This window comes from Lethenteron reissneri, chromosome 64 (genome assembly GCF_015708825.2).
Source record: "Lethenteron reissneri isolate LAM-NWPU_2019-01 chromosome 64, ASM1570882v1, whole genome shotgun sequence".
NCBI lineage: Eukaryota > Metazoa > Chordata > Hyperoartia > Petromyzontiformes > Petromyzontidae > Lethenteron > Lethenteron reissneri.
In genome coordinates, this window is record NC_083842.1 from 10,234,482 (window position 1) to 10,288,078 (window position 53,597).

At 47.0% G+C, this 53,597-nt stretch overlaps 3 protein-coding genes across 5 annotated transcripts; 1 reads left to right on the forward strand and 2 right to left on the reverse strand.

Annotated features, from left to right (window-relative positions):
- Positions 1–15,113: 15,113 nt before the first annotated feature.
- Positions 15,114–26,323, forward strand: LOC133359185 (zinc finger protein 226-like). 2 transcript variants are annotated; one of them, XM_061577605.1, is made up of 5 exons: positions 15,114–15,217; positions 18,069–18,698; positions 19,484–19,567; positions 22,059–22,145; positions 23,125–26,323. In XM_061577605.1, the coding sequence occupies exons 2-5, from the start codon at positions 18,143–18,145 to the stop codon at positions 23,847–23,849; spliced, it is 1,452 nt and encodes a 483-aa protein (XP_061433589.1). In that variant the 5' UTR covers positions 15,114–15,217; positions 18,069–18,142; the 3' UTR covers positions 23,850–26,323. The 2 variants fall into 2 exon arrangements, with proteins under 2 accessions (XP_061433589.1, XP_061433591.1); XM_061577607.1 differs by having other exon boundaries at positions 15,138–15,187.
- Positions 26,324–33,954: 7,631 nt separating this feature from the next.
- LOC133359178 (transcriptional repressor RHIT-like) lies at positions 33,955–41,445 on the reverse strand. 2 transcript variants are annotated; one of them, XM_061577593.1, is made up of 5 exons: positions 41,269–41,445; positions 37,021–37,652; positions 36,748–36,834; positions 35,280–35,363; positions 33,955–34,975 (listed from the first exon to the last, which is right to left on the reverse strand). In XM_061577593.1, the coding sequence occupies exons 2-5, from the start codon at positions 37,583–37,585 to the stop codon at positions 34,167–34,169; spliced, it is 1,545 nt and encodes a 514-aa protein (XP_061433577.1). In that variant the 5' UTR covers positions 37,586–37,652; positions 41,269–41,445; the 3' UTR covers positions 33,955–34,166. The 2 variants fall into 2 exon arrangements, with proteins under 2 accessions (XP_061433577.1, XP_061433578.1); XM_061577594.1 differs by lacking the exon at positions 36,748–36,834.
- Positions 41,446–46,191: 4,746 nt separating this feature from the next.
- Positions 46,192–51,928, reverse strand: LOC133359014 (zinc finger protein 497-like). The gene is made up of 4 exons (XM_061577387.1): positions 51,783–51,928; positions 49,405–49,512; positions 46,817–47,310; positions 46,192–46,779 (listed from the first exon to the last, which is right to left on the reverse strand). Exons 1-4 carry the CDS (start codon positions 51,892–51,894, stop codon positions 46,192–46,194), a joined length of 1,302 nt encoding a protein of 433 aa, XP_061433371.1. The 5' UTR covers positions 51,895–51,928.
- Between the last annotated feature and the right edge of the window lie 1,669 nt (positions 51,929–53,597).

Below are 53,597 nucleotides of genomic sequence, written 5' to 3' on the forward strand. Positions count from 1 at the left end.
CCCAAGTGGCAATGGCAGCAGCAGTGCTTTGTTGTCGATGGCGGTGCTGTGGTGGTGTTATTGTTCCTGGTGATATCGTTTGGAATTGCGGCCCGTGTCATCCTCAAACCACCCCACACTTCGCCTGTTTATGGTATTTTGGCGTTGCTGTTATAATTATTGGTCGGCGATGTATGAGTGCTGTACGCGTATTTTCAAAATCGTTTGTTACTGTTGGTGTTGTGGTTGTGGGTGGTGGTGTTGTTGTAGTGTTGTTTCATTCAGACGCTGTCTTTTCCGACAGACCTGTTCTTCACCCGAGGACGGCTGCTTGCGTTGTGGCCGAAACGTCGTCGTGAGAATTGTATTTTATTATGTTTGATTTTTATTATTGTATGTTTCCTTCTACGGACTTTACCGAAAGAACCAAGAAGATGAATCCCGCAGTCACGAAAGCTTTAAATCGAAATTTAGTGATGTTGTTGTTATCGATATTGGCGATGTAGTTGGTGGTAATGTTGGTGTTGTTGGTGGGGAGCGGTAGTGTAGCGCTTAGCTACGAACCCGGCGACCCGCGTTCAATTCCCGATCACGGCCAAACACCAGTGATGATTATCTGAACCGGTCCTGAGTCTCAGCCTCAAACGAGTACCTGGTGCGGTGTGTAAACATCGCCACTGGGGAGACAAAGGCGGCTGGGCGTGGTGCTGGCCACCCACCCCCATCCGTACCATGCCGGCCTTAATCGGTGCAAGCAAAACAGCACTTGCCCCAACAGTCCGTTAAGGCTATACGGGCGATCTTTGTCTTTGTTATTGCCGGTGATGTTGCATCAAATACCGTCCTCGGCCACTTACCTCCCTATTGATGGGCTCGCCCTCACAGTGGATCACAGTGTCCGGCGCCACGATGCAGAAAGGGCTCGGGTCTGTCTCCACCACCTTGAACTCCACCGCACGCATCCCGCCTCGAACGAGGAAAATGTCTCCTGCAAAGGCGCCGCGGCAGTACAGCAAGTAGGATCACCATCGCACAGGCTATCCGTATGGGTTCTCTGAGCATCGGTCATCTCAACAAGAACAATATTGCTGGGTCATAACGTAATAAATGTCTCGCAGTTTTTTTAGCCTAGGGGGACCCCCCCCCCCACCATGACGACAGCTGTCCCTGTGTGGCAAAAAGGCGAACGCAGCACTGGCCAGCAAAGTGGGCATGAGCGCGCCAGTGGGAGGCAATGTTGCTTTGGTTTTGGTTTTCCCATTAAGTAGTCTTGGCAAGTATACTCTTAGGTTTTTTCGGTGAAGTCACGTAGGTAAAATTTTTTTATTAATAAAAGTAAAATAAAACAAATTAAAAAATTCACGACGTTTCGGAAGCAACACAAGCCTCCGTCTTCAGGTGGAACCGTCACAGCCACGACAGCTGTTTTTTTTACTTGATACAGCTACGTATCTCTGTGATATCTGTCTATGTCTCTGGTTGTGTTTTATCTCTCAAATTTAGCATTCTCAGGAAGAACGTAATCAACCAGGTAGGGTGTTGACTGTTATGTTATCCGTTGTATTACATTACATTTCTAAGTATACTAGATTTGTGTTTCTATTTCATTTATACCTGATGACGATTGCTTGTGTTGCAATCCAAACGTCGTATGCTAGTATTTAATTTATTACTTTCTCTTTATACGTGACTTTACCGAAAGAACCAAAGAGTTTCAAGATTATTTTTCAGGAGATCTCGTGGGCAGAAACCAGAGTACCTGGGGGAAACCTCCGAATACGGATGGTGAGTTAAGACTCAAAGCTCCGCACGGGTAGATGCCATCCATTGCTACGCTACCATCGCCTGGCCACGTGGCAGTCCCACGCTCATCAGACAGCCTCCCATCCATTTCAACCCAGCTTGCCTTCGGAAGAAACGTGATAAAATGTGGCTAAATTCCTCTGTTGATATATAAATTCCTTTGTCAAGGCGCTCTCCTCCTCTAACCCAGCTTAAATATACGCTGGTGTTTCATTCAGACGCTGTCTTTCCGACAGACCTGTTCTTCGCCTGAGGACGGCTGCTTGCGTTGTGGCCGAAACGTCGTCGTGAGAATTATTTAATGTTTTATTTTTATTATTTTATTATTTCCCTTCTACGTGACTTTACCGAAAGAACCAAGAAGATGAATCCCTGCAGTCACGAAAGCTTTAAATCGAAAGATGTGGTGGTTTATTGACGGCATGTTGGTCACACGGGTGTTCGAGGCTAGGAAGGTGTAAGTGGCAGAGAAAGCGGAATGCCGAATGGTCAAAGCTCAGAGATTACGCAGCGATGGGGATTAATGAGAACCCAGAAGCTACCGCTAGACCACCAGAACTGGGCTGTTCTGGGGGCTGGCAAAAAACCCGTTTCCCAGCGTTGTCACGGAGAGGAGTCAAGAGATGCCCCTACCTTTGCGTACAGGCCGGTAAGCCTCCAGGAAGTACGGCTTGAGGTAGACCTCAAACAGGTTTCCCGTGATGCCCTCCACCGTGTCGTCAATGGGCAACACGTGCACTCGCTTGCCGTACTTGACGTCCGGGCAGGCCTGGATGCTGCACGCGCGCACGCGATGTGGACACAACACAGTAGCCATTAAAGAATTTGATGTTTTTCTCTTCATGATTGTAATAAGGGGTTGACATGACCCCGAAAGCAAACGGTGGCCACCACATTCACGACAGCGTTGAACAAACAATTCGATTTAAGATTTCAATAGATACCAGAACACAAGGACACATGAGCACAGGGCAGCTGGGTTTGTAGTGCATTGCGCTGCTGTGCTCCCGCTCCACTGTGCCACACACAAACTACCGTTCGTCGCTAAATGGCGGTAAAGTCACCAACAGCGCTTGTGCCAGGCGAGATGCACTTTGAGGCCACGTGGAGTTGTCAAAGGCTCGCTGGCAGGATGTTACGGGACCCAAGTATTATGGGTTGATGGAGATGACAGATGCTACCAACTCTGCTCCACACTCAACTTTCTGCGTTTTAGTCACCCGGCATTCTGCTCATTGTTATGAGTATCGCTCCACGCACAAAGACCCCCCCCGTATAGCCTGAACAAACTGTTGAGGCAAGTGCTGTTCGCGAGCACCTATGAAGGCTGGCACGGCACACGAGGGGGTGGGTGGCCAGCACCACGCCAAACCACCTTTGTCTTCTCAGTCGCGGTGTTTACACATCATGCCAGGTACTAATTTGAGGCTGAGTCTACCTAGGGGAGGAGGCCCAGGACCAGTTCAGATAATCGTCACTGGTGTTGGCCGCGAGCGGGAATCGAACTCGGGTCGCCGGGTTCGTAGTGCAGTGTGTCACGCGCAAAGCTATTGCTCCCCACAACAACAACAACCGCCATTCGCCACTAAGTGGCCGTAACGTCACCACGGCGCTTGTGCCAGACTATGTGCACGTTGAGGCCACGTGAAGTGTCGAACACCCGTTTGCAGGAGGTCACGGGACAGACTCAAGTGCCATGGGGTAACTGACCGAGCCGACTGGCCGATGCAAAGATCCCCCGTATAGCCTTAACAGACTGTAGGGGAAAGTGCTGTTAGCGAGCACCTACGAAGGCCGGAACGGTACACGAGGGGGTGGGTGGCCAGCACCATGTCCGACCGCCTTTGTCTACCCAGTGGCGATGTTTACACACCACACCAGGTACTCATTTCAGGCTGAGTCGACCTAGGGGAGGCCGAGGACCGGTTCAGAAAATCGTCACTGGTGTTGGCCGTGAGCGGGAATCGAACCCGGGACGCTAGGTTCATAGCGCAGCCTAAAATAAAATGTTTCGCTCTGGATGATCGCTACAAAGTATGACCTGTGTTTTAAATTAGTGTGCTGATCTTAAAGGTGCATTGAAAAATTATAATACTCCGATTGATGCTCCTGCTGTTGTGGAGTGACTCATGCAGCCAGCTATGGCTGCAGGGTTTTGGTAGTACATGTTGTTTATGCCATTTATTGTGAAAATTCCGTCACAGTTCCTATGATCACTGTTTCATTGCTTTCACGGCTTTATTTTGGTGATTTAAAAAAGTGTATTGGTTTAGCCATGTTTGTTTGTTGTAGTACAGAGTTAGACTGATGGCCTTAATCTAAGTAGTCTTGTGGTTGTTGTTGGATGTTTGACTTGCATCCCACTGAGATTTTTGCACACAGCGTTGGTGTACGGTGTTTTTTCTGCAATATGTTGCTGTCTTTTCTTGGATTTTCTGTTTTGCACTCAGTCACATATTCACTTTAAGATGTTTTCTTGTTCACGTTTTAGTTTTTTGTTTGTCGCGGTTGCACCCGATTCAAGAGCCGAATGGCTCACAGGGCTATACCAAATAAATGAATCTTAATTTTGGAGCTTTCGTGACTGCAGGAATTATTCCCCCTCCCTCTCTCCGCCCCCGCCCCCTCTCTATATTTAAGGCCCCGTCACAGAGACGACCTCTCTCTTTTGTGCCGATACGTGTTCTCTCTCTCTGTGTATCTTTATGATGTCTGTCTGCTTATATGTCTGTCTATAGTTTTCTGGTTAGATTTTTGTCGCTATTTATTTTATACCCGATGACGATTGCTTGTGTTGCAATCGAAACGTCGTAGTATGCTATTATTTAATTTATTATTTTATCTTTATACAGTGATACCTCGGTTCACGAACTTAATTTGTGAACTGACTCTGGTCGCGAACTGAATTGGTCGTGAACCGAGGCACATTTTCCCATAGGGTTCAATGTAAATCCGGTTAATCCGTTCTGACATTTTTTTTGGGTTTTTGAAGCACAAAAATATGAAACAAATTACAATACACATTAGTACTGTACAGTATAGTAACGTATAAAGAGAGAACACTAACCTTGCTTGAGGTGACTTCAGTAAGCACTCAAACGGGTGAACTGTACAATACAGTAAGTACAGTATTGTACAGTACAGTAGTACAGTACTGTATGTGCTAAAAAGCACACCAAAGAGCAAAAAGTCACTGAAAGTGTCTTCACAGTACTCACAGTACTTCTTTCTGTGTCTCTTCTTCTCTCCACGATCTTCCTACAGGAAGTCACGACCATGTGACAGCCTAGAAATAGCATTAAAATGGCCGCGGCTCCTGTTCGTGAACCGAAGCATATTTTTATGAACTTTTCTGTTCGTGAACCGAGGTATCACTGTACGTGACTTTACCGAAAGAACCAAAGAACTAATAAATTAACTTGAAGCGCCGACCGCTACACTACCGCTCCCCACCACAGACACACACACACACAGGCGCACAGGCGCACAGCCTCACGTGTTCACGCGCGCGTGCACAACCCACCTGACCACGTCGCCGAGACGCACACGCAGGTTGTTGCGCACGACCCGGTTCATGCGGATCTTCTCGTCAGAGCACGTGTCGTCGGAGAGGACGATGCACACCGTCTCGCGCCGCTTCTTGCCCTTCAGCATCACGGTGTCCCCGCGGAACAGCTGCAGCTCATCCATCTTGGGCTGTGCGGGGGGAGACACACCGTCGAGTGTTTAAGGGACCTGCGACCAACTTTTAACTCTGCTGGTGGGGGGGGGGGGGGGGGGGCGGCTAGGCATCACTCTTTCTCTCCGTGAGCTGATGTCTACAGTGAGGGAAAAAAGTATTTGATCGCCTGCTGATTTTGTACGTTTGCCCACTGCCAAAGAAATGAAGAGTCTATAATTTTAATGGTAGGTTTATTTGAACAGTGAGAAACAGAATAACAACAACAAAATCCAGAAAAACGCATGTCAAAAATGTTATAAATTGATTTGCATTTTAATGAGGGAAATAAGTATTTGACCCCCTCTCAATCAGAAAGATTTCTGGCTCCCAGGTGTCTTTTATACAGGTAATGAGCTGAAATTAGGAGCACACTCTTAAAGGGAGTGCTCCTAATCTCAGCTTGTTACCTGTATAAAAGACACCTGTTCACAGAAGCAATCAATCAATCAGATTCCAAACTCTCCACCATGGCCAAGACCAAAGAGCTCTCCAAGGATGTCAGGGACAAGATTGTAGACCTACACAAGGCTGGAATGGGCTACAAGACCATCGCCAAGCAGCTTAGTGAGAAGGTGACAACAGTTGGTGCGATTATTGGCAAATGGAAGAAACACAAAAGAACTGTCAATCTCCCTCGGCCTGGGGCTCCATGCAAGATCTCACCTCGTGGAGTTGCAATGATCATGAGAACGGTGAAGAATCAGCCCAGAACTACACGGGAGGATCTTGTCAATGATCTCAAGGCAGCTGGGACCATAGTCACCAAGAAAACAGTTGGTAACACACTACGCCGTGAAGGACTGAAATCCTGCAGCGCCCGCAAGGTCCCCCTGCTCAAGAAAGCACATATACATGCCCGTCTGAAGTTTGCCAATGAACATCTGAATGATTCAAAAGACAACTGGTGAAAGTGTTGTGGTCAGATGAGACCAAAATGGAGTTCTTTGGCATAAACTCAACTCGCCGTGTACGTGAGATACTGAGTGGGCATCTCTGAAGTGATAGATTTTAGTCCAGGAGCCGGGGTGCTTTAGGGGAAGGAATCAGCGCCTCTGAGGGTGTGGGTTTCAACGCAGCGACATGAAGTGCTCAAGCAACATGCAACCAGATTTAAACCTACCAGGGGCTGGTGGCAGCATCGGAGACAAGGAGTCAACATCTCTGAGGGTATGTGTTTTAGTCAAGGAGATCAGTATCCTAGGGGACTGACGCTTGTGCCAGCAGATCAGAGGCCCTGGGATCAAGCTCTGGGTCATGGTCTCTCTGAATTTCAACCAAACCACTGCCACTCACCTGAAGCCAGACTACAGAATATTCAGATTAGTTTTAAGTCCAGCAAGCTACAGATGTATTTTGATCCTCAACACCATAAGGGATCATATGTCAACGTAAATATGGGAGTCGTGACGAGATCGAAACTCTTACTCTCGCGAAAACTGTTGCGAGGGATTACATCATCACTCCCGCTACACCAGCTAACGGAACGCCAGGGAGACATCAACAGGCATCCATCCGACAAGGCCGGCATGATTTCATCACCAAGCGAGATAATGCGACGCGTCGTCAACGGCGTTCCCTCTTCCGGCTGCTCCACACCGCGTTCTGCGGTAGTCCACTGCAGCCGAGTGGGGGGTGCGACAATTCGTAGAAACTTCCCGAGCGTATCAACAAAAGCCCGCCACCCGAAAGCCGCGACGTGGGCTCACAGAGCTCGACGCTTCTTGCGCGAAATCTGGCCACGTGCCGGCACGAGGAAGTGCGGGGCGAGGGATCGTCACCTGAGACAGCGACACCACGCTGTTGTCCTCATTGATGGCCTCGTCCACCACCAGGCGGTTGGGCCTGTGCTTCTGCTTCAAGATTGCCGTCGACACATCACTGGGTGGCGCAGAGACACACGCGGGGGAAGAAGACGCACGGGAAACGTGAGGGCGCGGCCGCGATCGTTTTGTTGGTAGAAAAAGACAGGAGGGCAGTTCGCGCAAATGGACCAAAACTCGGAGAAAATTTCAACATCCTAACAAAATAAGCCTATGACTGAATCACATGGAATGCGCCCTATCTCATCACAACTCAGGGTTGAGACTGGTGAATGATTGATAATTGTTTTTTTTATCTGGCAACAAAACTGACACCTTTTTTTACAAGGAGTCATGTTTGCATAGACCACAATACCTGCGGTCATACTGGTAGGAACGAAGTGGACCAGACCACCAATAGATTAATGTGTCCGTCCGTCCGTCCGTCCGACTGTCCGTCCGTCCGTGTATCAACATCGCCCCCTACTGCAAACACTTGGCATGACCCTACAAAAACCTTTAGACTCAGTGACGCTATCCTGGTAGCAACATTGCCCCCTACTGCAAACACTTGGCATGACACGTGTAACATTCCCTTATTCCCTGAGATAGCGTTTAATTAAAACTTTGAAATTAAATAAAAAAAACTCACAGCGCCCTAAAGCCTACAGCTAGGCCTAAAGCCTAGAACTAGGCCTGAAACTCTCCCTTCGTATCGTACCCCCGCGTGTGTGAAAGGGAGTTATATTTAACAATGTTACATTCCCTCATGTTTTTAAATAGAAACATTTAAATTTAAAGCTTTTACATAAATCATTAAAACATTTAAATTAAAAATTAACTCACAGCGCCCTAAAGCCTACAGCTAGGCCTAAAGCCTAGAGCTAGGCCTCAATCTCTCCCTTCGTATCGTCCGATTTGGTGTAGCAACATCGCCCCCTACTGCAAACACTTGGCAGGACCCTACAAAAACCTTTTGACTCAGTGGGGCTTTCCTGGCTAAACAAGTGTAATAATAAACTTCGCTTCAAATTTACTTTACTGAAACGCAGCACGTTTTTTTAACACAGAGACAAGATACATTTATTAACACAGAGACAAGATACATTTAATCGCTTTATTTGTGCACGAAAAGCACGGCGCGAGGCCTAGTGCGGCAGGCTTCGCGAGGCCTAGTGCGCCAGGCTTTGCGAGGCCTACTGCAGAGAAGGCATCGCGAGGCCTACTGCAGAGAAGGCATCGCGAGGCCTACTGCAGAAGGCTTCGCGAGGCCTACTGCAGAAGGCATCGGGAGGCCTAGTGCAGGAGGCTTCGCGAGGCCTACTGCAGAGAAGGCTTCGCGAGGCCTACTGCAGGGAAGGCTTTGCGAGGCCTAGTGCAGAAGGCTTCGCGAGGCCTACTGCAGGAGGCTTCGCGAGGCCTACTGCAGGAGGCTTCGCGAGGCCTAGTGCAGGAGGCTTCGCGAGGCCTACTGCGACAGGCTTCGCGAGGCCGTCCGTCTGTCTGACAAGATGGCCGCCCGCTCCCCCTGCGATCCGTGAACTAAATGAACTAAACAAGATGGCCGTCGCATCCGGCGCAGCCAATGACATCGCCTGTTGCAATCCTTGCTCTGTGGGCGCGCGAGTTAGTGGGGAGGGGGGTTTGGACGTCATCGCTCTGTGGGCGCGCGAGTCAGTGGGGAGGGGGGTGTTGACGTCATTGCTCTGTGGGCTCACGAGTCAGTGGGGAGGGGGGTGTGGACGTCATCGCTCACCCCCCATGCACAAATCATTTTTTTTTTAACTCCTCTATACCCGGTCGATATCCCTGTACCGGTATTAGTATTATTCCTACCAGCCCACCCCGCAGGGTCCTGTCAATGCAAACAAAAAACACAACTCTGATAATGTATGCACTGTCCTTGAAGTTGATTGGTCCACACCCGAGACAGCTTTCCTTAGAGCCTAGTCTCACATGGTGTTGGATCAGATGACGCCAAAAGGCGCAGTTTATAGTGTAGTGTATAATGTAGTTTATAGTAGTGTAGTGTATAGTAGTGTATTGTACAGTGTAGTGTATAATGTAGTGTATAGTAGTGTAGTGTATAATGTAGTGTATAGTAGTGTATAGCATGACTGTCAATCCCTTATCAGTGCCCCTACCTTATTACAGACCAATTCAGACCATATTGGTCACCCCGTGCCCCTTATACATCTCAAAGTTCATCCGACAACGTCCCATCACAAGGGAAAAACACAGACACAATGTTTTGCCCGTATTGAAACGGCTGTACACCGTATGGACCTGAAAAGTAAATTTCCCTGTACAAGAATACGGGGTAAACCGTATGGGTTGACAGGTATGGTATAGTAGTGTATAGTGTAGTTTATAGTAGTGTAGTGTATAGTAGTGTAGTGTATAGTGTAGTGTATAGTAGTGGAGTGTTTAGTAGTGTAGTGTATAGTGTAGTGTATAGTAGTGTAGTGTTTTGTGGATAGTAGTGTAGTGTATAGTGTAGTGTTTAGTAGTGTAGTGTATAGTGTAGTGTATAGTAGTGTAGTGTTTAGTGGTGTAGTGTATAGTGCAGTGTATAGTAGTGTAGTGTTTAGTGGTGTAGTGTATAGTAGTGTAGTGTATAGTAGTGTAGTGTGTAATGTAGTGTAGTGTATAGTGTAGTGTATAGTGTAGTGTATAGTAGTACAGTGTATAGCATGACTGTCAACACCGTATGGACCTGAAAAGTCAATTTCCCTGTACAAGAATACGTGGTTATAAACCGCATGGGTTTTGACAGCTGTATCGGAGCGAGGCAGTAGCCATGGAGTCAACATTGGGGGGGACCAAATCTTTCAGGGGGGCCTGGGGTCCCCCCCCCCCCTCCCAAAAAAAAATCAAAATTTGAAAACTCATTTCCTGCCTAAAATATTTAAAAATTCACTAACACATAGGATTGACTTTTTATTTATTTTGTACAATAATGTCTAATAGTGTATTGTATTACATTGCTGTTTTTTTCTTGTTTTACCTTTTCTTGTTTCATTATATGTAATGGCAGAGATTCGGGATTAATAAAGTACAACCATAACCACAATCATATGAACAGAAATCTATTTTATAGCGATATTTTGTGGGGGTACATTTTGAGCATATTTGTATATTGGGGGTGTGTAGTGGTTAGCGCTACGCTGCGCTATGAACCCGGCGACCCGAGTTCAATTCCCACTCACGACCAACACCAGTGACGATTATCTGAACCGGTCCCGGGCCTCCCCTAGGTCGACTCAGCCTAAAATGAGTACCTAGTGCGATGTGTAAACATCGCCGCTAGGGAGACAAAGGCGGCCGGGCGTGGTGTTGGCCACCCACCCCCTCGTGTGCCACAGTGCCGGGCTTCATAGGTGCTCGCTAACAGCACTTGCCCCTACAGTCTGTTAAGGCTATACGGGGGATCTTTGTCTTTGTCCCCGCAATATATATTAAAATTACGGCCTTTGTGTCGAAGTAACGTTTTTGTTACTTAAAACAAAACGTTGCCTATTAGTTACTATTTTAATTCGAAACCATACTCTTTTGTTCTTTCGCTAAAGTCACGTAGAAGGGAAATAATAAAAACAAAACAATAAAATTTTCACGAAGTTTCAGCCACAACGTAGGACGGCTGCTTGCGTTGTGGGCGAAACGTCGTGAGAATTTAATTTAATTTTTATTATTTTATTACTTTATTACTTCCCTTGTGACTTTAGCGAAAGAACCACGAATATCAGAGTATTAGTTGCAAGTTCAAGTATTAGGTGTAGCCCTGTGAGCCATTCGGCGCTTGAATCGGGTGCAACCGCAACAAACAAAAAACAAAAACATGAACAAAAAACATCTTAAAGTGAATATGCGACTGAGTGCAAACAGAAAATCTAAGAAAAGGCAGCAAAACATTGCAGAAAAAAATCCCAGTGGGATGCAAGTCAAACAACAACAACAACCACAAGACAACTTAGATTAAGGCCATCAGTCTAACTCCGTACTACAACAACACAAACAACAACAACAACCACAAGACAACTTAGATTAAGGCCATCAGTCTAACTCCGTACTACAACAACACAAACAACAACAACCACAAGACAACTTAGATTAAGGCCATCGGTCTAACTCTGTACTACAACAACACAAACAACAACAACCACAAGACAACTTAGATTAAGGCCATCAGTCTAACTCTGTACTACAACAACACAAACATGGCCAAACCAATACACTTTTCGAAATCACCAAAATAAAGCCATGAAAGCAATGAAACAGTGATCAAAGGCACATTGGTTGTGGATTGTGGTGTTGGTAAGGGGGTAAAAGAGTAAAACTCCCACGACGTTGACAATCTGGTGTACGACGTTTCGCAGCGGACCTAAACACAACAAGAGGCGTCGCAAACGTGAGCTGCTGTCACATTGTCAAGGACGACGCCGAGTAACGGTTCAAGGCGTGACTCGACACTTTATCGGCCTCACGCAAGGTAGTTGGTTCTATGTTAATGTTTATACTCTGTGATTATTTCGGTAAAGTCACGTAGGTATATTTTATTTTATACTGTATTTTTTTTTTATATATATTTTTTTAGTTTATTTTATTTGTTATGTTTTATTTTATATATTTTTTTACATTTTATATATTTTTTATTTTATTTTTATACCTACGTCACTTTACCGAAAGAACCCAAATAGTTGTGATTCACGCAGTCACGAAAGCTTCTAATCACGATTTTTTTAACGTTTTGTTTATTTGTTTAAAAAAAATAATAAACCACCTCCCCGGCGTATAAAACGATGGGTAAAACGATCGTAAAATAACGACGACGTTTTACAAAGCAACCAACAATATCGAAACTCTCCCAGCGTTTTTTTTATTTTATCGCAGCAAGAGTTTCACGGCGTTACGACAAGGCTGGGACTTGCGGCCTAGTCTCTACTCAATTACACATTTTTGTGTTGTTTAAGATATATAAACTCTGACATGTAAGAAACAAACTAAAAAAAATACACATTCGTTAGTTACTTACTCTCCGCCCGTGGCCATGCTTGGAGACAGACGCCGATCGTTGCTTTTATTAAAACAAAAATATATAAAATAAGAAATCAATCGGCCACTCCGCTTCGAATATTGTCGGCGAACAAGTGACTCGGTGGATTTAGAATCTCCCACCACGCACCGCGGTGCACGCGCACGCAGTGACGCAATAACGCACGCGCACGCACGCAGTGACGTAATAACGCACGCGCACGCACGCGCACGCAGTGACGCAATAACGCACGCGCACGCACGCAGTGACGTAATAACGCACGCGCACGCACGCACGCGCACGCAGTGACGCAATAACGCACGCGCACGCAGTGACGCAATAACGCACGCGCACGCACGCACGCGCACTCACTCATCACTCACTCATCACTCACCACTCACTCATCATTCACGGGTGACGTCACCGCGCGCGGCACAAAAACACAAAGTCACGGCGCGGTGACGTCATCGCGCACACCGCCCGCGTTGCGGCTTGACGCGTCCACAGCGAACGGGGGGGAGTGGACCCGATGCGTGATGACGTAGAGATCATTTAACCCCCACCCCTTCCCCCCCGGGGGGCCATGGGTAACGCGCGATGACGTCATGTTTTAAATACTCTTGCGCCTGTAAATAACGCGGGATGACGTCACGTTTTAAATACCCACGTGTCAGTGTATCATGCGCGATGACGTCACGTTTTAAATACTCTTGCGCCTGTAAATAATGCGGGATGACGTCACGTGTTAAATACTCTTGCGCCTGTAAATAATGCGGGATGACGTCATGTTTTAAATAACCACGTGTCAGTGTATCATGCGCGATGACGTCACGTTTTAAATACCCATATTCTTAGGTTAAAAGAAAACAACAAAAACAATGTACACAAGCGGTCGTCTTCCCGATTTAAAACGACCGCTCGTGTGTTTTGCGATCGAAACGTCGTAGATTTGTTTTTTGTTATTTTCTTTGAACCTATTGACGCCACTTTGGGGGCCGTCCATAAATGACGTCACGCGACTTTGGACGATTTTTGACGCCCCCCCCGCCCCCCCCATTAGTCACACGGCGTCACAAAAAGTCAGACCCCCCCCCCTCAAATATGACGTCACAAAGCTCTGCCCCCCCCCCCCCAAAAAAAATAAAACATGCTTCAAATCGCTTTTAAACTATTGTCATTGTAGCGCGTATTTAATGTGGCGCTGCACTCTGATGTTGTAGGAGAAAACATTTACTAAAAAGTCTATTTAATTAAGTAGAACGTATTGTCTATATTTATTTAAATTTGCGCATTTTGAAGTGACGTCACATTGTTCAACTCCCCCTCCCCTAGGTGCGTGACGTCATTTATGGACGGCCCCTTTACCGAAATAGCCGTCTCTAATGCCGCTTTAAACGCCACGGGGTCTGTGCGTGATGACGTCATGATTTAAATACCCTCGCGCCTGTACGCGTGACGTCATGTTTTAAATAACCTCGCCTGTACAATGCGTTATGACGTCATGTCGCATGTACATGACGTACCGTTTGAACTGCGAGAACTCCAACAATGGCTGTTGTAGGGGACTACTCTCCACCAGGGGCTGAGATGGCTCTAAACGTTATTTGTGGGACTCTCTCCCAGGGCTTGCGAAGACTTCAGTTTTTTATTCATTTTATTTGGTAATAGCCCTGTGTTGAATCGGGTGCAACCGCAACAAACTAAAAACATGAACAAGAAAACATCTTAAAGTGACTGTGTGACTGAGTGCAAACAGAAAATCCAAGAAAAGACGGCAAAATATTGCAGAAAAGCACCGTACACCAAAGCTGTGTGCAAACATCCCAGTGGGATGCAAGTCAAACAACAACAACCACAAGACAACTTAGATTAAGGCCATCAGTCTAACTCCGTACTACAACAAACATGGCCAAACCAAAAAACTTTTCGAAATCACCAAAATAAAGCCATAAAAGCCTTGGATGGTGGTGTAGAGACTCAGGATCTGCAGTAGCTACAATTATTGTTGTAGGGGAGTCTCTCACAAGGGCCTGACATGGCTCCAAAGGTGATTTGGGGATTCTCTCCCAGGGCTTGCAAAGGCTTGAATGGTGGTGGAGGTAGATATGGTAGTGTAGGCACATGTAATTTTTCCATCACAGAAATATTTCGTTTCTAACCACTTTTGTCCAGCATCTGTACTTTTAAGGCATAAGCAATTAGAAAATTCTAGATTTGAAGCTTTCGTGACTGCAAGGATTCATACTCTTAGGTTTTTTCGGTAAATTCACGTAGGTAAAAAATAAATAATTTAAATAAAATAATAGAAATAATAGAAATAAACTTATGGAAAAAATAATAGAAATAAAATTAATATTTTATTTCTATTATTTACTTTTTATTATTTATTTTTACCTACGTGACTTTACCAATTAGAAAATTATAATAGAAATAAAAAAAATATTTTATTTCTATTATTTTATTTTTATTATTTACTTCTACCTACGTGACTTTACCAATTAGAAAATAATAATAGAAATAAAAATATTCTTTTATTTCTATTATTTTAATTTTATTATTTACTTCTACCTACGTGACCTTACCAATTAGAAAATAATAATAGAAATAAAATTATTCTTTTATTTCTATTATTTTATTTTAATAATTTATTTCTACCTACGTGACTTTACCAATTAGAAAATATCACTTACTAACCCAAGAACAAAAAATATTTGTTTTGTTCCACTGAAATTGTACTTTGGTAGCGTGGTGCAAATCGCCGCGGTCCCTCCGCCTCCACCACCACCACCATCACCCCCTCCCCCATCAACGTTGACCAGACATCATCAGCAGCAGCAGCCAGGCCCGGCAGAGGTAAAGACTCAGGCCTTTCTCGTTCGTCAGGTAATGCTGTTGTTGTTGTTGTTTACGTGAGACTAACATAACGTTTAACAAACAAACACTCTCTCCCCCCCCCATCCTTCTTTAAACTCGAGTGCACAGACGAAGATTTTTGTGGGAGTTGCGTTTCCGTGACCAGTGGCGTGTTAGACTTGTCGTTCTTTCGTTCTCTACAGGGCCTACTGTTGTTAAAATATAACCAAACACAACAACAACAACAGCAGCAGCATCACAACTACATTTTGTTAAAGAATGTTTAACCATAAGCCACGTGGTCTCGCGTGCAAACTGCTCCGCTTTGGCAAAATGCTGTTGCGGTTAAATTTCGATTTAAAGCTTCTTTCGTGACTGCAGGGATTTATCTTCTTGGTTCTTTCGGTAAAGTCGTGTAGAATGGAAATAATAAAATAATAAAAATAAAACATAATAAAATATTTTATTTTAATAAAATGTGAATGAAAATAATAGAATAAAAATGAAACATAATGAAATTTCGATTTAAAGCTTTCGTGACTGCAGGGATTCATCTTCTTGGTTCTTTCGGTAAAGGCACGTAGAAGGGAAATAATAAAATAATAAAAATTAAACATAAAATACAATTCTCACGACGTTTCGGCCACAACGCAAGCAGCCGTCCTCAGGTGAAGACCAGGTCTGTCGAGAAGACAGCGTCTACACCTGAGGACGGCTGCTTGCGTTGTGGCCGAAACGTCGTGCGAATTGTTTTATTATGTTTTATTATTTTATGCTGTCGCCGTTTTTGACTTTGTGAGGTTTGTTTTTTGTGTTTGAAGAGAAGGAGGCAACTTGGAAGCGGATTCACTCCCCCAACTCCTTATGGCGACGTCTTCATAGCGCACGGAAGTTGATCTCCCCCCGTGTCACAGTCCCATGCATCTCACCCCGTGTCACAGTCCCATGCATCTCCCCCTGAATCTCCCTCTTGCATCTCCCCCTGAATCTCCCTGTTTCACAGGCCCTGCATCTCCCCCTCCATCTCCCCCTGTATCTCCCCCTGTATCTCCCTGTTTCACAGGCCCTGCATCTCCCCCCGTTTCACAGCCCATGCATCTCCCTCTGCATCTCCCTGTTTCACAGTCCATGCATCTCCCCCCTGGATCTCCCCCCTGCATCTCTCCCTGCATCTCCCCCCTCCAACTCCCCGTTTCACAGTCCATACATCTCCCCCTGCATCTCCCCCAGGCCTATGTTGGTGTGTTATGTAAACTAATAACACCGTGTTTAGTTTTTGATTTAAAGCTTTCGTGACTGCAGGGATTCATATTCTTGGTTCTTTCGGTAAAGTCACGTATAAGGGAAATAATAAAATAATAAAATTATCAACCAATAAAAATTCTCGCGACGTTTCGACTGAAACACAAGCCATCATCATCAGGTGCGAAATCCACACCTGATGATGATTGCTTGTGTTGGAGTGACTTTACCGAAAGAACCAAGAATACCGTGTTTAGTGTTTATGTTCGTAACGCTACATTTCTCACCCCGTGGCCCTGACTGGACATCTGAAACAAAGAGCTTTGTGTAACTCATCAGATTCCTCCAGTATGAATACAGATTTTGAAGCCTGCAGTCATGGCACACATCTTTTTCAAATAAATTCTGGGAATTGGCAGACTTTGGGGGCGGAATTCGATTTCGTAGTCATTTTATAGCCCCTGTTTTGCAGTCCTGCATTGTGCAGAATTCTTTCGATTAGCCTAAATTTAACATGTTTCAGATCATTTGCACATGGTTTACGTCACTAACGTTCCTTTAAAAAACGCAGGGTGATCTTCTTGGTTCTTTCGGTAAAGTCACGTAGAATGGAAATAATAAAATAATAAAAATAAAACATTAAATAATTCTCACGACGTTTCGGCCACAACATTCAGACTCTGTCTTCTCGACAGACCTGTTCTCCACCTGAGGACGGCTGCTTGCGTTGGGGCCGAAACGTCGTGAGAATTATTTTATTATGTTTTATTTTTATTATTTCATTATTTCCATTCTACGTGACTTTACCGAAAGAACCAAGAAGATGAATCCCTGCAGTCACGAAAGCTTTAAATCGAAATTTAACGCAGGGTGAATTCATTGATGCCGTGTATGTACGTTGAACATCTTTCGCACCCGTACGTCGCAAACCGTGCTAATCGGAGGTGCGCGGCGGGGGAAGGACAAATAAACGAATTGATGCACTTCTAGATTTGAAGCTTTCGTGACTGCAAGGATTCATATTCTTGGGTTTTTTCGGTAAAGTCACGTAGGTAAAAAATTTAAATCAAATAAAAATCACGACGTTTCGGAGGCAACACAAGTCTCCGTCTTCAGGTGGAACCGTCACAGCACGATAGCTGTATCAAGTAAATGAGAAATTCCAAGAAAACAGTCCTTGTATATATACTGGTTGAGGGGGGAGGAACCAGGGCAGACCCCTCGATAGGAGTTTTTTATTATTATGGTAAGGTTGGTGCGGCTGAAACTACGGCTAGTCTACATAACAAAGGACGGATACTTTATATTCTTAGGTTTTTTCGGTAAAGTCACGTAGGTAAAAAAATTAAAATTAATAAAAGTAAAATAAAATAAAAATAAAAAATCACGACGTTTCGGAGGCAACACAAGCCTCCGAAACATCGTGATTTTATTTTTTACTTATTTTATTTTACTTTTATTAATTTTCATTTTTTACCTACGTGACTTTACCGAAAAGACCCAAGAATATGAATCCTTGCAGTCACGAAAGCTTCAAATCTAGGACTGATCCTTTGTTATGTAGACTGGCTGAGAGGGGGGGGGGGGGGTGCCAAAGTTGTTATGTAGACTGGCTGAATTGATGCACGCCTGTCCACAGGTTAGATCCGCACGACCGTCGTTTACTTCCACCGCACCGAGTGACCTGAAACGAACATCACCATCATCACCAGCATGGCGTGCGCGGTGGCTACCCCATTGCCGGAGCCGATGGACGACTTCCCGGCGTGGCTGGAGGCGCAGGGCGTGAACCAGGAGGTGGCCCGGGCCATGGACTCGGAGCTGGGCATCCGGGACTACGGGGTCCTGCGCGCCTGCGTCGGGGACGGCCTCGTGCGTGCCGAGCTGCTGGCCGCGGCGCGCGACCGCCTGCCCTTCGGCTTCTACGCCGTGCTGCGGCAGGTGGTGAAGGCCCTGCGGGGCGACGGGCACCACGATGATGCGGCCGCCGCCTACCCTGGCGACGTGACGCTGGGAGGGCTGGTGGACGTGCTGCTCGCTCTGTTCAGCGGCCTGAGCCGGGAGCTGCTGCTGTCCGCGCGGAGGCTGGGCGAGTGGGATGGACTGACGCATCCCACAGGTTTATCAGCCACGGGCGCTGACAGTCCTGAAGATGTGGGGCTGGGAGCCATGGATGACCAAGAAACCAGTGACGGGGGTTTCGCTTTAACCGCCGCAAGAGCAGCTGCCCCCTTGGATGCGGTAGATTTCGGTGTTTGTGTAGCAGAAGGTAATGTGGCCTGTGTCTGGTATTCACAGAGTGTTTTGGGATTTAATGAAACTACCGAAATGCACCTCCTGTTTGAGCACAATTGGCTATGTACGCTGCGAATCAGTTCCACGTACGTGCAATCTCCGTTTTGGTGTTAAATGCATACATTTACATTTGTGCCGCGTTTTTCCCATTTTTTATGGCAACGAAACTGACACCTTTTGCAAGGAGTCATGCTTACATTCACCACAATACTTGCAGTCAAATGCAAACAAAAAACAATACTTTGATAATGTATGCATTGTCCTTGAAACTGATTGGTCCACACCAGAGACAGCTTTCTTTAGAGCCTAGTCTCATATGGTGTTCGACCAGATGACGCCAAAAGGCGCACAGTTCAAAGACAACGCACTACCAGAGTAATGAGAGCTCGGGGTGAGCAGCTACATCATGGGACCTCCTTTGCCAGTACCAAAATATACTAATAGGGTTTGTCCCCTTTTTTTCTGGCAACAAAACCTGACACCTTTTGCAAGGAATCGTGCTTACATTAACCACAATACTTGCAGTCAAATGCAAACAAAAAAACAATACTCTGATAATTTATGCACTGTCTTTGAAACTGATTGGTCCACACCAGAGACAGCTTTCTTTAGTTGCCAGAAAAAAGGGGAAAAACCCTATTAGTATATTTTGGTACTGGCAAAGGGGAGGTCCCATGATGATTGTGCTGCGTTTTCAAAACTTCCCGCCGAACCAAACTGCTAAAACGCAAGATTGACTTGTTTTCATTGTTTTTACAGATGAGGCCGAGGAGCCAAAGTTGTTGTCTGATGAACTTCTCCAACGCGATCAGTTGATGACCATCAAAGTTGAGACCTGCGCTGGTAAGATTTTTTTCCCCCTTTAAAACTGTTCACGGTGACAGGGCCCCGGCAGTAGCTTTACCGTGGTGTGAAACAAAACTTGATGGTGTCTCTTCAATGAGATACCTTCTATAAAACCAACGAGATTATTATCAGGGGTTGGTGAGGAATAAGACCGACATGCAATGCTCAGAATCAGAATATATTATTTATACTGGAGCTATAATGACTTCTAGATTCGAAGCTTTCGTGACTGCAAGGATTCATACTCTTAGGTTTTACCGAAAAAACCTAAGAGCTATAATGAACTCTATGAAATATTAAAAGAACTTTGATGAAGGGAGCAAAATTTGGGCGATGTACAGCAAGTTTGCTAGACAATTGGAGCTATCGTCTGGAGCGGGGAAAGTGGAAAACAATCGTTATTTACACCTCTAAGTGCCTTTCACCCGGAGGTCACAAGGAATACAGGGCGTTTACTTCGCACAGCTCAGAGGTCGCAAACGGGTTTTGATTCCTTACCCGTACCCGGCCGGGTACGGGTAGTCGGTATCGGGTAGGGTACGGGTATCGGGTACCCGATTGCGACCTCTGGAATGAAGCCATGTTGCAGGCACGGGTGGGTTGATTCTAGGAACTTGAATTGTGAGAAGAGACAAGACGTTGGGAAATGAGTGACAAACGGTTACTCACCAGTGACTCACGGCCTACCCGTACCCATACCCGTACCCGGCCGCACCAGGGTCGCAAACGGGTACCCGTACCCGGCCAGGTACGGGTAGCTGAGTATCGGGTACCCGATTGCGACCTCTGGCACAGCTACAGGGAGCAGATCCGAACCAAAATCGGCGAACGGAGGCAGATGAGAGCGGGTTCAAGTTGTTTTTTGAAACGTCGTAATCGTGAGAGAAAATAACGTGCGTGTTTTTTTTTCAGGCGAACTGACGAGACCACGATGGTCTTTTTAAGGCTGACCCCGTTCTGCACATCTGTGAAATAGAGCTTCGTAGCTCATCGGATTCCTCCAGCCTAAATTACAGATTCTGATTCTGAAAAGATACTTTGTCACAGACATTGACCGAGGGCATCGCTAAACACCCGTATTCGGAGCTCAGCAGCTCCAACCTCTTCTCCCACCGCTGCCTTGTAGGAGTACAGTAGAATAATTCACTGGTCAACAAAAAAAAAAACTTTTTTTTCTGGCCTGGACTTTTGCAGCTGTTCTAGACTAATTTCACAGGGTGCCGATTCCAAATCTGATCTCAGATTTGCTCTATCACATGTAATTTTTATGCTATCGGCATACCCCATTTTCATTGATTTTACCCGAAATTAACTCTGTCACTTGTGATTGCAAGTTGTTGCGAGTCAGTGACTGCTTTAGTGTTAAAATATGGTGCTGTATTTTTAGGATAGTGTGTTTATAATATCATTTTTTGTAGATATCCACATTTATTTAATATTTTTCTTCTGCAGTTTTTATTGAAAATGCAATATTTGATATCTCAAAAACCTGATGTGATAGACAAAAACTGATGCCAGATTTGGAATCTGCACCCCAAAATTACCTTAAAACCGTTGGAATACCTTATGCCAGAAAAAGTGTGTTGACCAGTGTAATAATACTGATGTTAAAACACATTTTCTTGGTTCTTTCGGTAAAGTCACGTAGAATGGAAATAATAAAATAATAAAAATAAAACATAATAAAATAATTCTCACGATGTTTCGGCCACAACGCAGGTCTGTCTGCTCGACAGACCTGCTCTCCACCTGAGGACGGCTGCTTGCGTTGTGGCCGAAACGTCGTGAGAATTATTTTATGTTTTATTTTTATTATTTTATTATTTCCATTCTACGTGACTTTACCGAAAGAACCAAGAAGATGAATCCCTGCAGTCACGAAAGCTTTAAATCGAAATTTAAAACACATTGTTAATTACCGATAGCCCCAAGTGAAGCCCTCGTATATTGCTCCTACGATAGAAACCACGCTGTCGGGAGCGCATCCCCCATGTATGCCATGGTATAATGACCCCTTTTAGCGCCCATCTTGAGCACTCAGCGAGGTCTGCCTGTATTTGACCATAATTGACTTGAGCATTCTCTGTAAAAACTCATGAAGGTCCAATTTCGATTTAAAGCTTTCGTGACTGCAGGGATTCATCTTCTTGGTTCTTTCGGTAAAGTCACGTAGAAGGGAAGTAATAAAATAATAAAAATAAAACATAATAAATAATTCTCACGACGTTTCGGCCACAACGCAAGCAGCCGTCTGAGGACGGCTGCTTGCGTTGTGGCCGAAAGAACCAAGATCTTAAACCCGCATAGAGGGTTTAGTTTTTTTTGGGATTATATCGCGTAAATATAAATAAACCCGCCACCACCCGAAACGGCCAATTAGCGACGCATATGTAAGCGAAAGCCTGCATGTTGAACATTCTTAACCCTGCCACGTTCAGCATTGTTCCGTGCCAACCCATGCTGTGTGCATTTGTTTTGTTAAATCCAGACCTAGCTGAACAGAGCCTGGCTTTGGGCGTTGACGATTCTGGCTCCAGCCGGAAGGAGCGGATCGTAAAAGCGGAGAGCTTTGACGGTGAGCCTCATTATTGTTCAAAGACGGTCTTTCCTCTTTACGCCATTTCGCTGCGTGCCCACTGCGCCGTGCCCACCCAAAGGGGGGGCTCCTGTCCACTTGCGTTGCGCTCCCCGTTGAAGCCGTGGTTCTTAACCTTTGCTGAAGCCTTTGCAACCCTTTGATTCTCAATTGTTAAAAAATATTTTTTTTATAATGCTAATAAACAAGCAAGGTTTGAAACAGAGTAAGTTGTATTTTGATTTAAAGCTTTCAGTAAAAAAGTCAACTTCAAGGACAGTGCATACATTATCAGAGTTATGTTTTTTGTTTGCATTACGACTGCAGGTATTGTGGTTTATGCAAACATGACTCCTCGTAAAAAAGGTGTCAGTTTTGTTGCCAGATAGAAGGGTAAAAAAACTATTACCAATGACATTGTTCAGTAGACATCTACGGGTTATCTGCCCACAGATCGTGGTGATGAAATTGTGGTGCCACAATGTCGATGTTTAGCTCCCTCGACTGGTATGCAAGTGGTCCGTGGGTTCCATCCCGACCCCGGCACCTGCTTTCATATTTGTTCATTCTCCCCGTGGACGTGTGGATTTTTCTCCCGGGTTTTCCCTCCGCATTAGAATCCACGTGCGTTTAGAGTACTTGTCTGTTCTACATTTTAACTTGAAAAGCCACTTTGTTGAGCTATCATTTGTGACCAGGTCGCTTCCGAAAAAGAGCTTTATAGCTTGGGGCGGGCCTTACCTGCTATAAATACATGTAGTTTTTGGTTGTTGTGCTGGTATTTTGAGCAAAACTGCCCATCGAACTGCAGATGTGGAAATACAATCGAGTCATTGTGTGCAGTCGGATGCTCGTAAGTTGCTGACCTAAAGTGGCGGATTAGAAAACTACCCAGCCACGTGTGCATCGAATCGAAACCTTTTAAAGTTTATTTTTTCCGCTCGCCACCATCGCCAACTGCCGTTCCTCTCTCCCGCAGGCAGCAACCACTCTCGCGATCGCCCGCGACTCCTCATTGCGGACGTGAAATCGCTGCAGGCGGCCCAAGCAAACTCTCCGCTCGTCGACAACTACCTCCGCTTTCCCCGGACGCATCATCCGGCGGCCGACGTGAGACGCGGCAACAAAGCCGCGGCGGCGGCGGCGGTCGCCACGAGCACGCCCGATCAGCTCGCGATGGGCCGTGCGCTCGGCTGGGAGGCCGCGGGCAAGGACGCGGCCTACCGGAAGTATCCCGCCGCGGACGACGATCCGCTCCCGGCGTGCCACAGCTGCGGGATCTGCGGGAAGACCTTCTCCATGCGGCGCAACCTGACGCACCACCAGCGCATGCACACGGGGGAGAGGCCGCACCGATGCAAGGTGTGCGGCCAGGAGTTCTCGCGGGTGGACACGCTGAAGCGGCACGAGCGCACGCACACTGGCGAGAGGCCGTACCAGTGCAAGGTGTGCGGGCAGGACTTCCCGCTGCCGGGCACACTGAAACGCCACCAGCGCAAGCACACGGGCGAGAAGCCGTACAGCTGCGACACGTGCGGTCAGACCTTCGCTTGGAAGAACGTCCTCAAAGACCACGAGCGAACGCACACGGGCGAGAAGCCCTTCCGCTGCGACGTCTGCGGTCGGGCGTTCACGCAGTCGTCCTCTCTGAAGTTCCACCAGCGCAAACACGCAGGAGCTTTCGCGCCGGTGATGATTATCTGAAACGGTCCTCTCCCCCCTAGGTAGGCTCGGCCTCAAACGAGTAGCTGGTGCGGTGTGTAGTTAACATCGACGCTGGGGAGACAAAGGCGGTCGGGCGTGGTGCTGACCACCCACACCCCTCGTGTGCCGTGCCGGCCTTAATAGGTGCTACTCGCCAACAGCACTTGCCCCAATAGTCTGTTAAGGCTATACTGGGGGGGGGGGATCTTTGTTTTTGTACATCTTTCACACCGTACGTAGCCCATCGTGTTCATCGGAGGTGCTGGTGGGGGAAGGGGCTATATGCTAAAAGCAGTCCTAAATAAAGAGTTTTTTCAGTTTGCATTCTTAAAGTTCACAGTTTCAGTGTGAATCTAATGGCAGAAGAGAGTTTTCCAGACCAGGTGCAGAGGCACTGCTGAAAGCATGCGATGCAGTGGGCCGTCTTCGGTGAGTGGCTGAAAAGCTGTGGGGTTTGGCACGATAGTCTCGGTGGGCTCTCATGAAATTGTCTTTTCCGAGACCAAGGTTCTCTGCAAACCTCCTGGCTACCATCAAAGGTTTGTACACGAAGCCATACAAATATACAAACACAGACATAATTTCAACCGTGATGACGGTTACAAACTGAGTAATCATTGGAAAGATGTGATTAACCATGCAAAAAAGATTTAACTTACCATGTTTAGTGGTTGTCTCCTTGTCACAGGTTGAGTCACAAACCGTACCTCTCCATAACAAAGGCTCACCCTCTTAAGCCTCACCTTACCATATTAATAAAAAGTGTGCTGTTTTTGGCCCTTACCCCCCCCCCCCCTTCTCCAACCATTATATAAACGGAGTGGTAGCTCCTGCAATCTCTCATTTACTTGATACAGCTGTCGTGGCTGTGACGGTTCCACCTGAAGACGGAAGCTTGTGTTGCCTCCGAAACGTGATTTTTATTTTATTTTACTTTTATTAATTTTAATGTTTTACCTACGTGACTTTACCGAAAAAACCTAAGAATACGATGGTCTGTGTTTTTTGACAGTCTCTCAGCAAGGTACTGTGGTTCGTTGGCAGCGAGCGCTTTGTCTAAATAATAAGCAGAACCTTGTAATGGATATGTTGAGCAACCGGCAGAGGTCGCAACTGGGTACCCGATACCCGTACCCTACCCGATACCCGGCTACCCGTACCCGGCCGGGTACGGGTAGCCGTTTGCGACCCTGGTGCAGCCGGGTACGGGTACGGGTAGGCCGTGAGTCACTGGTGAGTAACCGTTTGTCACTCATTTCGGGTAGGATACGGCTACCTGTACCCGGCCGGGTACGGGTACCCATTTGCGACCCTGGTGCGGCCGGGTACGGGTAAGGAATCAAAACCCGTTTGCGACCTCTGGCAACCGGGAACTGATGCAGCTCGGCAAGCGCTAGACGGATACGTACGTACCGTAAGTGACCAACCGTGCTAATCGGAGATGCGGTCAGATCTGGGAAGTTCCCGTCGCGACACCACACGCGTCAACGAATTTTGTACACGCCCTGTAGCTCGCTAATGTTTTTTTTGACGTCCTGTTGGGAGTAGTGAGTTGCAATAGTCCAGCCTCATCAGTACTTTGCTGCAATGCCGAAATATTGGAATTGCAGGATCTCCGACCCGTATTTTGCACGTGGTGATCAAACAACATCAACGGTTGATCGCGTGGTGTCGAGACTCATTGATCTCAAGTAGAAAACTAAAATCTTTCGGAGTCTGCGACCTCCTCTGGGTCGAGCAGCATCTCATTTTGTTGCGAACCACAGGAGCGTCCGCTCGCGTGCAGTCTTCGAGGATACCGAGGCTCTCTTCGTGGCCCAACGTTGACTTCGCTGCCGCACACAACTGCGTTGTCGCCGACATACCGATGGGACTTGATGTCGCGCGAAAATTTGACATTGACAAACGGAGAGGGCCCACCAGGCTCGGCACAGGCGACGACTGATGTTCACCCAGCTTAACGAACTGTGAGCCACCATAGTAATGGGTTTTTACCCTTCGAACTGGTATAAAAACTGACACCTTTGTAATAACAGCCATAGAGGGTTCACGTGGGGATTGGCTTGCCGGTCCTGCTTGTAGCCAATAAGGGTTGAGATAGGACCGTGGGCCATGCGTCATCACGACAGGTCATCAGGAGTGATTGGCCTAGCCATTCGGGGCCCCAGCTAATGGGGAGCCGGATGAGGGGCGTGGTCCCGGGAGTGACAGGGAACCATCGAGAATGGTCGAAGCTGTCCATGGACGATTGGCGGGGGAACCACATGACGAAGGTATTAAGAGCGAGTGAGAGGGAACGATCGCGAGCAGACTGAAACTAACAAGAGCAGGGTCACGCGCGGACGGGGGCTCGGGTTGCCACGTGCGCGGTGGGGACTTAGTGCGAAGTCTGTCCTCTCTCCGTTGTCTGCCAGCAACGGAGAGTGAGTGAGCAAAGTGTATTGTGGAGTGGAAATAAAAGGACTGATTTCGAAGCCGTCTCCTGGAGGAATATTACACCTTTATACAAGGCATCATGTTTGCAATAACTACAACACAAGCAGTTAAAATGCAAATAAAAAGAAACAACTCTGATGATGATAATGATATGCATTGTCCTTGAAGTTGATTGATCCACACCCGAGACAGCTTTTCTTAGAGCCTAGTCTCCATTGGTGTTGGACCAGATGACGCCAAAAGGCGTACAACTCAAAGACAGCGCACTATCAGAGTATTGAGAGCTCGGGGTAAGCATTTACACTGAGACATCTCCTTTACCAGTGACAAAATATACTGTAGTAATAGGTTTTTACCCTTTCAACTGGCACAAAAACTGACACCTTTATACAAGGCATCATGTTTGCAATAACCACAACACAAGCAGTCAAAATGCAAACAAAAAGAAACTCTGATGATAATGATATGCACTGTCCTTGAAGTTGATTGGTCCACGCTCGAGACAGCTTTTCTTAGAGCCTAGTCTCCATTGGTGTTGGACCAGATGACGCCAAAAGGCGTACAACTCAAAGACAGCGCACTATCAGAGTATTGAGAGCTCGGGGTAAGCATTTACACTGAGACCTCCTTTACCAGTGACAAAATATACTGTAGTAATAGGTTTTTACCCTTTCAACTGGTACAAAAAAAAAAAATCCACCATCTAGGTTATGACCTAAATCCACCTCGGTGCTGTAGCCGTCATGCCAAACCTCGACATTAGCCACCCGGTGAGAATCTGGTGGTCGGCGTAGGCAGCGGAGAGATGCAGGCCGAAACAACGCTGCGGTGCACCGTCTGTCCATGATCCTGTAAAGGCCGTCGGTGATCTTCAGTGATCTTCGGTGATCTTCGGTGGGGCCGTCTCGGTGCCGTGCGACTTCCGACTCGTGCCGATTGCGACGAGTCGAATCCGCCCGTCCAAGGTGGTTGGAAGTAACCACTTCAGACGGAGGTGCTCTAGCAACCTTTTAAGTTTAAGATGGGGGATGCTAAATTTCGATTTAAAGCTTTCGTGACTGCAGGGATTCATCTTCTTGGTTCTTTCGGTAAAGTCACGTAGAAGGGAGATAATAAAATAATAAAAATAAAACATAATAAAATAATTTTCACGACGTTTCGGCCACAACGCAAGCAGCCGTCCTCAGGTGATGACCGGGTCTGTCGGGAAGACAGCGTCTCCCCGACAGACCTGACACCTTTATACAAGGTATCATGTTTGCAATAACCACACTGTCTCCCCGACAGACCTGGTCTTCACCTGAGGACAGCTGCTTGCGTTGTGGCCGAAACGTCCTGAGAATTATTTTATTATGTTTTATTTTTATTTTATTATTTCCATTCTACGTGACTTTACCGAAAGAACCAAGAAGATGAGTGCGGGGTGATTAAAAACACCGAAGTACGTGTGGGGACTGTGGTTTGTATCCGAGCTGCACCACGTTCCATAAGAATGTGGGGGCCTTGAAAGGGGCCAGAAGCATGCGGTGTGATTTCGGTGATGGCTACACTTTTTTAAATGTCCTCCCAAGGATGTACACTTGTCATCAACTTGACCACAAAATTTCCAGACAGAATCTGAATATTCTTGGATCTTTTGGTAAAGTCACGTAGAAGGGAAGTAATAAAATAATAAAAATAAACTTTAATTCCCACGATGTTTCGGCCACAACACAAGCAGCCGTCCTCAGGTGAAGAACAGAGCTGTCGGAAAGACAGCGTCCTAATGCACACCGCCAAGCTTGGCAGCTGCTTGTGTTGTGGCCGAAACGTCGTGAGAATTTTATTATGTTTTATTTCTATTTTATTATTTCCCTTCTACGTGACTTTACCGAAAGATCCAATAATATGAATCCCTGCAGTCCCGAAAGCTTTAAATCGAAAGAATCTGAATATTTATACTGGTAGGAATCCGATGAGCTATATAAAGCTGGTAAGAACGTTACAACAGACAGCAAAAACATCTGAGTGCAAAATACAAGAAATGTAAACAAATCACCCAAACACACAAATTTAATTTAAACCATCCCCCATCCTACCAGACAAAGCCCACAAGCAATTTCAAACCCTCACGCCACAAACACCACACGCGCACCCATGCTGCTGTTGTCACCTGGAGCTTGACCAAATCGGAACTCGGGTGGCTCAAACGCGCCGCCGAGAATGCGCCTGGCCGAAATTGGTAGAGCTCTGCGCGCACGTGAGGCTCAACGTTGAATCACCGGACCCGTTCGGACCGTTCTTACAGCCCTCCACAAACGTACCAAGCCCTTGGCCACGATACCAACTAACCAATTGCAGGCCACGGCCTGTGCTTGTGTGATGCCACCGCCACGGAGCCGATCGCCGGGTGCCCCACACATAGAGCGCGAGAAGAGATCCCCTGGCTGACAGGTTTTAACCCGGAAGCCCTCGTATAGGGATAATCTTCACGGTTTCCTGCGGCCAGGGAATTAGATGGTCTCCTCCGACGCTAACGCACACCAGGGCGTCGTGACTCGAGTGGAGAATTACATGGTCACGACGGGGCTGTCCCGCCACCACGGTTGAAACGCACCCCCCGCACCTGCCCAACCCATAACAACGGAAGCTCCTGGAGTGCGCAATTGTATGTGCGAGTCGCCAGCAGGCAAACGTTAATATTTGTGCGTAGGGAATGTCAAACGGGGTTAGCAGGTCAACCGCCACCATTAACAAGTCTGCGTGATTCACTCAACACTGCGGGTCGCTTGGGGGGGGGGGGTAATGTAGCACGAAGGGAGGGACTGTCCATGCGGGATGTCTTCAACAGAGATGTTTATTCGGTAACGTCCCATTACCATGGACTCCGGTTCATCATGAAAGGACGGTCTTAAATAGAGGCCGACCGAAACTCAATTTCTGGTTTGGGCTGAAACCAAAAATAAACGGAAAGTTAAAAATTGACTTTCGGCCGAAACCGAGAGTTTAACTTCACTTTCAGCCGAAACCGAAACTTTATGTACACTTTTGACCGAGACCGAAACAGATAGATATATAACCCAAGTTACCGAACAAAATATTTATGAAATACAGTACTCTACTAGCTTTACAACCCAGCTCCGCCCGGGACTTGGATTCACCACGGCCGGCCGCCTTTGTCTCCCCAGTGGCGATGTTGACACGCCACACCACTTACTCGTTTGAGGCCGAGTCGACCTAGGGGAGGCCCAGGACCGGTTCAAATAATCGTCACCGGCCGTGAGCGGGAATCGAACTCGGGCCGCTGGGTTTGTAGCGCAGCGCGCGAATCGCTACACAGTCGCTGCCCCCCACACACACAGGATAAAGACAAAGATCCCCCGTGTAGCCTGCGAGACTGTAGGGGGCAAGTGCTGTTAGCGAGCACCTATAAAGGCCGGCACGGCACACGAGGGGGTGGGTGGCCAGCACCACGGCCGGCCGCCTTTGTCTCCCCAGTGGCGATGTTGACATACCACACCACTTACTCGTTTGAGGCTGAGTCGACCTAGGGGAGGCCCAGGCTAAAGACAAAGATCCCCCGACTGACCGGCTGACACTTAGCACTAGCCTTATATTCTAAAAATAGATCTTCGCTTGACGACCGAAAGCCAATATCAGTTTCAGATGTAGATGCCACTGGTTCTTCACGTTCTGTAGATGTAGATGCCACTGGTTCTTCACGTTCTGCAGATGTAGATGCCACTGATTCTTCACGTTCTGCAGATGTAGATGCCACTGGTTCTTCACGTTCTGCAGATGTAGATGCCACTGGTTCTTCACGTTCTGCAGATGTAGATTCCACTGGTTCTTCATGTTCTGCAGATGTAGATGCCACTGATTCTTCACGTTCTGCAGATGTAGATGCCACTGATTCTTCACGTTCTGCAGATGTAGATGCCACTGGTTCTTCACGTTCTGCAGATGTAGATGCCACTGATTCTTCACGTTCTGCAGATGTAGATGCCACTGGTTCTTCACGTTCTGCAGATGTAGATTCCACTGGTTCTTCATGTTCTGCAGATGTAGATGCCACTGATTCTTCACGTTCTGCAGATTGTAGATGCCACTGGTTCTTCACGTTCTGTAGATGTAGATGCCACTGATTCTTCACGTTCTACAGATGTAGATGCCACTGGTTCTTCACGTTTTGCAGATGTAGATGCCACTGGTTCTTCATGTTCTGCAGATGTAGATGCCACTGGTTTTTCACGTTCTGCATATGTAGATGCCACTGGTTCTTCACGTTCTGCAGATGTAGATGCCACTGATTCTTCACGTTCTGCAGATGTAGATGCCACTGGTTCTTCACGTTCTGCAGATGTAGATGCCACTGGTTCTTCACGTTCTGCAGATGTAGATTCCACTGGTTCTTCATGTTCTGCAGATGTAGATGCCACTGATTCTTCACGTTCTGCAGATTGTAGATGCCACTGGTTCTTCACGTTCTGTAGATGTAGATGCCACTGATTCTTCACGTTCTGTAGATGTAGATGCCACTGATTCTTCACGTTCTACAGATGTAGATGCCACTGGTTCTTCACGTTTTGCAGATGTAGATGCCACTGGTTCTTCATGTTCTGCAGATGTAGATGCCACTGGTTCTTCACGTTCTGCATATGTAGATGCCACTGGTTCTTCACGTTCTGTAGATGTAGATGCCACTGGTTCTTCACGTTCTGCAGATGTAGATGCCACTGGTTCTTCACGTTCTGTAGATGTAGATGCCACTGGTTCTTTACGTTCTGCAGATGTAGATGCCACTGGTTCTTCATGTTCTGCAGATGTCGATGCCACTGGTTCTTCACGTTCTGCAGATGTAGATGCCACTGGTTCTTCACGTTCTGCAGATGTAGATGCCACTGGTTCTTCACGTTCTGCAGATGTCACTGATTTTTCACATTCTGCAGATGTAGATGCCACTGGTTCTTCATGTTCTGCAGATGTAGATGCCACTGGTTCTTCACGTTCTGCAGATGTAGATGCCACTGGTTCTTCATGTTCTGTAGATGTAGATGCCACTGGTTCTTTACGTTCTGCAGATGCCACTGATTTTTCACATTCTGCAGATGTAGACGCCACTGATTCTTCACGTTCTGCAAATGTCCATGACACTGATTTTTCACGTTCTGTAGATGTCGATGCCACTGGTTCTTCACGTTCTACAGATGGAGATGCCACTGGTTCTTCACGTTCTACAGATGTAGATGCCACTGGTTCTTCACGTTCTGCAGATGTAGATGCCACTGGTTCTTCACGTTCTGTAGATGTCACTGATTTTTCACATTCTGCAGATGTAGATGCCACTGGTTCTTCATGTTCTGCAGATGTAGATGCCACTGGTTCTTCACGTTCTGCAGATGTAGATGCCACTGGTTCTTCATGTTCTGTAGATGCCACTGGTTCTTACGTTCTGCAGATGTAGATGCCACTGTATCTTCATGTTCTGCAGATGTCGATGCCACTGGTTCTTCACGTTCTGCAGATGTAGATGCCACTGGTTGTTCACGTTCTGCAGATGTCACTGATTTTTCACATTCTGCAGATGTAGATGCCACTGGTTCTTCATGTTCTGCAGATGTAGATGCCACTGGTTCTTCACGTTCTGCAGATGTAGATGCCACTGGTTCTTCATGTTCTGTAGATGTAGATGCCACTGTTTCTTCACGTTCTGCAGATGTAGATTCCACTGCTTCTTCACGTTCTGCAGATGCCACTGATTTTTCACGTTCTGCAGATGTAGATGCCACTGATTTTTCAAGTTCTTCAGATGTAGATGCCACTGGTTCTTCACGTTCTGCAGATGTAGATGCCACTGTTTCTTCACGTTCTGCAGATGTAGATGCCACTGGTTCTTCACGTTCTGCAGATGTAGATGCCACTGGTTCTTCACGTTCTGCAGATGTAGATGCCACTGGTTCTTCACGTTCTGCAGATGTAGATGCCACTGGTTCTTCACGTTCTGCAGATGTAGATGCCACTGTTTCTTCACGTTCTGCAGATGTAGATGCCACTGTTTCTTCACGTTCTGCAGATGTAGATGCCACTGTTTCTTCACGTTCTGCATATGTAGATATCACTGGTTCTTCACGTTCTGCAGATGTAGATGCCACTAGTTCTTCATGTTCTACAGATGTAGATGTTACTGGTTCTTCACGTTCTGTAGATGCCACTGATTTTTCACATTCTGCAGATGTAGATGCCACTGGTTCTTCACGTTCTACAGATGTAGATGCCACTGGTTCTTCACGTTCTGTAGATGTAGATGCCACTGATTTTTCACGTTCTGCAGATGTAGATGCCACTGGTTCTTCACGTTCTGCAGATGTAGATGCCACTGGTTCTTCACGTTCTGCAGCTGCTAATTCCCTTTGGTGCTCGTGTTTCCTCGACTCTTGAAAAACTTATCAAGAGATGTCTGCACAGTTTGTCCTCTTCTGTTCACGAATCAACTTGTCACAGGCAGATGGGGCCTCAAACGATGAACACCTTTTAGAGAAGCTGGCTTGCTTGCACTGTACCTGTAACTCTTGCGTGATTATTGAGAAGCCACGCTGTTCACGAGTGCTTGTGTCTCTCTACATTACTCGGAGCACAACAACGAAGTCACTAAGCCAGCAACGTGGTTCACCAATTAAACGATTCTCACAAAGCACATTGATAACACTGGTCAACAAAAAAAAAAATTCTGGCCTGGACTTTTGCAGCTGTTTTAGACTAATTTCAGGGTGCCGATTCCAAATCTGATCTCAGATTTGCTCTATCACATCTCATTTTTATGCTATCGGCATACCCCATTTTCATTGATTTTACCCGAAATTACTCTGTCACTTATGATTGCAAGTTCTTGCGAGTCAGTGACTGCTTTAGTGTTAAAATATGGTGCTGTACTTTTTAGGATAGTGTGTTTATAATATCATTGTATGTAGATATCCACATTTATTTAATATTTTTCTTCTGCAGTTTTTATATTTGCATCAAAAACCTGATGCCAAATTTGGAATCAGCACCCCAAAATTACCTTAAAACCGTTGGAATACCTTATGCCAGAAAAAGTGTGTTGACCAGTGTAATACAATTTATGAGTAATAACATAATTTTTAACACGTAAAAGCTTTTGCGACCAATATCCATAAAAAAAGTTTATTTTTTTGGGGTTAGATCGCGTAAATATAAACGTGTCGTTAAACCCGCCACCAACCGACACGGCCAATTTAGTAAGACTTACACAAACAGAATTGATAAAAACCTATATTACGGATGAATTATAATGCAAAGCGTCTTTCGTATATAGGTGGCAAGCAAGAGTGGTGATCTCATATTCTTAGGTTTTTTTGGTAAAGTCACATAGGTAAAAAATGTAAATTAATAAAAGTAAAATACTCACTTGATACAGCTATCGTGCTGTGACGGTTCCACCTGAAGACGGAAGCTTGTGTTGCCTCCGAAACGTCGTGATTTTTATTTTATTTCTATTTTACTTTTATTAATTTTAATTTTTTACCTACGTGACTTTACCGAAAAATCTTCTTGGTTCTTTCGGTAAAGTCACATAGAAGGGAAGTAATAAATAAGAAAAATATAATAAAAATAAAACATAATAAAAAAATTATTTTATTATGTTTTATTTTTATTATTTTATTACTTCTCTTCTACGTGACTTTACCGAAAGAACCAAGAAGATGAATCCCTGCAGTCACGAAAGCTTTAAATCGAAATTTACCGAAAAAACCTAAGAATATGAATCCTTGCAGTCACGAAAGCTTCAAATCTGGTGATATTTCCCTCGCTTGTTATGCAGGAGGTTCAATAAGCCATCTTCTTCATCATCACAGCAGGGCCTTACTTGGTTAAAAAAAACAATCAGTTTAAATCACCGACTTGGGAGCACGCCACTTGCGTGCGCTGGTGAAACTTCAAAGACGACGCTTTGCCGAAGCTCTGCCCGCACCCGCCGCAGTGGAAGGGCCTCTTGCTATCGTGCGTACGCTCGTGCTTCCTCAGGACGTTCTTGCGCGTGAAAGTCTGCTCGCACTCGCCGCAGCGGTAAGGCCTCTCCCCCGTGTGCGTCAGCTCGTGGCGCCTCAGCGTGCTCAGCTGCGAGAAGTTCTGCTTGCAAACCTCGCAGCGGTACGGCCTCTCGCCCGTGTGCGTACGCTCGTGCGACTTGAGGTGCGAGCTCGAGGAGAACAGGTGGTTGCACACGCTGCACGAGTAGGGCTTCTCGCCCGTGTGCAAGCGCTGGTGGCGGACCAGGCTGCACCTCATCGAGAAGAAGTGACCGCAAACCCGGCAGCCGAACAGCTTCTTGCCCGCAGCCACCTTCAGCGAACGCCGTCGAATCGGCTCGAACGCCGGCGATAGACCGTCGACGGCGAAGGCAAAGTCGTCGTGGTGCTGATGCTGCTGCTGCTCCTCCTGCGGGAGAGGCACGTCTATGTCCGCGGCCTTCTCGTCCTGGGCGTATCCCATCGCGAGCTGCTGCTGATCGGTCTCGAACGCGCCGCCACTCGTGGTGGCCGTGGCGTTGCCGACGCGCGTTCTGCCAAACGTCGGCCGCCGACGCTGCGCGGGTAAACTGCCCACGGCGGGCACGTCCGCCGCTTGGGCGTCCCGCAGAGAGCTGGCGTCCGCGGCGACGGGCTGCCAGCGCTCGTGGGAGCTCTTCGTGCCTGCCGGGGAGAGGAAAAGACGACGAAAGCAAAGGGTCAACGGGGGGGTTTTGTCTCGACGCGATTTGTCGCGGCGTCTGGCCGCACGCGATGGCTGCCTAATCCCGTCTTCTGCTCGAAGCACCGTGCCAGGTGTTTCGCACGCATCGTCTCTCTTATAGGAGGCAAAAGACATCGACTCTTTATCCGTAATAATGTGGCGAACTTGCCATGCGATACGTGAAAACGTTTCGGTAAAATGAATCGTCGCAGATCAATTGAGCACCGCTGACAGCAGGAGCCGCAGATGAATATGTTGCGTTACCTCCGCGGGTTTCCGTTTTCACTCTCTGCAACATCTGCCCGGGGTCCAAACCTTCGAAGTCTGCAACTGGGTTCCACTTCTCCTCTGCGGGATAAATCAAACGGCAACGGACAACGATTCAGGATCGTGCGTGAGAATGCAGGAACGTCCGAACTACAAAGAGTTAAGCTGAAAGGCTCCCCCCCCCAAAAAATAAGAATTTACAAAGTAAATTAAATAATTTACACTATGGGAACCTCATTTGCCAGTAAAAAATATGATCATTGGTTTTTTACCCTTCTATCTGGCAACAAAACTGACACCTTTTTACAAGGAGTCATGTTTGCATAGACCACAATACCTGCAGTCATAATGCAAACAAAAAAACATAACTCTGTATGCACTGTCCTTGAAGTTGATTGGTCCACACCCGAGACAGCTTTCCTTAGAGCCTAGTCTCACATGGGTTGGACCAGATGACGCCAAAAGGCGCACAACTCAAAGACAACGCACCATCAGAGTATGAGAGCTGGGGGTAAGCATTTACACCATTGGAACCTCATTTGCCAGTAAAAAATATAATTGGTTTTTTACCCTTCTATCTGGCAACAAAACTGACACCTTTTTTTTTTGTTGCCAGATAGAAGGGTAAAAAACCAATTATTAAAATAAATAACTCGGACCGGAACACGCACTCATTATAACCTGTGCCCCAGTAGGATAGAGCATTCTGCCACCACACCACATGCACAAGAAGACTCGATGCTAATCGGTTGCAGGAAATTAAAGATGTGCCCGTCAACACTTGGGAGTGCAGGATGATAACCCGCTACAACCGTTCTGAATTAATGTGCCCTAACAATGGAACCCGTTCCCTTGGGCTCTTCTCTTTTCACAGTTACTCTTAGAAACGAAATACAATAACTCTTTGGTTCTTTCGGTAAAGTCACGTCGAAAGAAAAAAATAGAACACGACGTTTCGATTGCAACACAGGCACCCGTCATCAGGTGAGAACTGGATGTAAATGCAAGCTCGGAGAGAGACACAGAGACAGAGAGAGAGACACACAGAGACAGAGAGACACATAGGAGAGACACATCGACACACACAGAGTGTGTCTCTGTGTGTCTCTCTCTGTGTGTCTCCTGTGTGTGTCTCTCTCTGTCTCCTGTGTGTCTCTCTTTCTGTGTCTCTGTGTGTCTCTCTCTCTGTGTGTGTGTCTCTCTCTCTGTGGGGAGGGGCTGGGTGGGGAGGGTGGGGCTGGGTGGGGGGAGGGAGGGGTGGGGCTGGGTGGGGAGGGGTTGGTCACCCCGTGGTGCCCTTATAAAACTCAACGTTTAACCTACTCACGCCAGCTTGTGCCCGCCCTCACAGTCGGGCATATTTGTGGAATACACCACTTCCGCCGTTGACCCTGGCCATTGACCAACCAACCCAACGTTTCTATCAGCTCACTTCGCAGGAATGTGTTCTTGGCCAAAACCTTACCTTCGCTGGTCTCAACTTTGATGACAGTCAACGTCTTATTGTGGTTTAAGCGCTCACCGGATAACAACTGGCCAGCCCCAGCCTCACCTGGAAAACAAAAACCGCTGCGTTTGGTATTGTCTCGTGGCAGTTTGGGTCCCAGCATGGGCGTTCGTGGAAACGATTCGCACAGATTAAATATAAACGGGATCAAACACAATCGCAGGCCTAACATCTCACCGGAGAGGAGAAATTCAAAATCGAAAGCACTACGTGAACACCGTGGCACGTTACCTTCCGCTGGACAGGCAACAAAATCATCTGCTGCATCCATTGGAGCGACCGCTCTTGCGGTTGAAGTGAAATCCCCATCACTGGTTTCTTGGTCATCCATGGCTCCCAGCCCCACATCTTCAGGACTGTCAGCGCCTGTGGCTGATAAAGCTGTGGGATGGGTCAGTCCATCCCACTCGCCCAGCCTCCCCACGCACAGCAGCAGCTCCCGGCTCAGGCCGCTGAACAGAGCGAGCAGCGCGTCCACCAGCCCTCCCAGCGTCACGTCGCCCGGGGAGCAGGCGGCAGCATCATCATCGTCATCGTGGGTCTCGGCGCCCCGCAGGGCCTTCACCACCTGCCGCAGCACGGCGTAGAAGCCGAAGGGCAGGCGGTCGCGCGCCGCGGCCAGCAGCTCGGCACGCACGAGGCCGTCCCCGACGCAGGCGCGCAGGACCCCGTAGTCCCGGATGCCCAGCTCCGAGTCCATGGCCCGGGCCACCTCCTCGTTCACGCCCTGCGCCTCCAGCCACGCCGGGAAGTCGTCCATCGGCTCCAGCAATGGGGTAGCCACCGCGCACGCCATGCTGATGATGCTCGTCTCGTTAAAGGCGATGACTTTGGGTTGAAATTAAGGGTTGTGCGGAGTAAAACTGTGAACAGGAACGGAACAATACGTCAATTGATCGTGCATTTTTATCAACTTTGCAAGATGTGCCAACTACACTATGAGACCTCCTTTACCAGTGGCAAAATATAGTAATAGGTTTTTGTTGAAAGGGTAAAAACCTATTACTATATTTTGCCACTGGTAAAGGAGGTCTCATAGTGTAAATGCTTACCCCGAGCTCTAAATACTCTCTGATAGTGCGCTGTCTTTGAGTTGTACGCCTTTTGGCGTCATCTGGTCCAACACCAATGGAGACTAGGCTCTAAGAAAAGCTGTCCTCGGGTGTGGACCAATCAACTTCAAGGACAGTGCATATCATTATCAGAGTTGTTTCTTTTTGTTTGCATTTTGACTTCTTGTGTTGAGGTTATTGCAAACATGATGCCTTGTATAAAGGTGTCAGTTTTTGTACCAGTTAAAAGGGTAAAAACCTATTACTATATTTTGCCACTGGTAAAGGAGATCTCATAGTATTTGCCAACTAGTCAACGCCATGGAACAGATTTACCCCCCGAACAAAAACCATACCAACAGTGGTTACAGCAACAGGTCTGTTATCCGGCACTTGACCATCCGGAATGCTCTATTAACGGGCATCTCGTCATGGACGGAAATACAAATGTTTCCTGCACGGATCCGAAAGAAATTCTGACAAGCCATCCGGCATCTTGCCGTGCGCCTGCCGTAGATCCATTGTTGTTGTCGTTGTTTAGGGAAACTTCAGGACGCTGCCGAGCGGTGGAGCTAGCAGAAGTCCGTACGTACAGCGCCGTACGACTGTATTCTGTACTCTGAACGGGGCCCCCACTGATTTGCTACAATCAACTAAGAATGCTCTGCAACTGAACGGTGAGTGCCTCTGTAAAAGGGTAATATTATTTCTTGTATCACAGTTAAAAGTGTAGGCTTAGTTTTTTGTTCTTTGAAAAACTGTACTGCTTGGAAAATTTGGTGAACCATAATTATAACTCTCTAAACTAACCGGCATCTTTAATTAACCTGAATCCCTCCATTCCCGATGGATGCCGGATAACAGAACTTTTGCCGTATTTATTTACATTGTAAAAAACCCTAAAACTTTTTCTTCTATCAGGTTCAAGTTCATTTATTAGGTATGGCTCACAGGGCTATTCGGCTCTTGAATCGGGTGTAACCGCAACAAACAAACAAAAGAACAAGAAAACATCTTAAAGTGAATATGTGACTAAGTGCAAACAGAAAATCCAAGAAAAGACAGCAAAATATTGCAGAAAAAACACCATACACCAACGTTGTGTGCAAAAATCCCAGTGGGATTCAAGTCAAACAACAACAACCACCACAAGACAACTTAGATTAAGGCCATCAGTCTTACTCCGTACTACAACAAACAAACATGGCCAAACCAGTAAACTTTTCGAAATCACCAAAATAAAGCAATGAAACAGTGATCATAGGAACTGTGACGGAATTTTCACAATAAACGACAAACAACATGTACCACCAAAACCCTGCAGCCATAGCTGGCTGCATGAGTCACTCCACACAGCATTGAGCTCTTGTTCATAAGCGAACTGGCTATCACAAATGAAAGCTCAACTGAGTGGCTTGTCGTCATGTGGACATTCATAGCAGCCAAAACTCTGCGTGGGAGTAGAGAGAGAACGTTCCAGACGGCCAGTCCCGTCTGGAACTCTGCGAGTAAGTAGAGAGAGAGAATTGGAGAATGATGATCGATAATTGTTTTTTACCCTTCTATCTGGCAACAAAACTGACACCTTTTTTACAAGGACTCATGTTTGCATAGACCACAATACCTGCAGTCATAATGCAAAAAAAAAACATAACTCTGATAATGTATGCACTGTCCTTGAAGTTGATTGGTCCAAACCCGAGACAGCTTTCCTTAGAGCCTAGTCTCACATGGTGTTGGACCAGATGACGCCAAAAGGCGCACAACTCAAAGACAATGCACCATCAGAGTTATGTTTTTTGTTTGCATTATGACTGCATGTATTGTGGTCTATGCAAACATGACTCCTTGTAAAAAAAAGGTGTCAGTTTTGTTGCCAGATAGAAGGGTAAAAAAACAATTATATTTTTTACTGGCAAATGAGGTTCCAATGGTGATGATGATCGAGTTATGGGAATACCAAAGCAGTCAAACAACTGCGAGATGATGATGATGGTGGTGGTGGTTGTGGGGTGAACAACACCAACCCAACCACCCCCAATATCCAAAGAGTTGCGTCTGAAGGTATCGTCTCTGTGACCTCCCCCCGGGCCGCGTGTCCACCAAAAGATCCGTGTTTGAAACAAGTATAACCCGTAAAAACAAAGTTTTTCACTATAAATCCTTTATATGCGTGGCGGCTAGAGTCCTCTCGTCCTCTGGCTTTGAGATGGCTGCCACCTATGGGTCAGATGATTGCATGGCAGCATTAAGCAATTGGTAATTAAATATAATTTTTTGTCCTAAAAAGTGTAACATTTTGGAGAGAAAAAATTTCACGAAAATTAATTGTCACGCACAACGAGTCTGTGTGGAAAATGTCAGCTCGATTGGATCACGGGAAGTGGGTTAAAAAACGACCGAAAGATTTGCACGGTCCTAAGCAACCAAGCAAACGTAATATAAAGGATTAATAATAAGTATAACCCGTAAAAACAAAGTTTTTCACTCTAAATCCTTTATATGCGTGGCGGCTAGAGTCCTCTCGTCCTCTGGCTTGAGATGGCTGCCACCTATGGGTCAGATGATTGTCTGCCAGCATTAAGCAATTGGTAATTAAATATTTAATTTGTTTTCCCTAAAGAGTGTAAAATTTTGGAATTTTTTTTCACGAACATTAATTGTCTCGCACAACGAGTCTGTGTGCAAAATGTCAGCTCGATTGGATCACGGGAAGTGGGTTAAAAAACGAAGATTTGCACGGTCCTAAGCAAGCAAGCAAGCACGCAAGCAAGCAAGCGAACTTAATATAAAGGATTTAAAAACGACCGAAAGATGTGCACGGTCCTAAGCAAGCAAGCAAGTGAACTTAATATAAAGGATTTAATAAAAAAACATCAACAATGTCATTCTCCCACGACTTATCGATTGCCAAACATTTTCTCTCGCTGTGGTTTTCACAGCACCTGATGACGAGTGTTGGCGTTGACAAACGAAATGTCGTGATAATTTTATTGTTTTATTATTTATATGTTTTCGCTTCTACGCGATTTTACCGAAATAACCACGAATATGAATCCACGCGCTCACGAAATCTTTAAATCGAACATCGCCAGCTCCGTTTAGTTCGGGATTTTAGTTTTTTTAGAAATCCTCCGTCTGCGTTACACTTCCGTACAGTAATCACCACCACCCCGCCTATTGATGTAATTCCCATGTTTTACGTTATAAAAACAAAAAATTAAACAAACACAATCGTCGTTTACCTTCGGCAGGTTATCTAGAATCGTGTTAATTTCGACTTTAACGCCCTTAAACTAATCATCGTTGTTGTTGTTGCTGCTGCTGCAATGGGTCGCACTGTACCGTGACGGCGGCCGCGCGCGCGCGAACAGAGAAGGGGTCAAACAACAACAACAATAACAACAACAACAACAACAGGACTCACGCGGGATTCGCTCGCTCGCTTGTCGTTGTCGTCGTCTTGTTAAAATTCACGTGAAGAAAGTAGCGCGAAGCGATATAAACGAGAGGAACGGGAGACGTTTGAACGAACGCGGAGAGAGACGCCGCCACCACCACCCCCACCGCTCCTCCGTGTGGCTCGACGCAGCGGCAGCAGCTCTCTAAGGGACCGCGGCGAATTTACCACTCGGCCCCTCCCCCCTCCGCCCCCGCCCCCGCCCCCTTCCGCCCCCCTCCCCCTTCCGCCCCTCCCCCTTCCGCCCCCGCCCCCTTCCGCCCCCCCTCCCCCTTCCACCCCCCCCTCCCCCTTCCGCCCCCCCTCCCCCTTCCGCCCCCCCTCCCCCTTCCGCCCCCCCTCCCCCTTCCGCCCCCCTCCCCCTTCCGCCCCCCCTCCCCCTTCCGCCCCCCCTCCCCCTTCCGCCCCCCCTCCCCCTTCCGCCCCCCCCTCCCCCTTCCACCCCCCCCTCCCCCTTCCACCCCCCCCTCCCCCTTCCGCCCCCCCTCCCCGTTCCGCCCCCCCCTCCCCCTTCCGCCCCCCCCCCTCCCCCTTCCACCCCCCCCCCTCCCCCTTCCACCCCCCCTCCCCCTTCCGCCCCCCCCCTCCCCCTTCCCCCCCCCCCCCTCCCCCTTCCACCCCCCCCCTCCCCCTTCCGCCCCCCCTCCCCCTTCCGCCCCCCTCCCCCTTCCGCCCCCCCCTCCCCCTTCCGCCCCCCCTCCCCCTTCCGCCCCCTCTCCCCTCCCTCCCCCCCCTCCTCCCTCTCTCTTCCCCCCCCCGCCCCCTCCCCCACCCTCCCTCTCCCCTCCTCTACCTCTCCCCCTCCCACCGCCCTCCCTCCCCCCTCCCTTCCCCCTCTCTCCCCCCCTCCCTCCCCCCTCCCTACCCTCCCTCCCCTCCCTCCCCCCACCCCTCCCTCTCCCCCCCACCCCTCCCTCTCCCTTCCCACCACAAAATTCCATTGCGATAATTTTCTCTCCGATCCTATGGGGGCCCGTCCATAAATGACGTCACGCACCTGGGGGGTGGGGTGGTCAGACATTTGTGACGATGTGTGGCGAGGGAGGGGGGGGTTTGAGCAATGTGACGTCACATCAAAATGCGCAACTTTAAATAAATATATAATTGTTTTACCAACACTAAAGGGGCCGTCCATAAATGACGTCACGCGATTTTGGACGATTTTTGACCCCCCCCCTCAAATATGACGTCACAAAGCTCTGCCCCCCTCCCAAAAAACATATTTCCATTTTAAAAATAAAACATGCTTCAAATCGCTTTAAACTATTGTCATTGTAGCGTGTATTTAATGTGGCGCTGCACTCTGATGTTGTAGGAAGAAAACATTTATTAAAAAGTCTATTGAATTAAGTAGAAAGTGTTGTCTATATTTATTTAAAGTTGCGCATTTTGATGTGACGTCACATTTCTCACCCCCCCCCCTAGGTGCGTGACGTCATTTATGGATGGCCCCTATCTTCTAAACTCTAAAGAATATAAAATAATCAGTGCCGGATGATCCCAGTAGCACAAAAGTAGCTACATAAAAAATTAACCCGTAAAAACAAAGTTTTTCACTATAAATCCTTTATACGCGTGGCATCGGGGCGGCTAGAGTCCTCTCGTCCTCTGGCTTGAGATGGCTGCCACCTATGGGTCAGATGATTGTCTGGCAGCATTAAACAATTGGTAATTAAATATTTTAAAAAATTCCCTAAACAGTGTAAAATTTTGGAATTTTTTTTCACGAAAATGCATTGTCACGCACAACGAGTCTGTGTGCAAAATGTCAGCTCGATTGGATCACGGGAAGTGGGTTAAAAAAACGACCGAAAGATTTGCACGGTCGTAAGCAAGCAAGCAAGCACGCAAGCAAGCAAGCACGCAAGCAATCAAGCAAGCGAACTTAATATAAAGGATTTAAAAAAAGCTCCCCCCCCCCCACTCTCGGCGCTAAACGCTTTCAAGCTATCAATTCCGGTTCAGTGATTTTGCACTTGCTCTATTGCTATAGTACTATACCGCCTTCGACTTTTAGGAACGACTGGGTGTTTTAGGGTTAGCTATTTGTCGTGTTAACTGGCTGTATAGCAAATGGAAAAAAATACAATTACTTTACCTTGCAAGTTAAACTTTTGTGTTTTAATACAGTAAAACTTGGGATTGCGAGCACAATTCGTTCTGGAAACGTGTTTGTAATCCAAAGCACTCGTATATCAGTTGTGATCACGTGACGCTCGGCAGACAAAGCGTATAGGTACTACTCGTATTGCAAGACCTCGCTCGTTTATCAAATTAATATTCATTAAAAAAATTTGCTCGTCTTGCAAAATACTCACAATCCAAGGTTTTACTGTATTTGTGTACGTTATTATTTTAATGTGAACAATTGATAGTGTGATTTATACTGGTAGGAACGAAGTGAACCAGCCTACAATAGATTATATCGTCCGTCCGTCCGATGTCCGATTAGGTGTAGCAACATCGCCCCCTACTGCAAACACTTGGCAGGACCCTACAAAAACCTTTAGACTCAGTGAGGCTTTCCTGGCTAAACAAGTGTAACATTCCCTTATAATTACCTGAGATAGCTTTTAATTAAAACATTTAAATTAAAAATTAACTCACAGCGGCCTCAAGCCTAGAACTAGGCCTCAAACTCTCCCTTCGTATCGTACCCCCGCGTGTGTGAAAGGGAGTTAATGTTTAACAATGTTACATTCCCTGATGTTTTTCAATAGAAACATTTAAATTTAAAGCTTTTACATTAATTATTAAAACATTTAAATTAAAAATTAACTCACAGCGGCCTAAAGCCTACAGCTAGGCCTAAAGCCTAGAACTAGGCCTCAAACTCTCCCTTCGTAACGTCCGATTAGGTGTAGCAACATCGCCCCCTACTGCAAACACTTGGCAGGACCCTACAAAAACCTTTAGACTCAGTGGGGCTTTCCTGGCTAAACAAGTGTAATAATACATTATGTTTATATTCTTTGGTTATTCGTTCCTACCAGCCCACCCCGCAGGGCCCTGTTTACAAATGTAAACTTCGTATTAATACGATGGAATTAAGCTGCGGTAACGTTAACGATATGAATGCATGCGGGGTACATGGAGGCGCGGGCTAATTTAAATTTGTTTAACACAAAACGCTATTTTTGCAGAGTATATGCATCTGCGGTTTAGATGCATATGCGGGCTATATGCGTGAAAATACGGTACCTGGTGCTGTGTAGTGAACATCATCACTGGGGAGACAAAGGCGGCCGGGCGTGGTGCTGGCCACCCACCCCCCTCGCGTGCCACGGTACTGACCTTCATAGGCGCTCGCTAACACCACTTGCCCCAACAGTCCGTTACAGGCTATACGGGGGATCTTTGTCTTTGTTGTGAGTGCGTTTGTGAGGACTCATTACACAGGACAGATGAAAACAAAACTGACTTTAGTTTTCTATTCACGTTACTTATTTTGTGTGTTTGTTCACTCTACAGTACTTATTACAGCATTACTTGCAAATGCACACCATTTCTTTTTATTTACGTGTTTATAAAAGCTTCTCTTTTTTTGTTGTTGAAACGGAACACATTTCACAAGTACGCGCATTTAAATACGGTAACATTATTGTGTTCCGACTTGCGAACGGGTCACGGGAACGGAACCCTTTCGTAAGTCGAAGACTGCTCGTACTTTTAAAGCATTAGAACAGAATGTTGTCAGGAGCAATACATCTTTAAAAGTGTCCCGTAGTCCATCGCAAAAGGAATTAAAAACTGCCATAAAATTCCAGGCAATAATGACGGAGTTTTCAAAATAACATCTGGAACATTCTGGCAGCCGTCAAAGAAATGATTTGCATCGTCGTAGCGGAAAGTTATGCTTCGTACCATAGTATGATGCCACGCTTGCCCATGGCAAAATGCGTGACGCTAGCCACGCTGTAGGGCTCTCTGTAGGGCTCTCTGCATCAACAACTGCACAAACACGAGGCTGTAGAAACACGATCCCAAATGGGTCCAAGGAAAAGAATAAAAGCAACGGCAATTCCTCGATACGCGAATATTCGCCGCGCGCGAAGTCTCAGCATAACTTTGTATTCACCTACATTATCTTAATGTGAATACAAAGTAAAATAATAACTAAATACACTGACATTTATAAATAATACAATTATCCATCGACAGTATAGAAATAAAAATACAATTATAAGATACGGATTCTTGAGAATTGTGCATCGCGATGGGTCAGAATGTTTTTTTAAATCCTTTATATTAAGTTCACTTGCTTGCTTGCTTGCGCGCTTACGACCGTGCAAATCTTTCGGTCGTTTTTTAACCCACTTCCCGTGATCCAATCGAGCTGACATTTTGCACACAGACTCGTTGTGCGTGACAATTTATTTTCGTGAAAATTTTTTTCCAAAATTTTCAACTTTTAGGAAAAAGTTAATTTCATATTTAATTTAAAATACCAATGTGATAAAAATGAAACTCTTACTCAAGAAAAACAGAAATGAATAATAAAATAAATTTCATATTTAATTTAAAATACAATGTGATAAAAATGAAACTCTTACTCAAGGAAAAACAGAAATGAATAATAAAATAAAACCGATGCCACGCATATAAAGGATTATAGTGAAAAACTTTGTTTTTACGGGTTAATTTTTTTGTTAATTCGTCTCGGGCAATCGGCAATGCAGCCTTACGACTGCACCCAAGACTGCAAAGGTGAGCGCGAAGATATTTGACAGTCGTTTTTTAATTTGAATACTGCACAGTATAAAACACATTATTTTCAACGTAAATTGTCTCCGTGTACGATGTGAACGATAAGTCAACAGTGTTCGGTAGCGTGAAAGGGGAAGCTACTTAGGCCGGGAACGCGTCCTCACGCCGTGCGCGGTACCAACGCTAGAAGTCGCTCAACATGCAAACTTTCGATACGCGGACGAAGCTCAAGGAACGCGAGCTCCCATATCTCCCGCGCCCGCAGGCAAGGCCAGGCCGGATGGGCCTGGCGTTCCCTCGGCGGCGCCAGCTTCCCGCGCGTGCGTCCGCTCGTGCATCTTGAGGCTCTTGCTCCACGTAAACGCGCGTCCGCACACAGCCGCAGCTGAACGGCCTCTCTCCCGTGTGCGTGCGCCGGTGGTTCCTGAGCTCGCTCGGCAGCACGAAGGTCCGCCCGCACTCGTCGCAGCCGTGCGGCTTGTCGCCCGTGTGCGTGCGCTCGTGACGCTTGAGGCCGCAGCGGTGCGGGAAGCTCTGGCCGCACGCGGCGCAGCGGAAGGGACGCTCGCGCGTGTGCGAGCTCCGGTGGATCTTGAGGCTGGACAGCCACGAGAAGGCGCGTCCGCACACGCTGCACGGGTACGGCTTCTCGCCCGTGTGCGTGCGCGCGTGCGACTTGAGCTCGCCGGCGAGGGCGAAAGCGCGGCCGCACACCGGGCATCGGTGCGGCCTCGCCGCGGCTGCGGCGGCGGCGTCGGCCGCGGCGGCGCACTCGTCGAGGTTCGGCCCGCGGCCCTGGTGGGAGGGCGCGGCCGCAAGCGCCGCGCCGGTCCGGCTGCTTGGCGCCGGCCGTGTGCGCCAGTCGGTGGCTTTGGAGGGCGCGGCGCTGAGCGAAGCACCGGCCGCAGACCTCGCACCGGTGGGGGCCGTCGGAGGGGTGCCCGGTGGCCTGGCCGGCGGGCGCGACTCCGGGCCGACCGGCGTAGCCGTCGCGCCGGTTTGACTCGGGCGGAACGCGCTCCGTTGCCGGGCGATCGCCGTCGCCGGCGGTCACGATCTTGTTATGGTTCGGGCCTCCCGGCCAGCGGAAGCTTCCGTCACCGAACAGCTGGTTTGCGTGTTCGGCGGCGGCGGCGGCGATGGCAGCTTTTGATCTTGTGCCGCCACCGCCGCCGCTGTACTTTGCTTCGGCCGGGGGGTGCAGCAGACGCGGTGAAGAGTCGATGCTGAAATCGTCCCCGGCGGCCTGCAGCGAGGTCACTTTCTGAATGACGAAGCCGGATTGGTCACCGATGTGCTTGCCTACGGGAGACGGAAACTCGTGTTAGGAATTGCATCGGGGTTATCGCGCGTGATGCGCACGTGCACACACGCACAGAGGCAAAGCCACTGCCACGATGTGAATCCGTGAGCCATATCTGAATTGAAAAGTCGCGTCTTTCAAACTGCTGTTTGTGTTTAGTTTGTTGTCTTCCCCCCGCAACCTCCGATCACCACGGTTAGCTACGTAAGGCGCGAAAGAAGTTCAACATACATACTGCACTGCAATCCTTCTGCAGTAACTTATACTGTACTGGAAATATTTCTGTCACATAATGTTGCGATGAAAACTATATCATTACTAGCTTGACTGCCCGGCTTCGCCCGGGACTTGGATTCAGCACGCCCGGCCGCCTTTGTATCCCCAGTGGCGATGTTCACACACCAACACCAGTTACTCGTTTGAGGCTGAGTCGACCTAGAGGAGGCCCAGGACCGGTTCAAATAATCGCCACCGGTGGTGGCCGTGAGCGGGAATCGAACTCGGGTCGCCGGGTTTGTAGCGCGGCGCGCGAATAGCTACGCAATCGCTGGCCCCCACCACACACACACACAGGATAAAGACAAATATCCCCAGAGTAGCCTGTGAGACTGGCAAATTTCAAGTTTGTGCATGTCGGGAAGTACGCTAAACATTTTGAACAGACACGCATAATCACAACTTTGCCTTTAATGCATATGGAGATGATTATTAGATCACGTTTTAAGGCTTGGGATGCTTTCGTGTTGTTATTGTTACATTTTGTAAAAAATTATTAATCTATTAAAAACACGTTTTTATAATCTGTTCGGTTTTAATCATTGTTTGTGCTCCTTAGAATGTGTTTTTTAACACGATGTTTTTTGATGTATTGTTTTAATATATGTCACGTTTTAATTGTTATATAAATCTTTAGAACTGCGTTTTTGTGTTAAGTTTGTTGTCCTTCCCCTCCGATTGGCACGGTTGGCTACGTACGGTGAAAAACTAGTTCAACATACATATACATACAAGGTTGAAATATGCGGTGGTAATAAATTATATTCAAATTTTTATATTTTCAGCACCACTCCACACACGTTAATTACACGTTCGCAGAATAGCAAACACGTGCCAATAATTATAAAAATGAACAGACGTAACATTCACATCGTTAGCATGCCCTGCACATGACAAGCAAGAGACAACATCCCGGGGCAGGCTGCCTGAAACGCCCAGGCACAAATTAATTCGAGGACAAATTAAAATGGAGGGGAAGAGACTCAAAATGTTGTCAGGCCTGAAAATTTTTGAGACAACTACCAGAGTATTTGCAGGTAAAAAATTGAAATAAATATTTTTAAAAAAACACATGTTCATGCTTGAAAATTTTAGACAATTATTTGAGCATTTTTACGTAAAATAAAAAAATAAAAAATGTATTTTCAGGTCTGAAAATGTTAAGACAATTACCTGAGTATTTCCAGGTAAAAAAACTACATAAAATTTATATATTAAATACACATGTTCATGCTTGAAAAATTGAGACAATTATCTGAGCATTTTTACGTAAAATAAAAAATAAAAAATGTATTTTGAGGTCTGAAAATTTTGAGACAACTACCAGAGTATTTGCAGGTAAAAAAAAAAACGTTAAATATATATTTTAAGAAACACATGTTCATGCTTGAAAAATTGAGACAATTATCTGAGCATTTTTACGTAAAATAAAAAAAAAATGTATTTTCAGCTCTGAAAATGTTGAGAGAATTACCTGCGTATTTTTCGGTAAAAAAAAATCAGATTAAAAAAAAATTCATGCTTGAAAAATGTCAACATACGTGCTACGTACACCACGTGTGACGCAAAACGTTATGTTACCTGAGCATTTCTACGTAAAATAAAAAACATAAAAAATGTATTTTCAGGTCTGAAAACGTTGACACAATTACCTGCGTATTTTTCAGTAAAAAAAAAATCGGATAAAAAAATCATGCTTGAAAAATGTCAACATACGTGATACGTACACCACGTGGGATGCAAAACGTTAACACGCGTCACACTTCACAGTGAAATCTCGAAACCCTTCAGCACCGCTCCCCCCTCTTGCCCGTCACCTGCTAGTTCTGTTGAGCTTATGAAGCCCATTCTTCGCGGGTCCAGATCCTCCCAAGAGACCTGGTGGAGGTTGCCATCGCCCCCAGGCGCTGGCCACGAGATGTCATCTGCAACCGGGTTAACGGAGGGCGGGCACTCAAATCGACGACGACAACGCCAGCATCACAAGGGGTGCCGCGCTGGCTAGGAGATGTTAACTACCTCGGCTGGTATACAGGAGGTCGTGGGTTCGATCGCGACCCTGACGATGTCTGCTGATGAATATTTGTAGTTTGCGTGTCTCTCTCTCTCATCATCATCATCACAGTTGGGAGATGTTAACTACCTCGGCTGGTATACAGGAGGTCGTGGGTTCGATCGCGACCCTGACGATGTCTGCTGATGAATATTTGTAGTTTGTGTGTCTCTCTCTCATCATCATCACGGTGGCTAGGAGATGTTAACTACCTCGGCTGGTATACAGGAGGTCGTTGGTATCGATCGCGACCCTGACGATGTCTGCTGATGAATATTTGTAGTTTGCGTGTCTCTCTCTCATCATCATCACGGTGGCTAGGAGATGTTAACTACCTCGGCTGGTATACAGGAGGTCGTGGGTTCGATTCCGAGCCTGACGCCTGCTGCTGCTGTATATTTAGAATTTGCGTGTCTCTCTCTCATCATCATCACGGTGGCTAGATGTTAACTACCTCGGCTGGTATACAGGAGGAGGTCGTGGGTTCGATCGCGACCCTGACGATGTCTGCTGATGAATATTTGTAGTTTGCGTGTCTCTCTCTCATCATCATCACGGTGGCTAGGAGATTGTTAACTACCTCGGCTGGTATACAGGAGGTCGTGGGTTCGATTTCCGACCCTGACGCCTGCTGCTGCTGTATATTTAGAGTTTGTGTGTCTCTCTCTCATCATCATCACGGTGGCTAGGAGATGTTAACTACCTCGGCTGGTATACAGGAGGAGGTCGTGGGTTCGATCGCGACCCTGACGATGTCTGCTGATGAATATTTGTAGTTTGCGGTGTCTCTCTCATCATCATCATCATCATCACAGTTGGGAGATGTTAACTACCTCGGCTGGTATACAGGAGGTCGTGGGTTCGATTCCGACCCTGACGCCTGCTGCTGTATATTAATATATTAAGAGTTTGCGGTGTCTCTCTCCCCGCGGTTGCATTTTTCTCTGGGTCCTCCCGTTTTTCCCTCCACATTTAGAACCGTGCATTTAAGAGTATTTGACTGCTAGAAATTTCCACGTGACAAGCCACTTCGTTGAGCTATCATTTGTGGCCAGGTGGCTCCTCAGTGGGGCCTTACCTAGTAAACAAATAAATAGTTTGAATAGTTAGTAAGCCCCCTGGTCGTCGACGATACTGGCAGAGGTGTCAAGCAGAGGTCGCAAACGGGTTTTGATTCCTTACCCGTACCCGTACCCGGCCGCACCAGGGTCGCAAACGGGTACCCGATTGCGACCTCTGGGATGAAGCCATGTTGCAGGCGCGGGTGGGTTGATTCTAGGAACTTGAATTGTGAGAAGAGACAAGACGTTGGGAAATGAGTGACAAACGGTTACTCACCATTGACTCACGGCCTACCCGTACCCGTACCCGGCCGCACCAGGGTCGCAAACGGCTACCCGTACCCGGCCGGGTACGGGTAGCTGGCCGGGTACGGGTAGTACGGGTATCGGGTAGGTACGGCGTATCGGGTACCGGTTGCGACCTCTGGTGTCAAGGCATGGAGATAATTAATGGGAAGAGTGGTGGCGATAAAGGAGCTACGGGGAAGCACCGTCCGTAACCGCCGACTACATTTTAGTAAGCCACTCACTTGCCTGCCTCCGTGCCCTCAAATGGCTACCCATCGCAGCAGGGTCATATACAGATCGCCTATGCCTCTGCCACCATTGCCATTCACATAGGCCTGCCCGTCCGGTACCTTCCTTCATTACTGACGACCTTGCAGCTCAGCACCACGGCAGATTGCCTGCGCAGCGCGACTCACGACCTCCTCTCGATACCAAGATCCAGGCATGGTCGTCGTGGTCTATGCGCCGCTTCTCGGTGGCAAGCCCCAACAGTCGGGAATGCCATCACCATCTGCACATCGCAGCATCGCCTCAATCGCCTCCTTCAAGAGACACTTAAGAACTCACCTCTACAATCACGCTTTCGAGCGACTCTGAGCATGGCTCCGCGCCTCTGAGTTGCGGCCGTTACGTCCGCAAATTTGCGCGCGTTACGAATTGCATTATTATTATTAAACATTCAGCCCTAGAGCTAAATCTGTTTTGTCTCAAAGCCCCATTACCGCTAGCACAAATCGGAACATAGCCGGGAAAGAAACTCGTGATGAAACGGAGGTGCAGGCTGCGTCGTTACCATCTCGGAGCTCCATTTTAATCACGCGAGTCGCCTGCGAGGGACTGAAGCCCCCGACCGGAGGAGACACCTCCGCCGCATCTGCAGAGAGAGAGGGGGGCAAAAGCGGCATCGACTGAACGGGCAGCTCGCTTTTTCTAAAACAGAAGCCAACGCCGAAAAAAAAATCGGGCGGTGAAACGTGCGTTTTGTTTCGAGCTTTTGAAGTCACCGAATGCTTCACGTACGATAACAATCACTGCCGCTACCTGTGTAGTGACACAGCGCCGACTGCTGTCCAGCAGCGGCAACTGCGGTGAACAGTTAGCGCGCACGCCGTGGAGCAAATTAACCTTATGGCAGTACCCCGGCTCTCGCATAATGTCCGTGATGCAGTCATTTTTAGTCTGTCGATGGTCGGCGATGCGGCAATCGACTCGTCTCGACGAGCTGTACACGATGCACCACTACGGTGCGTACAAGCGTTCAGGGTTTCAGCGCAATCGTCCTCGCTGCGTTTCGACATCGCGTAGTAGCACCGATTTCGGATTGGTTGGTACCCCAGTCGCGGAGTTAAATACACACCTGGAAAAAAGAGTGTCCCAGAAATAAAACTATTGAATTGCCCCGGGCAATTTTGTATTATTTCGTACCCCGGGGTACCGCCATCAGGATCATATACACGGTTGTGCCGGCAGGGCGGAGGAACTGGGGCAAGGGTCACGGAAGACCTCATCTGGAAGCCCCTGGAACCCGCTAGTGGGTTCGAGAAGGGAGGCGCGGCCAGGGCGGAGCCAGGCTGCGTCGAGGAGGATAAAAGCAGCGGAGAGCGGGAGCTCTAGGCTGCCGGTTCTGGGGAGTGCAAACGTCTCGTCGTCACCGTCATCTTCGCCGCTGCCGCCTTCACTCGATAACACTGTCTTCTTGGTTCTTTCGGTAAAGTCACGTAGAAGGGAAATAATCAAATAATACAAATAAAGACAGCGTCTTTCCGACAGACCTGTTCTTCACCTGAGGACGGCTGCTTGCTTTGTGGCCGAAACGTCGTGAGAATTGTATTTTATTATGTTAAATTTTTATTATTTTATTATTTCCCTTCTACGTGACTTTACCGAAAGAACCAAGAAGATGAATCCCTGCAGTCACGAAAGCTTTAAATCGATAACACTGATCAACACACTTTTTCTGGCATAAGGTATTCCAATGGTTGTAATGTAATTTTGGGGTGCTGATTCCAAATCTGGCATCAGTTTTTGTCTATCACATCAGGTTTTTGAGATATCAAATATTGCATTTTCAATGAAAACTGCAGAAGAAAAATATTAAATAAATGTGGATATCTACATAAAATTATATTATAAACACACTATCCTAAAAATACAGCACCGTATTTTAACACTAAAGCAGTCATTGACACGCAACAACTTGCAATCATAAGTGACAGAGTTAATTTCGGGTAAAATCAATGAAAATGGGGTATGCCGATAGCATAAAAATGAGATGTGATAGAGCAAATCTGAGATCAGATTTGGAATCGGCACCCTGTGAAATTAGTCTAAAACAGCTGCAAAAGTCCAGGCCAGAAATTTTTTTTTTTGTTGACCAGTGTTATCAATGTGCTTTGTGAGAATCGTTTAATTGGTGAAACACGTTGCTGGCTTAGTGACTTCGATGTTGTGCTCCGAGTAGTGTAGAGAGACGCAAGCACTCGTGAACAGCGTGGCTTCTCAATAATCACGCAAGAGTTACAGGTACAGTGCAAGCAAGCCAGCTTCTCTAAAAGGTGTTCATCGTTTGAGGCCCCATCTGCCTGTGACAAGATGATTCGTGAAGAGA

What these genes read in the sequence shown, in the direction of transcription:
- LOC133359185 (XM_061577605.1), top strand. Translation starts at nt 18,143, where the DNA reads ATGGCGTGCGCGGTGGCTACCCCATTGCCGGAGCCGATGGACGACTTC. An exon ending in CAAAGTTGAGACCTGCGCTG is followed by an intron (nt 19,568 to 22,058) that starts GTAAGATTTTTT and finishes TGTTAAATCCAG; the next exon opens with ACCTAGCTGAACAGAGCCTG. An exon ending in AAAAGCGGAGAGCTTTGACG is followed by an intron (nt 22,146 to 23,124) that starts GTGAGCCTCATT and finishes TCTCTCCCGCAG; the next exon opens with GCAGCAACCACTCTCGCGAT.
- LOC133359014 (XM_061577387.1), bottom strand. Translation starts at nt 51,894, where the DNA reads ATGCCGCTTTTGCCCCCCTCTCTCTCTGCAGATGCGGCGGAGGTGTCT. An exon ending in TAAAATGGAGCTCCGAGATG is followed by an intron (nt 49,513 to 51,782) that starts GTAACGACGCAG and finishes ACCCGGTTGCAG; the next exon opens with ATGACATCTCGTGGCCAGCG. An exon ending in AAGCTCAACAGAACTAGCAG is followed by an intron (nt 47,311 to 49,404) that starts GTGACGGGCAAG and finishes CGTCTCCCGTAG; the next exon opens with GCAAGCACATCGGTGACCAA.
- LOC133359178 (XM_061577593.1), bottom strand. Translation starts at nt 37,585, where the DNA reads ATGGCGTGCGCGGTGGCTACCCCATTGCTGGAGCCGATGGACGACTTC. An exon ending in TGTTGCCTGTCCAGCGGAAG is followed by an intron (nt 36,835 to 37,020) that starts GTAACGTGCCAC and finishes TTTGTTTTCCAG; the next exon opens with GTGAGGCTGGGGCTGGCCAG. An exon ending in CAAAGTTGAGACCAGCGAAG is followed by an intron (nt 35,364 to 36,747) that starts GTAAGGTTTTGG and finishes TTTATCCCGCAG; the next exon opens with AGGAGAAGTGGAACCCAGTT.